Here is a 72089-nt window from a genome sequence, read left to right on the forward strand (position 1 = left end):
ATGTGTATAACTGTTAGCAGCAACCAAAGGCGAGAAAGTGAACAAGTCCCATTGTTAAATTGGTACATACGAAGCCGGATCGTCGCGGTATGGAAGAACCTTTGACAGACAGGATAAATTCACAAGACAGCACATGGAAATTTATGTATGATCGAAGGAAATACACGTTTCCGAGAAAAATAGGTATGAAACATTAATGGGCAGGAAATCGAATCGATCGAGCGAAATTACTGGGCTAGTAGGCTCCATTTACGTTCAGTGATCATGAATTTTAAAATAATCTCTTCGCTGGACTATCATCATGCAGGCTAGCGGTGAGAAGTGACACAGACGGGACAATTCACCCAGCTCGTGGTCTCTGATGACAGAAAGATTTCCAGAGGCTTGCAGATTTCGACATACCACCCAGGGGGAACAAAACACAGCGACATGCGGGTGCTTCTCTTCAGTCTAGCTACTGTTGATAAATTGATCACGGGATTCACTTGCTGTGGTGTTTGCTGTCTCACGATTTCGTAATTCCCTCTTTTTATTTTTGTGGCTTACTGCCCTTCCTGCCGCATTAGTCGTTTGTTCACATAAAGGAGGAAAGTCGTGTACACGTTCTGTACGTTAATCGTGTACACTTTGTTCTTTATACTGGTATACAGGACAAAGAGTCTGAGACGGAGATTGGAAACCAGTCCGGAATTTGACTAAGCGAGTACAAGAAGCTACCCAAAAACAACATTCAGTTTGTCCAGTGAAACAGACGAATGATCACTAAACCGTCGCACGAATTTGTTCAGGGTGTGGCTCACCCATATGTCTGGTAAAATAACACACCGCCCGTCAAGTTACACGAAAACGTCAGAGTGAGACGGGAAGTACGGACACAGTATTAAATCATAACAAAAAATTATATTACTAATACTATTAAACAACACTAAAATACTGTTTCTTTTAAATGTAAGACTCAGTATCACTCCAAACATAAACCTCAAAATAATTACAAGCTTTTCCTGCACTGGGAACTAATTCACTTGTAAAGTACAGCTAAAAAATTACAAAAATAATACTAAGGATATAAGTCTATGGGATACAGCGTATTTGGTACAAGCTGAAGGATATCTATCGTGTTATTTTATGAATGAAAGGCACAGTATTGTGTATTTTCCACAGTACTAAAATAATATCTTTACCGGTTTTCGGCTTACAAATCAATCATTAGACTGTAAATAAGGGTCGTCCTTCAAGGGGATACAAAATACGTGAACAACACTGAAAAAGATTCTGCACACTGAAGTGACAAAGTAATGGCACGGCGATATGCACATACACTATGTGATCAAAAGTATCCGGACACCCCCAAAAGCATACTTTTTCATATTAGGTGCACTGTGCTGCCACCTATTGCCAGGTACTATATATCAGCGACTTCAATAGTCATTAGATATCGTGAGAGAACAGAATGGGGCGCTCAGCGGAACTCGCAATCTTGGAACGTCGTCACTTGTGTTATACGTCTGTACGCGAGATTTCCACACTCCTAAACATCCCTAGGTCCACTGTTTCCGATGTGATAGTGAAGTGGAAGCGTCAAGGGACACGTACAGCACAAAAGCGTACAGGCCGACCTCGTCTGTTGACTGACAGAGACAGTCGACAGTTGAAGAGGGTCGTAATGGGTAATAGGCAGACATCTATCCAGACCATCACACAGGAATTCCAAACTGGATCAGGATCCGCTGCAAGTTAGGCGGGAGATGAGAAAACTTGGATTTCATAGTCGAGCGGCTGCTGATAATCCACACATCACGCTGGTAAATGCCAAATGACGCCTCGCTTGCTGTAAAAGCGTAAACATTGGACGTTTGAACAGGGAATAACGTTGTGTGGAGCGACGAGTCACGGTACACAATATGGCGATCTCATGGTAGGGTGTGGGTACGGCGAATGCCCGGTGAACGTCATCTGCCAGCGTGTGTAGTGCCAACAGTAAAATTCGGAGGCGGTGGGGTTATGGTGTGGTCGTGTATTTTATGGAGGGGGCCTGGACCCCTTGTTGATTTACGTGGCACTATCACAGCACGGGATTACATTAATGTTTTAAGCAGCTTCTTGCTGCCCACTGTTCATAATGCACGGCCTGTGGCGAAGTGATTGCACGACAATAACATCCCTATAATGAACTGGCCTGCACAGATTCCTCACCTGAATCCTATAGAACACCTTTGGGATGCTTCGGAACGCCAACTTCGTGCCAGGCCTCAACGACCGACATCGATACCTCTTCTGAGTGCAGCACTCCGTGACGAATGGGCTGCCATTCCCCAAGAAACCATCCAGAACCTGATTCAACGTATGCCTGCGAGAGTGGAAGGTGTCATCAAGACTAAGGATGGGCTAACACCATATCCAACATTACCGATGGAGGGCGACACGAATTTATAAGTCATTTTCAGCCAAGTGTCCCGATACTTTTGATAACACAGTGTACACAGATGGCGGAATCACGTACACAAGTTATCATGATCATGATGAAGTCGAAAACTTTTCCACGTCAATCAAATGAGTACAATTGACTGCTCCGTCACGACGGGAATTAACAGACTCTGAACGCATGGGACATTCCATTTCGGAAATCGTTAGGGAATTCTACGTTCCGAGACCCACAATGTCAAGAGTTTGCCGAGAATATCAAATTTCAGGCATTACCTCTCACCACGGACGATCAGAGGACAGGCGTTGCCGCAGAGTTGTCAGTACTAACAGATAATCGACACTAAGTGAAATAACCACGGAAATCAATGTATCCGTTACGACAGTGCGGTGAAATTTGGCGTTAGTGAGCTATGGCTCCTGACGGCCGACGGGAGCGCTTTTGCTAACAGCAAGACGTCGCCTGCAGAGCCTCTTCTGAGTTCGTGACCGTATCGGTTGGACCCTAGACGATTGGAAACAATGGCCTGGTCAGATGAAGCCCGATTTCAGTTCGTAAGAGCTGATAGTAATGTTCGAGTGTGGTGCACACCCCACGAAGCCATGACCCCATGTTACCAACAAGGCGCTGCGCAAGCTGGCGGTGGCTCCGTAAGGTGCGGGCTGTGTTTACAAGGAGTGGACGGGGTGCTCTGCTACAACTGAACCAATCATTTACTATAAACGGTTATGTTAGGCTATCTGAAGACCATTTTCAGCCATTCAAGGACTTCACGTTGCCAAACAACGATGAATTTCTTATAGGTGTGCGGGCTTTCACAATGATAAATGAGGTGTGGTGTGTGGCCCTCAACTATGTCCCCACTGACTCAGAGTTGAAACATTAAAAGTTTTGGCTGGTTTCGTTGTCTAGGGGCTGGGATACGTAGTTGCCGCGTTACAAGCCAAATACTGCTGAGCCTACAGTATACAATACGAATACACACACGAATCAAATGGTCGAAGGTTCTTATCACTCGGCAATTGCGAATTAATATAGAAATTTATGAATGAAACATTGCAATTAAATGATGTCTGCAGGTACTATTTTAACAACTTTAAATGATGAGTACGATAGTAGAAGTACTTTTGAGAATGCAGTATATTTTTTGCAAGACACTTATTGGTGTCGATGGTCCAGCAATTATATAAAACATAAGTTGAATAACAGGGAAAATGGTTCAAATGGCTCTGAGCACTATGGGACTCAACTTCTAACAAGGGAACCTCCCCATCGCACCCCCCTCAGATTCAGTTATAAGTTGGCACAGTCAATAGGCCTTGAAAAACTGAACACAGATCAATCGAGAAAACAGGAAAAAATTGTGTGGAACTATGAAAAAATAAGCAAAATATACAAACTAAGCAGTCCATACGAAACATAGGCAACATCACGGACGATGTGAGCACAAGAGCGCCGTGGTCCAGTGGTTAGCGTCAGCAGCTGCGGAACGAGAGGTCCTTGGTTCAAGTCTTCCCTCGGGTGAAATTTTTTTATTTTCAGACAATTATCAGAATTCAGGCACTCACACATAATCAACTTCGCTGTGCAAAATTCCAGGACATGTTCAGATTTGCTTGGACATATGCAGGAGTTGACGGTCTACACACGGAAAAATTTGAAAACCTTAAAAACATGTGTTTTGACAGCACAGAGAAAACTGTGCGACTGTGAAACTGTTGCATTCATTTTTTGAAGTTTATGTGACACACTCTTATGTTTTCATCAATTTTTTGGAAGTGATTATCACATCCACAAGAAAACCTAAATAGGGCAAGGTAGAAGAATCTTTTTACCCATTCGCCAAGTGTACGAGTTAGGTGGGTCGACAACATATTCCTGTCATGTGACGCACATGCCGCCACCAGTGTCGTGTAGAATATATCAGACGTGTTCTCCTGTGGAGGAATCGGTTGACCTATGACCTTGCGATCAAATGTTTTCGGTTCCCATTGGAGAGGCAAGTCCTTTCTTCTATTAATCGCACGGTTTTGCGGTGCGGTCGCAAAACACAGACACTAAACTTATTACAGTGAACAGAGACGTCAATGAACGAACGGATAGATCATAACTTTGCGAAAGTAAAGAAAGTAAAATTTTCAGTCGAGGGAAGACTTGAACCAAGGACATCTCGCTCCGCAGCTGTTCACGCTAACCACGGGACCACGGCGCGCTTGTGCTCATATCACCCTTGATGTTGCCTATGTTGCCCATGGACTACTCAGTTAGTATATTTTGCTTATTTTTTCATAGTTCCACACACCTTCTTCCTGTTTTCTCGATTGATCTGTGTTCACTTTTTCAAGGCCTATCCACTGTGCCAAATTATAACTAAATCTGAGAGGAGTGCGATGGGGATGTTCCCTTGTAAGGTCATCAGCCCCCTAGAACTTAGAACTACTTAAACCTAACTAACTTAAGGACATCACACACATCCATGCCAGAGGCAGGATTCGAACCTGCTACCGTAGCGGTCGCGCGGTTCCAGGATGTAGCGCCTAGAACCGCTCGGCCACCCCGGCCGGCAATAGCAGGGAAACAACAGATTACTAGTGCACGTAATTAGTTATGAACGAAACAATAGCTTGCGAGATATTCACTTCTAAACGCACACTAAATCTTCACTGTAGAAGCCACGGAAATCTCACAAGTGCACTGGTCGGCACTCCGAAGTATTTCTATCTACCGCGACCACGCGCATACCACTCCACACTCTCCAAGTCTCTGCCGTGACCGTGCGTCCGTCACGCCATCACGTCCAGAAGTCTTGTCCTGTGCGACTCTCCCCATGTCCTCTCCCGTACTGACCCTCGCGCCACCCTGTTCGGAACTGCCCCCCCATTCACTTAAGTAGTCACCTCCCTTAGTAACGAGCGCTGTGATTGGCGATAGCGCTCCCGTCATGTCTCCAAGCCAATGCACACTCACAAACATTTTGAAACAGATTCGCCGGCCGCGGTGGCCGTGCGGTTCTAGGCGCTGCAGTCCGGAGCCGCGGGACTGCTACGGTCGCAGTTTCGAATCCTGCCTCGGGCATGGATGTGTGTGATGTCCTTAGGTTAGTTAGGTTTAATTAGTTCTAAGTTCTAGGCGACTGATGATCTAAGATGTTAAGTCCCATAGTGCTCAGAGCCATTTGAAACACATTCGAAATACTGGATTTACATTTAAATAACTTGAAATTAAATAAATATTCTTATGGCTGGACCATAAACACGCTCTAAGACACATCATTAAATACATAAACAAATCAAATAAATATGTATCAGAGGAATAGAAACAAAAGGTAGGCCAGTAACCTAATGTCTCTGTGCTTTCTAACACACAGTAAATAATTGACCAATTTCTTCATGAATAGTATATATCGGATATAAACAAAGACACAGATAAACAAATACATTTACAAGCATGCTGCTACCGTTTTTTCGTGTAACTGTGGAGTACTTATGGCCTGACGCGCTCGTTAGTAATCGACCACTTTGACCTCCAATAACTCATGTACTATTCAATTTACATACCTGTAATTTATCCCAAGTTAGGTTTACACTAATAGCTTTCTGAAGACACGTGGATCGACAAAATCGGATGAAGCGTTTAGATTTTGGAAATTCGTTACTGGGTGTTATTTGTATAATTTATCGTCAGATACTAAACTTTAAACTAATAAAGATATTGAAAATCTGATTACACCATCAGAATCATCGTGCAAATAATGGTAATGTACATGTTTCTTTTTGAGGTATCATGATTCCTCTGGCTACTATTAATTTCTATATGAACTGTGAAATGTCTGCCTTTATGGTTTCACAATGTCCGCCACCTTTGGTTCTCCCGGCGTACACGTCTCTTTCATCGACACAGCGTCACCAAGGAATTCCCAGCCACGTGTTCGGCCTGGACCACGTGCTGTGGCTACCCCTCTTGTCCGGCTGACATTCTAACGTTCGTCACCACGTGTTTGCTACTGGGCCCCAGCTCAACTCCTAACTTAGAATATTCCCAGCGCGCCACAACTCGCCCGTTACCTGACAGGTGACAGTGTGTCACGTCATGGGCCTCAGTTGTTGCTTTGGTTTAGAGAACATTATGGATAATTAGAGGGCCCGACATGAATCCGATCGAATATTTATGGGAAGTAATCGAGGGGTCAGTTCGTGCTCAAAAACCTGCACCGGCAACTATTTCTCAGTTGTGGATGGCTATAGAGATAACATAGCTCGATATCTCTGCAGGGGACTCCTAAAGACCTGCTAAGTCTATGCCACGCCGAGTTGCTGCACTAAGCCGGGCATAGGGAGTTCCGACTCGACACTAGGAGGTATCCCATGACTTTTGTCACTTAAGTGTACGTCGAGAGTGAGGAATCAATGTGTCATCTTTGAGATGGCAGCGGTAATGCAATTAGATATGTTAAACAGTAAATGAATATAAAGGGTCCAAAGCAGAGAAGGTGTGCTGACATTTGCCACGCCGGAGTTTGCCACGCCGGACATTTGCCCCGATTTTACCTGCTCTGAAGGGTTGGGTCCCTTGTCTCCCCCTCCTCCTCCTCCTCATCGCTTACTGAGCCTTTCCGCTGGTGTACTTAACATACAACCAGAATCTCCTTGGATTTTCCGCCACATTTCTAGAGAGAGTTTCGTTGTGGAAACTATTGAATGCATGTCTCATTGAAATCCCCACCAAATTTTGAGCCTCAGTAAAACTTAGCCAGTCTTGGAGATTTTGCGTTCGTCTAAATTATACTTGCCTTTTTCGGTGCTCCTGCAGCAGCTATCTGTCGTGTTTTGTGTACCATGGGGTATCAGTTCCGTCTCTTATTAATATATTTGGTATGAATCTCTCGAGTGCTGTTGATACTATTTCTTCGAAATTAAGCCACATATGGTCTTCACTTACATAGTTTGGAAGGATTGGAGACTGTCTCTTAGAAAGACGTCAACAGAATTTTTTAGCTGCGTTTATAAATAGATATATTTCTCGTTTAGTTCTGGTGAATTTCTTTGTCACGGAATTGAGCCTCGCTACGACTGTGTGTTCACTAATCCCTGTATCCGTCGTGATGCTCAGTATTATTTGTCGCTAAAAGGTCAAGTGTGTTTTCGTAACCATTTACAATTTCAATGGCCTCGTGAAGTAACTGTTCAAAATAATTTTAAAAAAAGCATTTAGAACGATTACGGAAGTTGTTTTCTATCTACAACAGGGTCTGAAAATGTATTTTTGTCAACATACGGAAGGTAGATTGAAGTCACTGCCAACTATAATAGTATGAGTAGGGTACCTATTTGTGATGAGACTCAAGTTTTCTTTGAACTGGTCAGCAACTTTTTCATCTGAGACCGGGGTCGGTAAAAGGAGCCAGTTATTAATTTATTCCGTTTGTTGAATATAACCTGTCCATACTAAGTCACAGAAACTATCTGCTTCAATGTCGCTTGTGAGCTGGAACACACATTACATTATGTTTCCTTAAGTTGTGCTTCTTGTTTCTGTTGTATGAGTAGGGTATCTATTTGTGATGAGACTCAAGTTTTCTCTGAACTGTTGTAGTGCAGATCATTACAATTACGGCTTTTCCCTCATAAACCTAGGATGCTTTCTCTGTGACCCTGTAAATACCAGAGCTAAACAATGCAGGACAACAACGTACGTTAGAAGCATAGCATTCTGTATTATTTCATTTCCTTATTTCCAATATATTAAAATTATACGTCGTCTTTAGATGACATGTCAATCATAGATGTTCTTATCTCTATTTACTGAACGTATTTTCAGTCATGTTTTGAACATTGTCCCGCTACACTTTAGTAACTAATGTTTCGCCGCAAGAGGTATCGCATTTCAGAGAGTAAATTAATATGGAGTATGTTGTTTTTCTTTTTTCACATTCACATATCCATTTCTTCTTTCCTTATTCTCTTTCGGGCATGCAGTTGTAGTAATTAAAGTAGGCACAAATGCAGTGATCAAAAAGAAATGATTAGCGTACATTCACTATCTGTTTACATTGTTCCTTTCTTGTTGCTCCCATGGCGATGGACTGTTTCTATCGCAATCAGTAAGCGTGAAAGGAAGCTACTGTACAGACAGAGGGATCTATATTTATACTTGGCAGAACTAATTACATACTGACAACCGTCAGTATTGCTTTCGTTTCCCAAAAGTTATAAATATTTCGATTTCGGAAAAAAGCTCTGTATTTGACAAATATGTCGAAGAAGAAGGTCCCTTACGTACTGGTTGAATCGAGTAAGATGTGGAAACAGCGGTCTGAAAGCGGACAGAAGAAGTACGTGAAAGGGCGTCCCTTTGCTGAGGGATCGCTACTCAAGCTCCCTGTCGAAGGGGCAAGTGTGGCAAATGTCCGGCGTGCCAAATGTCCGGCATTCAACAGAGAAACATTAACAGTAAATCTTTTTATCATCTTTAGTTACACTACCATTAAACTCTCAGATATGACATTTTCTCTGTGTTCGTAATATACTGTCGGTATGTAACATGTTCTTCACTCTCGTACACGAACGTTGTACCTTCTTTAACGACAGTTAAAGTCTGATGATGACTTTGTTAGCCGGAAACCGGTTAAAAAATTAATACAGCAGAACGTACACAATATTGTGATTTTCATTCATAATTACGAACGTGTTCTACCAAGAAGCTATGGATGAATCAATTAACATGTTCGCATAATTTTCATAATTTGCATCATCATCTGTGCTTAATTCCGTAGTACCAAGTCGTCTATAGTCTCAAACTGAGATCGTAAACTAGAAGTGGGCACCCAAACAAGAAAGGAGCGATTTAGGATGTTCTATGACCATGGATCGAGCAGAAGGTCTGGGCGCCTAGGCAGGCAGAGTGAGCGAACACAAGTCAAATGTAAGGCTCTGCAGTTCGTGTCGTGTCTTCTCGCGGCGTGGAGGTTTTGTGAAGTTGCACTTCCGCTGTGGCGTTTGTGAGGGAGAGGAGACCTCATACATAATTTCATGTTTTGAGACAGTAAACTCCTATCAGTTGAATAATTTGACTAATATTTGCTAACAGTTTCATAAAATTAATAGCTGGAGTCCACACTCTTGGTGAGCTTCTTCTGAGTTCACGGAAACTTCAGCCAGGTCATCAGTTTCTCAGTCTTACGCTCGTTCAGAATATTAGCATTTTGGACTGCACAGATATTTAAAGGTAGTTTTAGAAAATATAATGCTTTGTGAATAGCTGGAGTGTCTTTCTTTGTTCCTTTGTGTAAGTTCATATGGCGCTAATGTTACCACATTAACATCATGCTTTGTGTAAATGGCTACTGAGCCTTAACTGAAATATTATGCATAACTGTGCCATTTCTGAAAGTAAACTCTTCTTCTAATTCGTAATCTTGAGCACCATGCAGGTCACAAGCATCGTGAAACCTAGCGCCGAATTTATCCAGGTAACAGAGAACGTAGGGCTTTGTACAGCAATCTTGATGACGAGGGTAAGGTAGTAATAGTAGCAAGAGCAGGATACAGCCTGAATAAAAACCTAGAATATAGCATTAAAGAGTACCGGAGCACATAGAAGCAGCAGCAGCACATACTCGAGTGGGGTTTATCGTGGTTTTGCAACGGCGTGATCAGCCCTGCGTTAAAACGTCTGTTTTCTAGATTAAAAGATTCCGGATAGATGGATTGGACTAGATGGTCCAGTTCGATAGCCGCAACAATCCCCTGACCTCACACCACAACACTTCTTTCTCTGGGGTTCTGTAAAGGGTCTGGTGTACCGAAACAAGTTTAGAGACCTACAGGACTTGAACGTGTCACTGCGCAGATCCTGAATTGTACGTGGAAAGAAATGCACTTTCGACTAAACATTATACGCTCCACTAAGGGTGCACACAATTATGTGTATGAATGAAGAAATAAAATTTTATGAGTTATCTTATCACATCTTGAAATCCATTTGCTAACTCGTTGAACGCCTTCCTGTGTTCGGTTGTTGGGTATGTGGGACCAAACACATGAATTCCTTTTTTCATTTGAACCGATAATTTTTCATCATATGTGATATCCTTTGTTATTCTGACATTGCTGTTTTATATTTTTTATGTATTTGTTTAAATGTCCACCTGTCGTCCACGGAAGTAGTCTTACATCGTGGAACCATTTGACCAAGTGACCATACGTGGGCATTTTACTTTTTAGTTTCACACACTTATTTCATTTTAGATTTTGAACTATAATGGCTAGGAGAGATCTCTCAGGTGCAGAAATTGCTGAAATGGTGACTAATCTTTCTAAAGACGATGCGGCAGGCTTTTACGCAGACTCCGTTGAAGACCCGAATGTTTCGCCTGATGAAGGTTCCAGTTCGTGTTCTGAGGATGATGATCATGAAGGACTGTAGGATCAACCGATTCGAGTCTAATGATGACGTTCCTCTTGGGAATCTTTCAAACTGAAACAAATGGGAATCTGCAGCAGGGGACATAATTAATTTTACTTTCTCGTTTTCAGACGTTGGTGTTCATTTAGATGTAGTCCAGAAGCTTCAGGGACTACCTCCTGCCTCTTATTTTGAACACTTCGTAGACCATGGTATTATGCTGCTACTAGCTGAAGAGACCAATAGGTTTTGCTGTGAAGAACATTGCTGCAATCGGAACTACAAATCGAAGGCTGTGAAAATGGTTTGGCACCAACACTGATGAAATGCGCAAGATTATAAGATCATTCTCTGGCTGGAACTTACGTAGGTTCCCAAATTGAGGCACTAATGGTCCACAAAAAGAATGTATGAAAATCGGATTCCAAAAATAATGAAGTGTAACAGATGTGGGTTGTTATTTCGATATCGAATTTATCAAGTAATGAACAAGAAAGAGATCCAGAAGATAGGCTATCCAAAATCTCACAAATTTTGAATATAATGGGGAAGAAATTAAAGGAATCCTATACTCCAGAAGAAGAAGTTCTACAGAAGAAAGCAACGTACCATTTTATGGACCTATTTACTTTTGATAATACATCCCCAATAAAATATAAATTTATGGGATTAAGCTTTTCACCCTGATATGGTCAAGGCAAAATTGAAAAAGGGTATGCTATAGCCCAACAGAATAAAGACCAAACTGTAGTCCTGATGCAGAAGATAAACGAGGCTTGCGAATGCTTAGTAAGAAAAATGATGACTCAATGGTCCATGTTACGTAAAAAGGAAAAGAGTCAAGTAAGGCCGCTGTGGTTATCGACTATGACAAAGGGAAGACCTCTATCGACCTCTCTGACCGGGTGACCTCATATGCTCCATACAAGAAGTACCGTCAAATGGTACAAGAGACTTGTCTCCCATTTCATCAGTCTACATCTACTATAAATTCTCTGCATTTGTACAATAAAATAAATAATTAGAAAATCGCTAGCACTGATTTCAAAGAAACTCTTGTTGAAGCACTCGTGTATCCTACGTTGCATCAAACCTTGGCAAGACCTCTCAGCAGCAAGTGTAAACACTTGCTGAAAGAAGATGAGGGGCTAAGAGGGTTACCAAGAAAAGGTACAACGCATATTATAAAAGCATTACCCAACGGCAGAATGTTGCTTGTCCTCGGAAAAATGAGAATTTTTTTAAAAAATCAGCCTGACATGCAACTAAACAATGTGCATCGAATGTATCCAAAAACATCACTAAATTTAGCTGCGTGGTCAGCATCCGTTTACAAAGTAAAATTAACAATAATAGCAGCCCTCGTTCGCAAAAAAGGAGTCTTTTGACACAGGTTTTGGCACTGCTATGAGTGCCTTCAATAGAAATAAACTCTCAGATTGGCATGTCACGTATTAAACTAAAAATTAAGCGATAAAGCTTTAGTCGCAAAATCTGTATGGGCTGTTGACATGCATCGAGCTAGGGAAGCATCTGTCTGACAGTACCGTGGCTCGACGCATGTGAGCTGTCCGTAGTGGCTTGCCTTTTATATATTTTGCGAGGGCTGCTATTACTATTAATTTTACTAAATTTAGTTGTAACGGAAGTCTGTTTCACATTTTCGATGGCTTTTCTTTTCATCAAGGAAACTACTAAAATGTAGCATTAGTTTCACAATTTCATTACATTTCGTTTAGATACTTACTTCTTTAATTATAACTAAGGTAAATTTCACTCATTTTCTCTTAATCATTTGAATAAATAATATGTTTCCAAAAAGGAATTCGCACCCTACAGTGGAGTGTGTGCTGATATGAAACTAACTGATAGATTAAAATTGTGTACTGGACCGAGACTCGAACCCGGGGCCTTTTTTTTCGCGGGCAAGTGCTGTACCAACATTTTTGCTTTTCTTTTTTTTTTAATTTTTTACGTAACTTCGCTGGGTGGGCTCCATTCCAAATCTCACTACGTCAGAAAAATACGAGCAGGTACAGGGAATCGAAGCCGAGATCTTCCGCACCAAAGGCAGCAACGCCAAACTTTTTTTTTAATTACTTTTCTTTCTTACACCCGTTCCACTTCAAGCGTTGGTCCCTATCACCCATACTACCCCGAAAAACCTACCTAACCTGAAAAGAAACAAAGCTAGTGCCACCGCCACTTTCACCCTAAGAGTTAACTGCGACGGTTCATTGCCACCATTTCACGCTCCGCCCACGAACAAAAGTTAAATACGCCTCTGAACGTTTCGTTAAAAAAGAAATGAATAAATGAAACGGTACAATAATTTTATTATTTTTTTACATTTTTTCGTTATGTTTCTAACTTTAATCTTTTATCTACACATATAGTTTTTTGTTTTTGGTTTTTTAAATCTTCTTCCGGGGATGTCCACAGCAGCCAGACGGCGGGATGTCTAGATCGTCTTCCCATTCAGCGAGGGTGAAACACCCTACAATTATCGTCGATATCTCTCATCTAGTCCATCACGTGCTATATCTCAATCTTTTCTCACACTCGGTATGACGCAATGGTCTGGAGGGCGCGCAAACAACGACAGCACGTAATTCGCAAAGAGGGAACCATACGACGCCTTGCGCCGTAAAACCGTGTAGTTGCTCGTTAAATCGTACCAAAAATCTAACAACCCTTCAATGTACTCACTATAAAAAGTATGACAATGCCATACCCTTAACCCACACCGTGGCGTTGAGACGAATAGCAGGGAAGCAACTGACGTCGTGATGGATCAGTTTGGTGGGCTCTACGGACTGAGGCGTCCGTCGCAGCAACAATACCAACATGCGCCGTGTGAGGAGCCAGCAGTCGGCAGCCCTATCACAAACGAAATGGTGCTTGTCGGTGTCGATATCGGCGCATCTGGAGCAGGGAGGATCCTTGGCAAGATGTGACATGTATAAACGTTGTCGGGTGAGGAATTTTTTAGTCGTTATCACATACCACAACTCGCTCACCGCTGTTGGAAGGAAAGGCGAGGGTATGTTAGTCCACACCCACCTCCAGCCAACCGCCAGATGTAGGCGTTCAATCACATTAGCAGGAAATGCCCGTTGAAAGTAGCGGTAGAAATCCTTGCTTCTAGGAGCCCGCGTGGTCGGTAGGACATCAACAGATACCCACCTCATGTCGACCGGATTGGTGCGAATGTGACACAGTGCTGACGTGATATGTCTAACTGCAATCGGCGGCCGGAGGGACTGAGGCATTATCTCCTCAATCAGCTTACCAGTGAGGGTGTCCTTGTCCGAAGTACGCAGGCGATGCACCGTCCTCGGAAAGAGAGCGCGAGCCCTATTGTGCACGTTTATCATTCCAACGCCGTCTGCATGCGTGGCCAATGTTAGTGTCTGGAAACGGTTCTAGAACACCCTACCGTCACTGACGAAATGATCTAAGGCCCGCCTGGTACTTGGCAGCTACTGTAGCGGCCATTGGGAGGACGTGTTAAGTTTCGGAGCGAGGTAGACGCTGACAAAATGTACCCGTATGATCAAGTCAAGTGTTCGAAAGGTATGGAGACGAACTTGCGTACGGATCATATTAAGTAGTCTGCGATACGAATCTGCTGCTGTACTTTGCACGTTCCCACGGAAGATCACTCCCAAACATTTCATCGCCGGGGCCTTGGTAATGGGCACTGGCGTACTTCTATTCAATCCTCTGCCTGTATCCATGCAGTACGACTTCAGCAGGTTGATTCGGCTGCCGGCCACTTCGCCGTAACACTGTAGCCACGAGATCGCCGTACATATATCTTCTGTCGACCTCACCAAGAAAACTACATCGTCTCCGTGGGTACAACATTTAAAATACACATTGCGGAGGCGAATTCCCTCCAAAAGCTGTCGTAGACCATGAAGTGCAGGCTCGAGGGTCACGGCAAAGAGGAAGGTTGACAGAGGGCACCCCTGTCGCACTGAGCGCTCAATATTGAACTATGGCGAGCGATAGCCATTGACCAGGACTGTGGAAGGGGCACCGTGGATAAGACGGAGAACCACACCTGCGACATTGGAGACAGTCCCATCTTCTATAAGACAGCCTGTAAGAAATGGTGCTCAACTCGATCAAATGCTTGATCTAGATTAGCTGCCACAAGGGTGTCTTCTAAGCGGCATGCCGACATCAGCGCCACCACATCTCTATAAGAGCTTATCGCCGTGTGTGTATTACTGCCACCTGCCAGACATGTATGGTCAGCATGAATAGCGTCTTTGACAATAGCGAGGAGACGACCACGAAGCATGCGGGCGAACAACTTGTAATCATTAATGTGAACGGCCGGAAGTTTCGCGTTCTGCACCACCCGTTTATTTTTGGCACAGAGATGATCGTGTCCTCCAAAAATTCGGGGGAGGGGGGGAAGGACGCGAAAGTCTGGATCAGAGAGTTCGCAGCACATCTGCCGCCTAACTTCCCCCATCAGGTCAGAAACGGTGCTATAAAATTCAAGCGGAAGACCATAAGGTCCAGAGGATTTGTTTCTCGATCCCTGCGACAGGATCATGCACATTTCCTCCCAGGTGACGGCCGCCAGGAATGTGGCGCCGCTCCGAAATAGCTGCCGTGATGAGTCGCCTCTTACGATGTCTCCATTTTCTGACGATGTGACAGAGAGAAGCACGTTTCTCTGGGATGGAATCTTGCAGTCTGGTTCGAACCCGCGTGCTGTGCAATCTGTCAACCGTGATCTACAGAAGCCGTGCCTGTGTCCGGTGGCCGAACGTTTGGCGCTCTGGCGAAGGTTGTTGCGACAGTGCAGTAAAACTCAGAGGTCAATCGGAGCCAAAGCGGCCTGTCTCGTCCATACGCCATGAGCGTGTGGCGAAGAGCTGGTTTGGCGCAGTGTGTCCACCATCGTGTCGTGGAATCACAAGTATGACGCCGTCGCTCACATTTGTGCCAGGTATCAGTGATGACTACACGGCAAGCCTCTTCACATAGAATGTTCACGTGAAGACTCCAAGACCCTCTACTACGTCTCGTCTGTTGTCATGGCGGAGTCACGGCGCAGATGAAGGCCTGATGGTCGGTGAATGCAGTGGGCCATAGCTCCGCAACGGCAGTACCTGCCCGAAGACCTCAGGAGACATAAATCCTGTCCAACCCGCTGGCTGAGTGGCTGGTGAAGTGTGTATATCTGCGTCGGTCACCGTGGATTAGTGTCCATGTGTCATGCAAAGCGTAATCCCTCATCATAACATAAAGAGGTGAACATGGTACATGGTGAGGGATCTGATCCTCAGAGCGTAAGACCCTTTTAAAGTGCTCTGGAGCGCCTTGACACAACGGAGCCACCTCAGTAGAATAATACAGCGTTCGCTCTCGACGCTTCGCAGTACCAGACATGGCATACAGATTCACAAGACGGACTCCGCCGATGGTGAGCGCAGTGCCTCTCGCTGATGACAGAAACTGAATACACGATGGCTCTATGCCATCGCGTAGTAGCATGGCCGTACCACCACCACCGTCGGAAGTTGGGTTGACGCAAGACGCGTATCCATAAACTTCCAGGAGCAGATCAGGCAGTACCTCTTAAAGAAACACGATATCAATGACCCCCTCCCGAATCACGTCCTTTAACAGCTGGGTTTTGATCGAGGAAGTAATGCTGTTGATATTGACTGTACCTATCCGATACAAAGGGTCATTGGATAGTACGATGACGTATACTGCAGTCGTTTAAGCCAGTAAGCGCCACGTCGCCTATCTGACCGCGCTGTCACCCGCACCGTAAATATGACTAATCGGCAGATCCACCGGCCGCGGGCATGAAGTCTGATATCATTCTTTCCGTCTCCCTCTCGGATACGCAATCACCAAGCTGTAGGTGTGGTACGTTAGGCGATGCATGACGTTTATCCAATGTCTTAGCCTCAAAATCGCCAGGGGTCTCGCCAGTGAGCTGAGGCTTTGTCCTTGGTCGGACGTTGCCAGCAGCGATCCAGGAACCGTTGTTCTGAGGTACACAGCCCGGGCCGCAGATGGATTTTCCTCATCCTCCTGCAACGTGTCACCATCTCGCGAAACATTTCCTGCTGACAGCCTCCTCTTCTTTCGTCGTTTGGGCGACTTTTGCTTTCGGCAACGTGTGTCCGTGTCGTGTGGATCACGACAAACACTAGGCACCTCCCGCATCTCCGTGTCAGAGCTCGAATCGATCTTCGGGTGCGCTCCACCCTCACACGGCTCGGAGACCGGGTCGGTGATTCGAACGGAACAACGTCAGCGCCCGTCATGGTCCCTGCTGCCTCTACGTATGTTGTTGGTAGCGTCGTCGGTTGCGATGTAGGCATCCTGTCAGCACGTGGTATCTGGACGAGGCGTGTCTGTAGGCGTTTAGAGCGTACATGCCCTTCCTGCCCGCACTCCAAATAAGTCCGCGGTTGTGAGTCATAAATGACGATCACTCAACAGCCACCATCGGTCACGTACGATGGGATGTGTCTGCGTAGTTCGATTCGCATCTGACGCACTCGTTCAGAGCAGGACACGTCTCGAACGTGTGCCACTTTTCTTCGACGTGACTTAGTAGTTTCTCGTAAGGCGCAGCGCCTTATAGACAAACGTGCTCGGAACTTCAAACGGCATTTCGAAGATTCGTATGTTCCGAACGTCAAGTCCTTCATGGTCGACAGCCACTACACCCACGTTGCCGTCCGAGTGGACAAAACGATATCCATAAATGGAACGACGAATAAGACGTTCGCACTCTTCTTCATCGAAAAACTTCAGGTAAACTGTGCTGGAGACGATCGAAAGGTGTATACCGAGAAGTTCCCGTGGATCGACGTGCATTACTTCACGCAGGAAACGCTCTACTTCGTCTGCCTAAGGTCATGTGGCCTGGGCATGGAACTTTCATTCACTTAATCGTGGCCTTTCTATAAGAAAGCGTCATCGTCGTTCGAGGTGATCTGTTTACGCTGCAATACCACTACCAGCGCCAGTAAACAACAACCTGTTGGCGGAGCGCCACACGGAGCCCCGCGCACGTCCGCTTCGCAACACGGCTGAGAGCCGACTGAAAAAGAACTGTCAAATGGTACAAGAGACTTGTCTTCCATTTCATCACTTGTACATCTATTGTAGATTTTCTGCATTTGTGCAAGAGAGTAAACAACAAAAAAATGGGTATCAGTAATTTCAAAGAAACTCTTGTCGAAGCACTCGTGTGTCCTACGTTGGATCCAAACTTGGCAAGACCTCTCACCTGCATGTGTAAAAATTTGCTGAAATAAAATGAGGGGCATAAGGGGGTTACTAGGAAAAGGTACAACGCGTACTACAAAAGCATGAACCAACGGCAGAATGCTGGTTATGCTCGCAAAAATCGGAAAAAACGTTTTAAAAAATCAGCGAGACATGCAGCTTAGCAATTTGCATTGAATGTTTCCAAACTCATCACTAAATTTAGGAGTAACAGAAGTTTCTTTCACATTTATATTGTCTTTTCTTTTCATCAGGCAAACTGGTAAAATGTAGCATTAGTTTTTGTTTCACACTTTCACTGCATTTCGTTTAGTTACTTACTACGTAACAAGGCCCCGGAAGTAGACAACATTCCACTAGAACTACTGATGGCCCCGGGAGAGCCAGTCATGACAAAACTCTACCATCTGGTGAGCACGATGTATGAGACAGGCGAAATACCCTGAGACTTCAAGAAGAATATAATAATTCCAATCCCAAAGAAAGCAGGTGTTGACAGATGTGAAAATTACCGAACTATCAGTTTAATAAGTCACAGCTGCAAAATACTAACGCGAATTCTTTACAGACGAATGGAAAAACTGGTAGAAGCCGACCTCGGGGAAGATCAGTTTGGACTCCGTAGAAATGTTGGAACACGTGAGGCAATACTGACCTTACGACTTATCTCAGAAGAAAGATTAAGAAAAGGCAAACCTACGTTTCTAGCATTTGTAGACTTAGAGAAAGCTTTTGACAATGTTAACTGGAACACTCTCTTTCAAATTCTGAAAGTGGCAGGGGTAAAATACAGGGAGCGAAAGGCTATTTACTATTTGTACAGAAACCAGATGGCAGTTATAAGAGTCGAGGGGCATGAAAGGGAAGCAGTGGTTGGGAATGGAGTGAGACAGGGTTGTAGCCTTTCCCCGATGTTATTCAATCTGTATATTGAGCAAGCAGTAAAGGAAACAAAAGAAAAATTCGGAGTAGGTTTTAAAATTCATGGAGAAGAAGTAAAAACTTTGAGGTTCGCCGATGACATTGTAATTCTGTCAGAGACAGCAAAGGACTTGGAAGAGCAGTTGAACGGAATGGACAGTGTCTTGAAAGGAGGATATAAGATGAACATCAACAAAAGCAAAACGAGGATAATGGAATGTAGTCAAATTAAGTCGGGTGATGCTGAGGGAATTAGATTAGGAAATGAGACACTTAATGTAGTAAAGGAGTTTTGCTATTTAGGGAGTAAAATAACCGATGATGGTCGAAGTAGAGAGGATATAAAATGTAGACTGGCAATGGCAAGGAAAGCGTTTCTGAAGAAGAGAAATTTGTTAACATCGAGTATAGATTTAAGTGCCAGGAAGTCGTTTCTGAAAGTATTTGTATGGAGTGTAGCCATGTATGGAAGTGAAACATGGACGATAACTAGTTTGGACAAGAAGAGAATAGAAGCTTTCGAAATGTGGTGCTACAGAAGAATGCTGAAGATAAGGTGGGTAGATCACGTAACTAATGAGGAGGTATTGAATAGGATTGGGGAGAAGAGAAGTTTGTGGCACAACTTGACTAGAAGAAGGGATCGGTTGGTAGGACATGTTTTGAGGCATCGAGGGATCACAAATTTGGCATTGGAGGGCAGCGTGGAGGGTAAAAAGAGATGAATACACTAAGCAGATTCAGAAGGATGTAGGTTGCAGTAGGTACTGGGAGATGAAGAAGCTTGCGCAGGATAGAGTAGCATGGAGAGCTGCATCAAACCAGTCTCAGGACTGAAGACCACAACAACAACTTTTATTATTACAAACGTAAATGCCACTCATTTTCTCTTACGCATTTGGATAAATAATATACTTCCAAAAAGGAATTTACAGTGTACAGTGGAGTGTGTGCTGATGTGAAACTTCCTGGCGGATTGAAACTGTGTGCCGTACCGACAATCGAACACGGGACCTTTCACTTTCGCGGGCAAGCGTTCTCCGGAATATTGTTTCTTCCAGGAATGTTAGTCTTGCAAGTTTCACAGGAGAGCTTATGTGAAGTTTGGAAGTACAGCTGTGAGGAGTAGTTCGAATCGTGCTTTGGTAGCTCAGTTGGTAGACCACGTGCCTCCGAAAGACGGAGATCTCGAGTTGGAGTCTCTGTCCGGCACACATTTTTAATCTGCCAGGAAGTTTCAAATAATATGTTATTAGTTGTAAGATCTAGATCACAAATTACATTTCTGTTGTTCAGTCGTTGCGACTCAAAAAAATTAGATTTTTTTTTCAGCAGACGCGTTTCGCTTTATTGAGGTAAAGCATCATCTGTGGTTGTCATTTCCGCTTGATTTCTCACCTACAGTGGGAAATGCCGTCTGACTGATAATGGTATATCCGAATAAAGCGAAAAAAACACGCATTTTTTGTAGCTGCAACTACAAGACGAAAATACCCTCAAGAATTGTAAAGCAATTACGGGAAATGTGACCACACAAATGAAGAATATATTTTTGTTTTATGAAAATTTTATAATTTTTTATGTAGTATAGTTTAAATGGCTCCAAGCAGTTAACATCCGAGGTCATCAGTCCCCTAGAACTTAAACTAATAAAATCTAACTAACCTAAGGACATCACACACGTCCATGCGCGAGGCAGGATTCGAACCTGCGACCGTAGTAGAAGCGCGGTTCCGGACTGAAGCGCCTAGAACCGCTCGGCCACAGCGGCTGGCTTTTATGTACTATTTATGAAAACAAAATAAAAAATATAATTATATAACATGTCAGAATACGTTTCATATTCTTCAGCCTCAAAGTCAGTGTCAGTATATACGTTCCGCCCAGTGTACGGATGATTTCGTTGTTCATTGTGACCACAAAATTCCCTGGTGTATGGTTATAACTTATAAAACATGCCCACAGGCTTGAGGTAAGACACGCCGAATGACCGCGGGTGAACACTCGGACTGGCAGAGATATTTCAAAATGCATACCAGTGGGCATATAGCATTCAAAGTGTTAGTGCCTAGTGTGGTATCGATAGCAACGATGTCACGGCGTAGGTGCAAGTTCATAAGTTGGCACTACGAGACACCGACGACAGTACCCTCTAGCCGGCGCTGTGGAGCTCTACGAGCGTCGCTCCGGATTCAGCCCATTTGATCAAGAGCAGACGACCGGGACACTTCGCTTCATATAGAGACTTTACACTACTTACGACGGGTCTAAGCAACACCGACTCAAAGGAAGGCCTCGGCGCTTGTTGGTGACGGCACATCAGCTAGGCACGGCGAACGCCAGGTCTGTTTTAAGTAGAAACGCCGGGGCGTGCTTATCACTACAAATCTCTTATTTTTGTACAAAATGTTTGATATTGTTTTGGTAAGTGGTAAGATCTTAAGGGACCAAACTGCTGAGGTGGTATTGTTTTGGATTCTGCAGTTTTATTTAGATTAAAGATTCTCTTACTATCGTAAAGCTACAAATGAAGATCATAGTTCTGTATTACTGAATCCTGTCGAAAAAAACGTAGATTAATATGAGAAGATGCTTTGACCCATTGCAAGCTTCGGAAATTAAACATTCAAGTAACTATATTTACTTGATCCATTTTGTTATCGACGCTTACCCCAACCCCCTTACAATTAACTCGTTTCTTTTATTTATTTATTTATTTTCGTTTAACATCGTCACTGGAAATGTGAACTAATTTACATGTGTAAATGTCCGACTGTTGCCAGTCATTAGATTACAGTCGTTTTCAACGAAAGGAATTCGAAACAGGAAACAAAATAGCTTCATACATCGAAAATACTGCTGAGCTTAAACATTTTTAAACATGCACATTAGAAAAGATAAAAATTCCCCTCTTGCAACTGAAAGGAGAAACTTTATAAGATAAAAAAATTTTATTTTATAAAACAAGTATCTCTCTTTTGCCTCTTCTTCTGTCCCCCACCCCCTCCCGCAACGTGTACAATCGCAAGATATTTAATTAACATTCAGTGCTCCTCACTCCATAGTCAACCAAGAATCCTAAAGAAGAGCACCAATATGTTCACAGTTTCTTGTAAAAGCAACCCAGTACAAACGTAACTTCCTCAGATTTACAAATAAGGTAAAGAAGCACGAATTCTGTTGCTGCTGGACCATGTAGTTGTTTTTGTATGCCAATCCTTAGAACAGGTGGAAATTTAATTTCAGGAGTACACTATTTGTTAAGAAGTGTAATTAATTGCACAATTAATTGACTGCAGAAATCTCCCAGAACAATGTGTGTTGGTCAACTACCGCCAATAGTTTAACATTTTCCTGTGTCAGAGAGGGAGACGCCACCATTATGCCTGCAACTGACCTGGCGTTCGCCGTGCCTAGCTGACGTGACGTCACGAACAAGCGCCGAGGCCTTCCTTTGAGTCGGTGTGGGTCTAAGGCTTGCTCATCATTGCAAAGTTATGTAACCATTTATTAACTTGTTTTTGCCTATAGTAAACATCTTTTGACCGACGTGTTTTACCTTTTCCTGTTCCTACTCACTTCGTACATTCGGCCTACCCTTCAGTTTACGGGAGCAGACCCACTCGCCGCCTTCCAGGCGGGATACAAAACCTGGTATAGTTTTAAACGTACTGAAGTCTTAAGTTCTGAAGGTAATTTACGGACACGCGGCAGACTGGAGGAAACGTGAGCGACGCTGTATCCGTTTCCCGGTCAAGGGCGCAGGTCGGCCGCGCTGTCAGCGGCAGTGCGTCAGACGGCGTCCTCAGCGGCGCGTCAACGTCCTGACCAAATATTGACGCAGGCCGCGACACGCGCTGCCCGCTGCCGCCGCCGCCGCCGCCGCGCTCTCCACACCGTGCTACCGTGACACACGGAGGCGAGCGCTCGCACGACACCGCCAGCTGTGGCGCGCGCCGCAGGTGCCTCCGCCGCCGCCGCGTGCCCCATCCGTGCAGCACATCTGCGTTACGTAAACTCGACAGTTCTCCCAGATCACTCCGAGTTGGAAATTTTCTCGTCCGCGGTCGGGAACCATTCCAGTCAATTCGTGGGGTGGTGCTACTCCGACAAATATGTGGCGTGATTCGAAAATATTCATCCATTTTCCCAAGACTGTGTCTTCTACATCAAGATACCAGGGTAATCCCAAAAGTAAGGTCTCCTATTTTTTTTTATAACTACATGTTGCTGTTGTGGTGGTCTTCAGTCCTGAGACTGGTCTGATGCAGCTCTCCATGCTACTCTATCCTGTGCAAGCTGATTCATCTCCCAGTACGTACTGCAGCCTACATCCTTCTGAATCTGCTTACTGTATTCATCTCTTGGTCTCCCTCTACGATTTTTACTCTCCACGCTGCCCTCCAGTACTAAATTGGTGATCCCTTGATGCCTCAAAACATGTCCTACCAACCGATCCCTTCTTCTGGTCAAGTTGTGCCACAAAGCCCTCTTCTCCCCAATTCTATTCAATACATCCTCATTAGTTATGTCACCTACCCATCTAATCTTCAGCATTCTTCTGTAGCACCACATTTCGAAAGCTTCTATTCTCTTCTTGTCCAAACTATTTATCGTCCATGTTTCACTTCCATACATGGCTACACTCCATACAAACACTTTCAGAAACGACTTCCTGACACTTCAATCTATACTCGATGTTAACAAATTTCTCTTCTTCACCAACTCTATCCCTACCATTGCCAGTCTACATTTTATATCCTCTCTACTTCGACCATCATCAGTTATTTTTCTCCCCAAATAGCAAAACTCCTTTACTACTTTAAGTGTCTCATTTCTTAATCTAATTCTCTCAGCATCACCCGACTTAATTCCACTACATTCCATTATCCTCGTTTTGCTTTTGTTGATGTTCATCTTATATCCTCCTTTCAAGACACTGTCCATTCCGTTCAACTGCTCTTCCAGGTCCTTTGCTGTCTCTGACAGAATTAAAATGTCATCGGCGAACCTCAAAGTTTTTATTTCTGCTCCATGGATTTTAGTACCTACTCCGAACTTTTCTTTTTTTCCTTTACTGCTTGCTCAATATACAGATTGAATAGCATTGGGGAGAGGCTACAACCCTGTCTCACTCCCTTCCCAGCCACTGCTTCCCTTTCATGTTCCTCGACTCTTATAACTGTCATCTGCTTTATCTACATAACTACATAGACCTGCTTATTTCTATAATGTTTATAGCTTGAACATTTAACTATTCTTCGACATAATCACCATTTCTGTCGATGCATTTTTGTAGACGCAGTGGCAGTTTTCGTATGCCCATGCCATACTAGCTCCCCGCCATGCTGACAGGTACTGTAAGAATCTGAAAAAACTCAAACGGGCAATTCAGAACCGGAGAACAGGAATGTTGAACAAAGGGCGTGCACATTCTCCATGACGACGCTCGCCCACACATCGATCGGCAAACCGTTGCTCTCCTACAACAGTTTCAGTGGAACATAATCATCCACCCACCCTATAGTCCTGACTTGCCGCCCAGTGACTATATAAAAAAGAAAATGGTTCAAATGGCTCTAAGCACAATGGGACTTAACATCTGAGGTCATCAGTCCCCTAGACTTACAACTACTTAACCGTAATTAACCTAAGGACATCACACACTTCCATGCCCGAGTCAGGATTCGAACCCGCGACCGTAGCAGCAGCGAGGTTCCGGACCGAAGCGCCTAGAACCGCTCTATCACAGCAGCCGTCCCAGTGACTATCACCTGTTCCCTAGTTTAAAAGAACATTTGGTTGGAAAGCGATTCTGCCCTGGCGACGAGGTGAAAGAAGAGGTTCATAACTTTCTGAACAGCATGGTGGCGAGCTGGTATGACATGGGCATACAAAAACTGCCACAGCGTCTACAAGAATGCATCGACAGAAATGGTGATTATGTCAAAAAATAGCTAAATGTTCAAGCTATAAACTGATGAAAACTATTGTAGAAATAAACAGATTTATGTACTTATAAAAAATTAGGAGACCATACTTTTGGGATTACCCTCGTACAAACTTAACCCGAATTTTAACTTAACGGGCCCTCAGACTTTGAATAATATTGTCAATTTGTCAATATACTGACCGTCTGAGAGCGCGTATTGACGTACTGTCAATTCTAGAAATATTGATGAGTAGTATTGATGGACCTCTAAATATTCCCAGTATTGTCAACATATCCCGAACGTGTGACGTCAAATATTAACTGTTTGTCGATATTCTCCGTTCAGCTGGTGACAGCTTCAGGAACCAGCCACGCGGCGTTAGTGTGCACTCTTAATTCGACGTGGTGTATATCATACCTTAGATTCAATTTTTAAGGAGTCTTTTAACACAGAAGAATTTTAATAAGCCTAAGCAATGGCAATCATTGTATATGCCACTTTAGGATGGTTAACAGAGGATTCTGACATTGCTTACTTCATTAATTTGGAAATATAGTATAGATTGTTGTGTTACATAGTTGTTTTGAAAAATGCCCCCATTTCGAAATATACGTAATATATCTTCCGTGACTAGAAAGAGGCCTGGGAAATGCGTGTCAATTTCACCAAATTATCACAAAGCGTAAAAAAGCAATGTTTGACGTTAATTTCCTGAACAGGTCCTTGCCAGGCACATACAATTTCGTCATAGGTTTCCATAGAACTTTACTAATTATGCTTGCTGCTGCTGCTACAGAACTGAACTTCGAACATTGGAATGACCTGTCTGCCCCCAGACTTCTCTGAGTTACTCCTAATGTCTTGTCAAATGGGAGTGCCTCTCACATTAACGCATTTTGCTTCTCTATTTTATCTGTTATCAACACTGATAACGCGTCGTACGATGCAGAACTAATCGGAAAATAATATATGAAATCCTTCTGGTCCGTGATTCTGATTTTAGTGAGTAAATTAACGTGTGACCAGAGACTCCTTTTTTCAACCATTCTCGGATCCATTTCCTCTTTTTCATTGTTTTCTGTTGCTCGCAAGCTGTGGCTAATATAACTGCAGACACGTTTTCTTTCAAGTCTTCAATATCTTAACCTTGTAAAACAGTGTTCTCAATCGACAATTTTTGTCAGTGTTATTGATAATGGCCGCGCGGAGTAGACGTGCTGTCTTAGGCGTCTTGTCACGGATCGGCGGCTTCCCCGGTCGGAGATTCGAGTCCTCCCTCGGGAATCGGTGTGTGTGTCGTCCTTAGCGTATTAAGTAGTGCGTAAGCCCAGGCACCGATGACCTCAGCAGTTTGGTCCCATATTCCTTCCCACAAATTTCCAATTACTGATGATGTGAGGTCACTTCAATATATTGAAGGTTTTACAAACGAGTACTGTCAATAAATATTGAACGTGTGCAGGCCCCTTTACGAATAGCATAAAGTGCTTTTCATTTTCTATAGAACAATCCGATTTTACAAAGGAATATCATGTACATGCATACACATAAAGTCGTGACGTTCTTTTTGCACTTGGATTTAGAACAAAAGTTTTCATTTACCTCTCACAGATGTTCAATGCACGTCAAACATCTAGATAATAGCCGTACACGTGCAATACTTCTGCGTGTCTCTATGACTTACAAGGATTGCACGTAAATGTGGATACACCGTGATCAATGCATGCTTGAAGATAAACGCAGGTGCTTGCCAAACCTGCAAGCTGCGCTGTTGTATTTGACAACGAACGGCAACAGTGCAATGTCCTCAATACTTTGCAAGTGTCTTGGTAGCTGTGAGTGCATTATGACCGAGCTAAGTGAATTTGAATGTGGGCTAGTTAAAAAATGGTTCAAATGGTTCTGAGCACTATGGAACTTAACTTCTGAGGTCATCAGTCCCCTAGAACTTAGAAGTACTTAAACCTAACTAACCTAAGGACATTACATACATCCATGCCCGAGGCAGTATTCGAACCTGCGACCGTAGCGGTCGCGCGGTTCCAGTCTGTAGCGCCTAGAACCGCTCAGCCACCCCGGCCCGCGTGGGCTAATTATTCGTCCACTTATGATGGGTACTTTTGTACCCGAAGTACTGGAAGTGTTTGGCGTTTCAAGAGGCACCGTATCAAAGATTTACATCTCAAACAGGGAAAGCGGAAAAACGTCATCCGCTAAGTGATGACGCGAACGACGCAGTGTGTGCAGTGACACGCGGACTCTGAAGAGGATTTGACGAAAAACAACATGCGGCAGCTGCAGAAGTCACTGCAGAACTGAATGTCGCAGTCGCGAAACCTATCAGCAACAGAATGACGCGAAGGGAGTTCCATAAGCTGGAAATTGCAGAGTGAGCTAGAATTTCAGTACCACACATCACTGGTGAAAATGCCCGTTACAGGAAGAAGTGGCGCCGAAGCCTTATAACCTGGGCTACTGAGCAATGTAAGAAAGTCATTTGGTCAGATGAGTCTTGTTTCACACTGTGTCCAACTTCTGGGTGAATTTACTCCCCAATAGGAAAACATGGCGGAGCCTGGTGATAATTTGGTCAGACATATCCTGGTATTCCATGGGCTTCACGGTTACTCTACAAGGCAGCATTACTGCCAAGTACTAAGGGATCATTTTGGCTGATTAGGCCCATTCCTTGGTACAAAATTTGTTCCCCAATGGTGATGCTGTGTCTCAAGACGTCACGACAGCAGGGTCCCTGTTGACACAGCTCCCATCGGTCAGATCTGGTTTAGTGAGCACGAGGATGATCTGTCGCATCTCCCATGACCACCACAGTCAACATAACTGAGCCTTTGTGGTCTACTTAGTGTGATCGCCATCCACCTCCACCATCGCTGCCCGAACTTGTCGCTATTTTGTAAGAAGAATGGTATACGAATTTCTTGGAAACCACACTGTACTTGCGTTTATCCATTTGGAGACGACCTGATGCTGTTTTCAAAGCCAACGAGCTTCCTAAAACGTATTAGGCATGGTAAGGTTGCATGGGGGCTTAATTAAATAAAATGCAAATATTTTTTAGTAGCTGTATGTCCGATTACACTGCGTCTCGTAAACGGTTGGCCCTGACTAGTATTATTACGCAATCTGACTGCATAGAACAACAACAAAGAATGAAATGAAAATTTTCTGTTAACACAATTAATTAATTAAGTCCCCAGCAACTATAAAACCTACGAAACCAAAGCACAAGTGTAATTGTTCTGTGTGTGGGAGTGTGACTCAACGTACACATCTGGCACGGTTCTTCTTCAACAAGACAAGAAATTTTAAATATCATTTATACTGAAGTAATTAAAAAAATATAAATACTATAATTGCGTAAGGAAAGCAGAATTACACTCTAATACAAGAACAGAAGCCAGATGCTTTGTTGACTGAACCTGTAATGACGCATTATTCAGGACACTGAAATAATGAGAGAGAAAAGAAAATTTTTTTTTTTTTTACCTTCGTTTATGTTGATGAAAGGCACTCTAAACATTACAATCTCTCCACACCGACTCGCTACTACCACATCTCAACAAGAACTTTTCAGTATCACATCTCAGCAAGCACTGACTCCCACGAGTTCTCCCCAAGCACTGACTACTACGAGCTCTCCCCAAGCACTGTGGAGGCGGCTTAATAATACTCTTTGGCGCAATCTCTGGCGCAGTGGCTCAGTGTAGCCACCTTTCAAGGTTTTGTGTTTTTAGTCTTCCAATATTTCTGTCTAAGGCGTGCAATTCTTTAATTGCTGATGCTATGTGGCGACACAGCTAATTCAAAATTATTCGAAGGGGGAGGTTACTAGACGGAGTTTTTCATAAACCTCACAAATAAAATCACGTGCCTTGAGATCAGGCGAACTTGGAGACCAATGGTCCAATACGTGATTCGTACGTCCATTACGGCTGATCCATCGTTGAGCAGGTCACTCACAAGAATTATTCTGCATGCCAGAGCCAGTGTGGAGCAGCCACGTCCAGTTGTAAAATTAAATCTTAGCCATCATACTGCAACTCTGTAAGACGCAGTCTTAACTCTTCACGCATTGGGTAATGAACGAACGAGCGAACTAACTAGACCATAGAACCCCATCGGCAGTCAACTCTAATTTACGACTGCCATCTCCGTAACCGTTTGGTTTCAGTGCAAAGCTAAAATTCACCCTAATTCTCTGTCGTCATTGATGAGGATAATGTCTTCAGAAACATCTATAATCTCCAAACCACCGTGAAGAGCATGGCACGGGGTACAGCCCATTGTACCCGTTATTAGGACATCTTCCCATTCCATTCACGTATGAAGCGCGGCAAGAATGTTTGAATGCCTCTGAGAATGCTGTAATTATTCTAGTCCTATCCTCACGATCCCTGTATGAGCGATACGGAGGGGTTCTAGAGTATTCCTAGAGACATTATTTAAAGCCGATTCTTGAAACTTTGTTAGTAAATTTTCTCGGGATAGTTTGCGTCAATCTTCAAGAGTCGGCCAGTTCAGTTCTTCAGCATCTTTGTGACACTATTCCACAGACCAAATAAACCTGTGATCATTCGTGCTTGTCTTCCCAGTATGCGTTCAATATCCTCTGTTGGTCTTATTCGCTACGGGTCCCACATTCTTGATCAATGTTCTAGAACCGGTCGCACGAGTGATTTGTAAGCAATCTTCCTTGAAGACTGATTGCACTTCCCCGGTATTCTACCAATAAACAGAAGTCCACCACCTGCTTTACCCACGACTGAACCTATGTGATCATTCCGTTTCATACCGCTACAAAGTATTACACCCAGGTATTTGTATGAGCTGGCCGGTTCCAACAGTGACTCACTGATATTGTAGTCATAAAAGAATACTATGTTTTTTTAGTTTTGTGTAGTGCATTGTATTGTATTGTAGTGTATGAAACCGGGGACCTAGAAACGATGGAGACGCTTCGTCCCCGCCATAGCTCGCGGTGGTACACAACCCCACGACAGGCTACAACAGTCTACTCACCCCACCGCCGCCCCACACCGAAACGAGGGTTATAGTGCAGTTCGGCCCCCAGTCCCCCCCCCCCCCCCCCCCCGCCCTCCCGGGGACGTCTCACATCAGACGATTGTAACCCCAATATACGCGTGGTACAGTAATTATGGTGTACGCGTACGTGCCGGGGGATCGGCACGCCTTCCCGCCCGGAAAGCAGTGTGTTGTGTGTTATACCGCACGACTAACCGGGCGGGCACTCCAGTCAAAAATTTCACTTCATACCCCATATGGTGGTACTTTTGACAATAAAGGAAATCCTATTCGGAAATCAAGAAATACTGCGTCTATCTGCATGCCTTGATCCGAAGCTTTCAGTATATCACGTGAGAAAAGTGGACGTTGGGTTTCACATGGTCGATTTGTTCGGAATCCAAGCTGGTTGGCATGGGGGAGGTCATTCTGTCTGAGATCCCTCGCTACGTTTGAGCTCAGAATACCTTCTAAGATTCTACTCCAAATCAATGTCAAAGATATTGAACGGTAGTTTTTGTGGATCACTTCTACTACTCTTCTTGTAGACGCACGTGACCTGTGCTTTTTTCCAAGAATAGGAGACGACTTTTTATTTGAGGTTCTAAGATAGATTATAGTTAGAAGAGGGGCTAACACAGCCGCAAATTCAGTACAGAATCTGATAGGGATTCTATGGGGCCCTGAAGCTTCATTCAATTTTAGTTATTTAAGGCGTTTCTCAACTCCACTGACACTAACACTTATTAAACTTATCTTTTCAGTGGTACGAGGGTTAAACTGGGGCTATTCTGTTGAGGTTTCCTGTGTAAAGGAACATTTGAAAACGGAGTTAAGCGTTTCAGCTTTTGCTGTGCCACACTCATTTTCTGTTCCTGCTTTTTCGCTAGGGATTGGACACTAACTTTCGTCCCACTAACAGCCTTTACATACGACTGGAATCTGTTTGGGTTTCGTGAAAGATCATTTGACAATTTCGGCTACGGTAGTCACTGAAGGCTTCACGCATTGCTCTCTTGACAGCCAAACGAGTTTTATTCGGCATCTCTGTATTTATAGCCCTACGCTTTGTTTTACATCTATTATGCAGTAATCTATGTTTCTTTAGAAGCTTTTTTACAGTGACTGTGTACCATGGAGGGTCCCTCCCTTTATGAACTGTTATAGTGGATGCATATCTATCCAGTGCATCGTCAATTATTCTTTAAAATTTGGGCCATAGTTCCTCTACACGCTGTTCCCGTCTGCTGAAAGTTTCAAGTACCTGATTGAGGTGTGGCACTACTGATTCTTTGTCTAGTTTACACTTTTATACCTTTCTGCTTGTTAGAGTTGTCCTTTGTACTTTGGTAATAATTATTGTCACAACCGCGTTATGGTCACTGATACCAGTTTCGATGTGGACATCCTCAAAAAAGTCAGGTCTATTTGTGAATATTAGATCCAATACATTTCCATCATGTGGGCGGGGGAGGGGGGGGGGCGCCGAACTGTCTGTTCTAGGTAATTTTCAGGGAATGCATTTAGTAACGTTTCCCAGAATGTCTTGTCACGCCCACCACTAACAAAATTGCAGTTGATTGTTGGATGATGAAAGACTCCATCGACGATTACAGTATGACTGGGGAACCTATGTACAGGTGAACTGATGTTTTCTTTAAAGTTTTCGGTTACATCAGGAGATGAATCTGGTTGCAGTCGGAAGGAGTCTATCATCATTTTATGCCCACCCTTGATACTTAGTCTTGCTCAGACAAACTCAGATGCACCTTCAGTTTCTATCTCGGTGAATTTGAGTTTCTTGTCTAATGCGACAAATAGGCCAAGTTCATTTCTAATTTGCCTACCCTTTCGATATATTTGTTTTGTACATAAAAACCGCCTTTTCTTTCTGTATTGTGTTTTATTTCTGCAAGACGGGTTTCCTCTTTTACTTCAAGGCGTCTTCTATGGGATCTAGAATGATTTAGTATTGTTTTGGCATGCGATATGTGGAGATAATAAAACAGTTCACGTCTCGTTTTTATGTAAATTCGCGATTTTGGTTGTCATCTCCGCTTCCTCTCATCTGGTTACATGAGTGATGTCACACTATAATTGCACTTAACTAAACATGGACAGTGGGAAAACCGGAACAGACGAGAATCGAAGCATAATGGATGGGGTGCTACAGACAAATGTTGTAAATTATGTGGACTGATAAGGTAAGGAATGAGGAGGTTCTGTGTAGAATCGGAGAGGAAAGGAATATGCGGAAAACCCTGACAAGAAGAAGGGACAGAATAAAAGGACATCTGTTAAGAGATCAGGGAATAACTTCCATGGTGATCTGAGAGGGTAAAAACTGCAGAGGAAGACAGGGACTGGAATACATCCAGCAAATAATTGAGGACTGAATATATTCACTACTGGCCGTTAAAATTGCTACACCAAGAAGAAATGCAGATGATAAACGGGTATTCATTGGACAAATGTATTATACTAGAACTGACATTTGATTACATCTTCACGCAATTTGGGTGCATAGATCCTGAGAAATCAGTACCCAGAACAACCACCTCTGGCCGTAATAACGGCCGTGATACGCCTGGGCATTGAGTCAAACAGAGCTTGGATGGCGTGTACAGGTACAGCTGCCCATGCAGTTTCAACACGATACCACAGTTCATCAAGAGTAGTGACTGGAGTATTCTGACGAGCCAGTGGCTCGGCCACCATTGACCAGACGTTTTCAGTTGGTGAGTGATCTGGAGAATGTGCTGGCCAGGGCAGCAGTCGAACGTTTTCTGTATCCAGAAAGGCCCGTACAGGACCTGCAACATGCGGTCGTGCATTATCCTGCTGAAACGTAGGGTTTCGCCGGGATCGAATTAAGGGTAGAGCCACGGGTCGTAACACATCTGAAATGTAACGTCCACTGTTCAAAGTGCCGTCAATGCGAACAAGAGGTGACCGAGACGTGTAACCAATGGCACCCCGTACCATCACGCCGGGTGATACGTGAGTATGGCGATGACGAATACACGCTTCCAATGTGCGTTGACCGCGATGTCGACAAACACGGATGCGAGCATCATGATGCTGTAAACAGAACCTGGATTCATCCGAAAAAATGACGTTTTTCCATTCGTGCACCCAGGTTCGTTGTTGAGTACACCATCGCAGGCGCTCCTGTCTGTGATGCAGCGTCAAGGGTAGCGTCTCCGAGCTGATAGTCCATGCTGCTGCAAACGTCGTCGAACTGTTCGTGCATATGGTTGTTGTCTTGCAAACGTCCCCATCTGTTGACTCAGGGATCGAGACGTGGCTGCACGATCCGTTACAGCCAGGCGGATAAGATGCCTGTCATCTCGACTGCTAGTGATACGAGGCCATTGGGATCCAGCACGGCTTTCCGTATTGCATTTTCTTCTGAACCCACCGATTCCATATTCTGCTAACAGTCATTGGATCTCGACCAACGCGAGCAGCAATGCCGCGATACGATAAACCACAATCGCGATAGGCTACAATCCGACCTTTATCAAAGTCGGAAACGTGATTGTACGCATTTCTCCTCCTTACACGAGGTATCACAACGTTTCAACGGGCAACGCCGGCCTGTTTGTGTATGAGAAATCGGTTGGAAACTTTCCTCATGTCAGCACGTTGTAGGTGTCGCCAGCGCCGCCAACCTTGTGTGAATGCTCTGGAAAGCTAATCATTTGCATATCACAGCATCATCTTACTGTCGGTTAAATTCCGCGTCTGTAGCACGTCATCTTCGTGGTGTAGCAATTTTAATGACCAGTAGTGTAGTTATCGTTACTCTGAAAATACCTTCGAGGCCGAAGTGTTATTGTCACGACCCTATATCCCACAGGGCTACAAAGACACAGAAGATATTGGGTGGCACTGGCATATTCTGGTTCCCGCGAGTGGGAAGAGCTGCGTTTGCCGCACTGGTGAGTCAATACCGCTGTAGGGTGCGTGCGTGGAGACAGTGCGTGACGCGTAGGTGGGCGGCGACCTTGGAAATGGCCGTTGCGGCGCGGAATCACTTATTTCCTGGCGGCCAGCTGGCGGTCCAGGAGGGAGCCTAAAAAACCAGCGGCACGCGAGCCGCGCATTAACCGCCTCTGTGCCAAATGACGCCGGTAGCGGCGTCGCGACGCCGGCGTCTGCGTGTCTCAATCACAGCAGAGGGACGCTGACGGCTTGTCGAAAGCTGTAGAGAACAGACAGCAGACGTGATGCTGAGCTCTCCAACCCGAAGACATTTTTCGATGCAGCGCTCCACTCTAGCCCATCTAGCCTATCCTGTGCAAGCTTCTTCACCACTACGTAGAGGTGTTCTACAAAACTCTGGATACTTTTGAACATGGAGGCAGATGCTAGCCTGCCGGTTGCGCTGTTCTATTTGATCACTAACGGCACTGTGTGGCTGTGAGCGCTTTATGTCGGAGCTAAGTGAAATGGAACGTTGGCGAATTGTTGGTGGCCAAATGGTGGTGTTTCAGAAGCAAAGTAGACGAACAGTTTCGAGTGTCAAGAGGCACCGTATCGAAGATTCATTCCACGTGAGGGAAAGCGCTGAAGAGGAATGTGATGAAAAAAAAAAATCCAGAAAAATGCGAATAGGACTCTTGCTCTATGGGTTCAGTAGAAACTTATTTATGTACATATAATAATAATCATGATCGTAATTTCGTACGACTCAATGGCCTGGTGCTAGTCAGTCTGGTGGTATTGGACGCCACTTCTGTGACTTGCATGTCCCTAACCTACCCCAGTTACCCACTAAAGGGAGACGAGACCTACAGTTTAACGTAGGAGTGTAATATATTGATTATTCCTTGCTACTGTATTGTTATCTTGAAGCTGTGAGAAAAGAGGACAGGCGCTCCAAGGCGCGGAAGCAGAGACGATGCTGAGGGCAGACGAAAGTAGGAGAGATATTGTTACATGAAGTAAACCGTAAGGGGAGAGCCTTGCGAAGATGCAGACGCCCCCAGACGCAGACCCAGGGCGCTAGTTACTCTTCAAGGAATTAACATGTAGCTTCATATGTCGTCTAGACGCTGTGGTAGGTTGCCACCGTAGAACTTTGTAACCAACAGGCACGTATTAGCGATAAAGCCAGCTTGATACCAGCCCTGAGAACAGGAAAAGCAACGTCAGTAGCCTCACAAGGCGTAAACGCCAAAAAACTGTTGACCTAGCAGTCCCTACTCCGGAGAGCCCGAGGGGCGGGGCTAAATGATGTATAACAATAATGTTGCAAGCCTTATTTGGCAGAGGAGTTACGGTTAGCTTTCAGCTGAACAATGTTGATACCAAATACGGACTTAGTGCAACTGCGTTATCATCCCCTCCTTAGGAGCAGTAGAGGGGACCTAATTAAACCGTGATTGGCAGGCGCCTGCAAGAGACCTGCAGGATTGGCTGGGTGGCTTTAAGTGAGAAAAACAGTGTCCCCATGCGACTCTTTAAAACCTCTAGATTCCGCATTTTGGCACAGTTCCCAGTCAGACCATCTGGGTGCCGAATCCGCATCCTTCGACTCCAGCCTCAATCCAGCTCCGCGTATGTCTGCTCTCTCACTTGGAGTGCCTCAGTGAACAGTGTCACATTCAGTATGTTTTATTTTGCAACTAAGTTGTTGCCTTAAGATGCTGCTAGTGTTTGCTACTGTGGTTAGCATCCACTCCTGGGACTTCTGCACTGGCTTCTGTTGGAACAGTCCTATTCATGCTTCTTGTAACCCTAGAACTAGCCTCCAGCGTATTAGTTAGACCTGTCTGGAATAAACAACTATTTCAAAACCCTGTTTGTCCAAGAGTCTCCACAACGAGTTCCCTACCAACTCTCGCCAACTGCATTTCTACTAAATGCCTGTACCAGTGTTGGCTCAGGTAGAAGAATTCAAATTGTTCAAATGGCTCTGAGCACTATGGAACTTAACAGTGGACATCATCAGTCCCCTAGAACTTAGAACTATTTAAACCTAACTAACCTAAGGACATCACACACATCCATGCCCGAGGCAGGATTCGAACCTGCGACCGTGGCGGTCGCAGTTAGATAGAAGAAAACAATCAAATGCATTCACTGTGAATTGTCCTTCTGCCTTCTGCTCTGTACCGCTCGGAAGCGCAGACTGACCAGTAACCCCTTTTCTCCCTCTCCCAACTATGTCAGTACACTACAGGAGTCGAACTACGTGTTGTTCCTGTCGACTCCTCACGACAGTGAGAGGTGAAGGCTAGGTTAAAACGAAGACTGAAAATTCCGTGGTCCTATCGAGAATCTATCCCATGGTCTCTCAGTTTCCAGACACGCGCATTAACGTATCACTTGTTGTTTCCTTTTTCCTTTTTTTTCGGTCGGCATTTGGTCTGGGTGACCGTCACATGAAACCCCTTCAAGTTGATCACTGAGCACTTCACTTACTTTCTTATTACAGAGGGAAGTCTTCCCTATTTTTAATATGAGACGGAAACGTAAACTTTATTTACAAACAAGGAATACACCAAATCAGCAGATAACATCAGAAAATACAAATGGGGAAAACTGGTCGTTGGTTTTAAGCAGACGGAAGGTACGGATGATAGGACAGAAGTAGGTGTGGGTCGCCACCGGTTCGATGGTAGGGGGAGAGGGTGGAGTGGGCAGGGGTCGATAACACAATGTCTGGCCACGGCGTCCCCAACACCACCAGCTAACCAGAAGGCGATAAGAAAGGACTATCGAGGAGGAAGATACTTAACAGTAACCACCAAATTTCGTTATGTGACGCAGCAGTGGTAGATGGGGAGATGGGAATGGAAATCATGGACAGTGGAGTATCATCCGCTGAGCCCGCTGGGGGCTTGAAATAATAGTGCACCTCGACAGGACTCGAGTCAACCACGCCAGGCACAGCCAACTAAGTAAGGGGTCGCGCGAAACACGTTGCAAAGCATCAAGGCAATGGAGGCAATGTTGCCGAATGGTCACGTCGTTGATTTGAAACCCGCGCTGGACGTAGACCACTGTGGTCCGAGGGGTGCTGACTGTAGAGGCGATGCCAATGTATCGGAAGCTCTGGACGCAATTTTTGTCGAGTGAGTCCGCAGCCAATTGGCATCACCGTAGATTTACCAACACTCAAAGCACTGCCTGCCACATCCCCGTACATGGAGATCAGATCAAGTGCTAGTGAGGTCTCTTCCCGTGGCTGTACAAGCAACAACAGATCATCTGTACAGGGACGACAGCAGTCCGTGTATTGCCGCGGGATGGATCCAGACAAGTGCGTCACGAGATTACAATAAGTGTCTCCAATGCGAGAGCGTAGAGGAACATTGATAGCTGGCATACCTGAAATAAGGAATGGCAGATGAGTACTGGTCCGGCGATACGACCATTAATCTGGACAATGGATTGGGAGCTGACGTAAAGATGTAATAGTGCATCAGTGACGGACGCCGGGACACCCATCTGCTCCATGACAGCCAAGAGGTAACCATCTCACACCTGACCAAAAGCACTGTCAAAATCTATAGCTACCAATGCTGCACAAACACTGCACGTAGCTGCTAGAGCAATCACATCTCAAGATTCGCCATAGGCCGTCTGGGCATTGCCATGTCCACCGGGAGTCGGCGTCGTTTATTCTGTGAATATTATACTTGGAATGATACGAAGCAAAGTGTCGCCAAATTACGTGCAAATATCTTGTAGTCGCCACTGAGTAAGGTAAGGGAGCGTTAATGAGCAACTTTATTCCCTTGCAATGGCGTGAAACGTGATGATAATGGCTTCGACAAATGGCGGTGGAGCCGTGGCGGCTGTCGTCAGCAGTTCGTGGGACATCGCAGTCAACCTTGGCCCCACCAAATCCTGGAAAGCCGAGTATAATTCCATAGGAAGGCCATCTACGCCAGGCGATTTGTTTGGAACACCATTCGCTAACGCATTCTTGGCGTCATCAAAGGTGAAGTCCTCCATCAGGGTTTCTGCCTCGATGCTGGAGATGTTGCTAGCGATGTGGGTCAATCTCGACTCCAAGTCATGAACTTCATTTCCCTCGTACTGGTAGATGTAGCGAAAGTGATCCACAAAGCCAGGCACGATATCTACCTCGTTGGTGGGCCCATGCTCCCTATGAGTGACGAGCTTCGAGAGCAACTATCGCCGGCCTTGTTTCCTGTCAGTGACGATGTGGTCTATTGAGGGGTCTTCCTGCTACACCATATCTTGACGGTGGGTCCTCAAAACCAATCCCTGCAATCAACGACGGGCCAGGGCCTTTATATCACCCTTGATCCTGTTGCAATCCATCTGAACAGCTGGACAGGGTTGTTGCATGTCAAGGTCACGAAGCGCAGCGAAGTAGATGTCTGTTGTATGACGGGTCCTTTTCGGACGCTTCCGTGCCAAGCTGCATCAAGACTAGCTGTATCGCAGGCTAGGCACACACTAGCCACCAAGCCAGCGTCGTAGTATATGCCGGACATCGGTGTTCACATGCTGTCCAAATCTACACCAAATGCCGCCGGCATTGAGGACTGGTAAGGTGTGTGGTGTCTAATTTCCACCGCGCACAACGGCGCCACACCGCCTGACGTGGGAGGAGGATGGTGTGACGTATGCACAGTGGTTCGAGACCACCGAGGGCCAGCGTTCTGAATTTTGGATAGCATCGACAAGTCCCTGGGAGACTATATATTAGCCTTGTGCATCACCATGACGAATCTCCCATGTGTCGGACAGGGAAAAGTCGCGGACGACAAAGCACAGTTCGTGGGTAGGGGTGAAGTGTGGTTGTTGGTTTTTCCGATGCAAAACAAAACTGAAGTCGCTGCCAAGTAGACAATGATCATAGCGGCCAAGAAATATGGGAGTTATATCCTCAGAGTAATCTCGAGCACTGCCCTTCTATGAACAGACACAGACAGGGCATACACATTTAAAATGTGGATGCTCATCACGGTAAGTGCCATTCCCCTTGCTGATGGCAGGTACATGATGTCAGCAGCACTCTGATGTCAGATACCAGTTGTCAGTTTCGACCCTTGACATGACTAAGTTGTCGGAGATAGCCATATCATCTTTATTCAACCAGGAAGTCACATACCCAGTTAAATCAAGCAGACAAAACAGTTCTTTAATACAAAATTTGATCAAAAGCTAACGGGACATGTTTGGGAATTATGAGATTTGCAACGGGTGAAGGACAATAAAAGTCATTCCTATTCTAACATAGGCACCCAAGCAAAAAGCTAACCAAAAGTCAATTACACCAACATTATGTACGCTTTGATTATCCTATTTAGGTAAACTTAACTCCACGATACAAAAGAACGAATAAATCTACAGAAGCTGATATCAAAAACATCAGTTGACACATACAGGGTGATTCAGTAACTCAGGAAACCTCTGAAGGCCACGAGCAAGAGTTTCGTTCTCTCTCCCTCGATACACGCAAACTATTAGGAAACTACAGGAAAAATTAACAAGGTTTCTTTTTTGTAGGAAATTTAATGTACGCAAATTTTGCACTGGGATATGTTTTTGTTAGAAGCAGTCGTTTTTGACTTATTCAAGATAAACGTACAAAACTGATCTTCAGAAGCGTTTTACGTAAATAACTGAAAAACCGTGGCATACAGCGAAAACTTATCCCAGTTTGTAATTTAAGTACATTAAATACACTAAAAAAAGTTATATTATTTTTTTCTGTAGGACTCATAGTTAGCTTGTAGCGAGTGAGAGAATATGAAAATTCGCATATTTCTGCAGGCGTTGCGAGTTGCTTGTATCCCATACGTACGAGCAGCAAAATCATCCCGTGTGTCTAGAACGAAGTACACGACACCCATCAAATATATGCAAACGCTATTAAGTACCAAACCAAAGAAAACGACCTATAACTTGATACATAGCTTCATTAATAAAAATTTTTATTTACAAATAAAACACAATACTCTACACCATATAAATACATGCGACATACTTTCTTGAAAAAGACAAACGAACAAAAACTTCAAAACATACTTACCGACCAAAATATGAAGTAGCACAAACAAAAATCTATACTAGTGCCATTCATTAACAAACAAAACACTAAAGAATGATAAATACATCGACTGCACCAATTTCTCTTAAAACCTCAAATTCCCTAAAGCACAAGCCGCCAATCAAAAACCACCCAAGCACCAAGTAACGCCTATCCCCAGCATAAAACACAAATAAAAATAAAATTAACTCACACAGTATCATACAATACTTCGAAATAAACACGGCAAAAAGAAAATGAAAAACCGGAACAAAAATACAAAGCTCTACTAATCAAATTCCTCAAAACAATGCACTCGCCCTGATCTACCTGGAATTAACAAGTTTCGAAACATCGGAATTCGACACTAGAGAGCGCCACCATTTAACTACCTATCGCCTTCTTCAAACAAGCTGTATTTTAAGTACCCCGGCAAGGCAAGGAATATAACACAACACTGTTAGGTCTCATGCCACGGTGGAGGCCAGGTATCGTATGCTTCAGTTGACCCTATTTTTATCATTGTGGGTGACAGCGGCACCAAGAGACCTAGTTCCACCACGTGATGACATTTTAGTATCGTCCGCTGAAGAGGAGCTACGGTGTAAAGATTCCCAGAAAAGAAAAACGTTATAGTTTGAAGGTGTGTTGTGAAATGACACAGGTCAATCACTGCCTGTTAATCGCACCAGGGGAGCGATGTCGTAAAGCGAGTGTTTTGTGTACTCCAGCACGCGGGCGGGCTTTTCGCCGCTCAGAGACAGGGCAGGTCGCGGTGCTGTTGAGGGGGCGGGCCCAGTCCCACGGCCCCGGCGGAGGGATCCCGGGCCACCCCCTGCCGACGGCGCGCCTCTGGTGGTCTCTCTTCCACGGCCACGCCACTGGCTGATTTGTTGCAGGGTCAGCTGGTCGTCGCTTTGAACGCACCTATTCGACACACTGTCCGCAGTCTGTTCCCACGCATTACCTCGGAGGAGGTCGTTAGCCGGCCGCTGTGACCGAGCGGTTCTAGGCGCTTCAGTCCGGAACCGCGCGCCTGCTACGGTGGTAGGTTCGAATCCTGTCTCGGGCATGGATGTGTGTGATGTCCTTAGATTATAGTCTGTCGGTAAATTGAAGAGCGAGCGAGCGAGTCCCCACTCTGCCTACACAGCTACGTCACAAGGCGCTTCTACAGGCTGTTTCACAACGTAGTGCCGGCCCTGCCTTGGCGCGAGCCTTAAATCTGTGGCGAAGCCGTGTACAGATACGTCCCAGTTGCGTTTATTTTTAGTCAAATGCATTAAGACCATAAGGAATACAAAAGACGATAGCTTCTTCCGAAACACAACATTGTAGAGTAAATAATATTAACATAAGAACGGAAGTCAGAACTGTACAACAAACATGGAACCGAATGCCTGTTCATGTGAATGTATGTTCGTCTATTGCTATTCGTAAAACGAACCCCATATAATGCAAGCAGTCTGTAGAATTTGAGGCTTTCCTTACTACTAAAAGGTAGAAGTTTTCTTTGAAGGGCTGCATTGAAACTTAACAATTCTTCCAACACGAAGAGTGTTTAAAAAGTACCAGGAATTTATAATTTTGTTTGTTGTATTAAACCGATTTGCACAACTTTTTGTCACTGTTTTCGTAAACATGTCTGAAAAATATGTGTACAATGTTATGCATATTGGGTACTTACTCTTTTGTCGGCTGTCAAAAAGGTTACATGTGTTTTGGTAGCATCAACGATTATTTGTTCTCTAAAAAAAAAAAACAGATTAGAGAATCTGTATTAAATTTTTTTATAAGAATGGAATAAAGTGTATGATAATTTTAGAAATGTTAAATATTACCTTTGGTGAGTCTGTTATGAGTAAACCAAGGGCATACAAGTGGTATAAACATTTCAAAGTAGGCCTTAAAGGACAGCGATTTTACAAGCGTGGATGAGATTAAAAATGCACAGTTAAGAGACCTATAAACTATCCCGAGGAAACAGTTCCTAACGTGTTTCGGGAATTGGAAAAAGCACTGGCATAAGTGTATAGTATATAATAGGGAATATTTTGAAGAGGACAACACTGCTGTAGATTAACAAACAAAGTTCTTACCAAAAAAAAAATTAATGTGTGAACGCACCTCGTATGTCAAACCTCTTACTTAGATGTCCAGAATCGGTCTACATGTTTCGAAGGAAATTTCAGCAGTGTTTAGAGCAGCTAATGGGCACATGTTTTAAGCCATATGTCTTAGAATCAGGTGAGTAATAACCGAGATAGAGATTTAGTGACAGAATACATTCAAATGCTGCTGTTCCACAAGCATCAAAGGTTTTGCGTGATTGTGAAACTGTGTATAACGATGGGTTTCCTCCCATTATTAGTTTTCTTTCGTGACGATTCCAGTAAATGACCCAGCTTATTATCGCGTTCCTTCCTTATGCGTCCTATTGTGGCAAGTTTGACCCTTCGATAAAATTGCAGCCTTTTGATTTGGACTGGTAATATTAGCCAATAGTTCTTTTTGTGTCGCCTCTTTAATACACGTTGTAATAACATTATAGACGAACGAACGCTCGTCACTCCGCAAGTACCTCCTCTTCTTCGTATTCTGCACATTTTCTTGCACTGCTTGGCGATTATCCATCACTTCTGGGTACCGAAGTACATCAGTGAGTATACAAAGTTAACTGACTGACACTGGCAACAGGCTGATCTACGCCGCGAGACAGGTAAGGGGAAACTGATTTTGGGTGCCCCTGTAGGCCGGTGGCAGGGTTCTTCCGGGAAAGGCCACTTCCCCCACCAAAAGCGCTGCTCGCTCTTGAGTTTACAGAGAGACTATAGTTTGGTTTAAGTAGTTCTAAGTCTAGGGGAGTGATGACCTCAGATGTTAAGTCCCAAAGTGCTTAGAGCCATTTGAACCATTTGAGGTCGCTCGTTTATTGCGACACAGTTTTTGCCTTTTAACATGGCCACATTTCTCACTTGGCTTGCTATTTGTCTGTTACCACGTCTGACACTTGCTTCTGCTTTTCTTGTGGTTCTTCGCTCTTGATGTTATAACGTGTTGTAACATGATTATTTAATAATGCGTCCATTAAATATGTTGGTGTAACGTTGCAAAGTCACATGGGATGGAATGAGGACATAAGGTCGGTTATAGGGAGGGTTCACTGTTGCTTGGAGAACAAAATACGAGTCTGTCGAATATCGGAATACATTTCTAACTCGATTCAGGACTTTCAAGAAAATAGAACTCAGTACGTTATTTTTAACTCAATAATATAGACAAATGTGAAGATATCTTAAGGAGTACCCCATGGAAGTGATCTAGCGCCATCAATCTTCATTGTACAAAAATCACAGAACCAAGGAGGGGCCGGCCGGGGTGGCCGAGCGGTTCGAGGCGCTACAGTCTGGTACAGCGCGACCGCTACGGTCGCAGGTTCGAATCCAGCCTCGGGCATGGATGTGTGTGATGTCCTTAGGTTACTTAGGTTTAAGCAGTTCTAAGTTCTAGGGGACTGATGACCTCAGAAGTTAAGTACCACCCTGAGCCATTTGAACCAAGGAAGAATTGTGCGAAATAAAAAGTTGGTAAGCCAGTGCCAGTTGCATAAGAATGACACTATGAGGATGAAAATCAAACTAAACTCCGTCCGAACATGCCTTGAAGGGGAAACGGTACCGACTGACCGCCGTGTCATCCTCAACGCACAGGCCATGTGGTCGGCACACCGCCCTGCCGGCCGTTGTCAGTTTTCGTGACCGGAGCCGCTACTTCCCAATCAAGTAACTCCTCAACTGTCCTCACAAGGATTGAGGGCACCCCACTTGCCAACAGCACTCAGCAGACCGGGCGGTCACCCATTCAAGTGCTAGCTAAGGCTGACAGCGCGTAACTTCGGTGATGTGACGGCAACCGGTGTCACCACCGCGGCAAGGCCGTGAGGATGCAAATCAGGTTTGCTTTATATACGCGCTGTGACGGTCGCGAGCGCTAGTTACCTGTGACATTGGGCGTGGTAAGCTGATGTTAGTCAAGAATGCCTTCAAGGCAACAAAAATGCCACTATCAACAGCTCACTGCGTTTGATCGAGGTCTTGTACTAGGGCTGTGAGAAGCTGGGTGTTCCTTCTGCAATAATGCGGAAAGACTTGGCTGGAATGCAGGCACTTCACATGATTGCTGGCACAGGTGGTCAAGGGAATCTACGGTCGCAAGGAGGCCAGGCTTCGAGACTGCAGTGTAGCCCTATTGAAAAGAAAGACCGTCGTGTTCGGCGTACGGCACTGACGCATGGCACTACATCTGGAGCTGCAGTTTGAGTAGCTGGCACCACACTAACATAACGAACTGTTACAAATTGTTTACTTGAAGGACAGATCGGAGTAAGATGCCCAGTAGCATGCATTACGATAATCCTAAACCTTGACTGTTGTCAAGCGACATCTCACTGGGTGGCATGATGGCGGTCAGTTGTATTTTCTGACGAAAGTTGGTTCTGGACCAGTACCAGTGATGGCCGTGCATTGGTTATCAGAAGGCCAGTTGAGGACTTGCAACCAAGCTGCCGGCGTGCTAAATACACTGGACCTGCACCTGGAGTTATGGTCTGGGGTCCGATTTCGTCTGACAGCAGGAGCACTCTTGTGGCTATCCCACGCAACCTGACTGCCAATTTGTACGTCGATCTGTTGATTCGATCTGTTGCGCTGTCATTAACGAACAGCATTCCAGGGGGTATTCCCCAAAAGGATAACGCTCGCCCACACTCTGTTGTAACCCAACATTCTCTTCAGAATGTCGACATGTTGCTTTGGCCTTCTCGATCACCTGGTCTGTCTCCAATGGAGCACGTATGGAACACCATCGGGCGACAACCTCAGCGTCGTCCACAACTAACATGTAAGTAGGCTGTTCAAGTGCTATGTAAGTAGGCTGTTTAGGTTTTTTTATTGGTAACGCCACCTCTGTATGAAAATCACTGGCTGTGCTGTGTGCAGTCTGTGGCTGCTTTGCATTGTTGTAATACTCGCCATTGTAGTGTTAGGCAGATGGATGTGAACAGCGCGTAGCGTTGCGCAGTTGGAGGTGAGCCGCCAGCAGTGGTGGATGCGGGGAGAGAGATGGTGGAGTTTTGAAATTTGTCATGAACTGATATATATATATTAAGGTAAATACATTGTTTGTTCTCTATTAATATCTTTCATTTGCTAACTATCCCTATCAGTAGTTAGTGCCTTCCATAGTTTGAATCTTTTATTTAGCTGGCAGTAGTGGCGCTTGCTGTATTGCAGTAGTTCGAGTAACCAAGATTTTTGTGAGGTAAGTGATTTGTGAAACGTATAGGTTAATGTTAGTCAGGGCCATTCTTTTGTAGGGATTTTTGAAAGTCAGATTGCGTTGCGCTAAAAATATTGTATGTCAGTTTAAGCACAGTCTTGTATAATTTTTCTAAGGGGACGTTTCAAACATTAACCAACCGTCCCTGTACTGACCGACCAAGTACAACAGGCATGGAGCTCCATCCCACAAACTTATGTCCGACATCTGTACAACAGAATGCACGCACATTTGCATGCTTGCATTCAACATTCTGGCGGTTACATCAGTTATTAATGTACTAGCATTTCATATTTTCAATTCCTTTTCTCATGCATTTTAATCACTTCATGCAATGTTAATCACTTAAATGTGTTTATCTACACATTACTTGTGTTCCCGAACTTTAATTACTCTGCGTTAATTTTTCTTTGGTGATGCGATTTTTTACGTCTTATATATGAGTTGCAACGCCAGAAGACTGTGGCGAAATTCAGAATGACCTGCGGAGGGTCGATGATAGGTGCAGGGGGTGGCAGTTGACCCTGAGCAAAGATAAATGTGCGTGAACAGGCGAAGAAATGCATTACTGTTCGGTTATGCTATTGGTGAAAAATCCCTGGAAACAGTATCAACCGTAAAAGTAAATATCTGGATCACGTTAACAACTTCAGTTCCTCTTCTTCCTTTGTTGTTGTTTCCTGTTTTTCCAGTATTGCCTCATTTCCTCCCCATGAAGTCTCTTCCTTTCTTCTGTCCATGTTGCTCCCGATTTTTTATTTCTTCTGATTTGAAAGCCTTCCAAATTTAGTATTTTGTTTTTAAACCGGTTTCTTTCTGCTATTTCTGATTCTTTGATGTTGTTTCTTTCAAGATCTTTTCTTACTTCTGTAATCCATGCTTTTGTCGATTTCTTCTTCCAGAAATATAGGAGTATTTGTTTTGTTAGTCTATTTCCATCCATTCGGTAGAGATGTCCAAAAAAGGTTAATCTTCGTTTGGCCATTACTTCAGATATTTTCTCTATATTTTTGTAGACCTCCTCATTACTTCTTATTTTCCAACCATCTGCAGTTTTCATTGCACCCATTATTTCTCTAATAATCCTTCTTTCCAGTACCTGTAGTTTGTCCATCTTATAGTTCATCGTTATGCATTCAGATCCATATAAACATTCTGGTCGTACCACTGTGGTGTAGTGTTTTAGTTTTGTTTTTCTAGATATACATTTCTTGTAGTAAATATTTTTGGTCAAACCATATGCTCTTTCCATTTTGTTAATTCTTACATCTATTACAGATTTTTCTAGTCCATTCTGTTGTACAGTTTCTCCAAGATATTTAAATTTATTTACTCGCTCTATTTTACCTATTTGTGTTTCTATGTATTTTGGTGCATTTTTTATATTTGTCATGAATTTTGTTTTTTCAGCTGAAATTTTGAGACCAGTTCTATTTGCTAACTTTTCCAGAATGTTTATTTGAGTAACTGCTTCTGTCAGGTTTTCTGAAAGTATTGCGAAATCATCCGCAAAAGCCAAGCAGTTTACCTTAATTCCATTTGTTTTTCTTCCCAGATTTATTGGTTCAATTTTGTGATTTTTTAGCTCCGAATTCCAGATCCTTACAATTTTTTCTAGGACACAGTTAAACAGTAAAGGTGGTAAACCGTCACCTTATCTAACACCAGTTTTTATTTCATGTCCCACGAATTATGTTTGCTAGTTTTGATTTAACACCAAATTCTCTAATGACCTTATCTATCGTTTCTCTGTCTATACAGTCAAATGCTTTCTTGAAATCTATAAATGACACTAGTATAGGTTTGCTGGTTAACATTCTATGGCGAATTATTGACTGAGTTAAAAATTTGTTCTGCACAGGATCTTCCCTTTCGAAAACCACCCTGATATTCTCCTACTTGTTTGTATAAAGTATCTATCACTCTGTTGAGGAGAATTTTTGATAATATTTTGTATGCCACTGGCAGAAGTGACACTCCTCTGTAATTACCGACATTTTTTTCTCCCTTTTTATGTAGCGGGTGGATTAATGCTGTTTTCCATTCAACTGGAATCTTTTCAGTTTTCCAAATGTTCTCAAAAAGCAGCTGTAGATCCTTTATGATTTTTGGTTCTGACCACTTCAATAATTCTGCTGTAATGGAGTCTTCACCAATTGCTTTAATGTTTTGGAGTGTTTCGATGGCTTCGTGAATTTCTAGCTCTGTTGGCGGGAATCTTCCTCTAGATTTTGAGGTGTCACTTTAAATTCTAATTTATCTGTTGGAACGGGACAGTTTAACAACTTTTCAAAAAAAATTGCTAAAATTTCACAATTTTCTTCATTATTTAATCCTATTTTGCCATTTTCATCTTTGAAACAAATACTTGGTGCCTAATATCCTTTATGCATGTGCTTAAAGGTTTGGTAAAAATTTCTAGAATTATTTTTGTTGAAATTTTCTTCTATTTCAATAAGCTGACAATTTTCAAAGTTCCCTTTGATTTTCCGGACTATTTTTGATGTTTCTTTCCTTTGTTGTCTGAATTGAATAATAGCTGTTGTGGTGTTGTATCTGATCACTTTCTTGGTCGCCTTTATTGGTTTAGATGGGAGAAATTTTATTTTAATCTTAGAGAGATAATGATCTGAATCTTTTTTCGAACATCTCCATTTTCTCCATTTTTGAGCTCTTTGTATTAGTGCTTCTTCACACTTCTCATTCCACCATGTCTTCTTTTTATTCTTGGCTAATCCTACAGTTTTCTCTGCTGCTTGAGTTATTTGCATCTGGAGTTCATGCCAATCACCTTCTTTACTTGTCTCAATTTCTTCTCTAAATTTTTCTATATTTTCTTTTGTAATATTAGCTGTAGTGGTGTTGTATCTGATCACTTTCTTGGTCGCCTTTTTTGGTTTAGATGGGAGAAATTTTATTTTCTTGAAATCTATAAATGACACTAGTATAGGTTTGCTGGTTAACATTCTATGGCGAATTATTGACTGAGTTAAAAATTTGTTCTGCACAGGATCTTCCCTTTCGAAAACCACCCTGATATTCTCCTACTTGTTTGTATAAAGTATCTATCACTCTGTTGAGGAGAATTTTTGATAATATTTTGTATGCCACTGGCAGAAGTGACACTCCTCTGTAATTACCGACATTTTTTTCTCCCTTTTTATGTAGCGGGTGGATTAATGCTGTTTTCCATTCAACTGGAATCTTTTCAGTTTTTCAAATGTTCTCAAAAAGCAGCTGTAGATCCTTTATGATTTTTGGTTCTGACCACTTCAATAATTCTGCTGTAATGGAGTCTTCACCAATTGCTTTAATGTTTTGGAGTGTTTCGATGGCTTCGTGAATTTCTAGCTCTGTTGGCGGGAATCTTCCTCTAGATTTTGAGGTGTCACTTTAAATTCTAATTTATCTGTTGGAACGGGACAGTTTAACAACTTTTCAAAAAAAATTGCTAAAATTTCACAATTTTCTTCATTATTTAATCCTATTTTGCCATTTTCATCTTTGAAACAAATACTTGGTGCCTAATATCCTTTATGCATGTGCTTAAAGGTTTGGTAAAAATTTCTAGAATTATTTTTGTTGAAATTTTCTTCTATTTCAATAAGCTGACAATTTTCAAAGTTCCCTTTGATTTTCCGGACTATTTTTGATGTTTCTTTCCTTTGTTGTCTGAATTGAATAATAGCTGTTGTGGTGTTGTATCTGATCACTTTCTTGGTCGCCTTTATTGGTTTAGATGGGAGAAATTTTATTTTAATCTTAGAGAGATAATGATCTGAATCTTTTTTCGAACATCTCCATTTTCTCCATTTTTGAGCTCTTTGTATTAGTGCTTCTTCACACTCCTCATTCCACCATGTCTTCTTTTTATTCTTGGCTAATCCTACAGTTTTCTCTGCTGCTTGAGTTATTTGCATCTGGAGTTCATGCCAATCACCTTCTTTACTTGTCTCAATTTCTTCTCTAAATTTTTCTATATTTTCTTTTGTAATATTAGCTGTAGTGGTGTTGTATCTGATCACTTTCTTGGTCGCCTTTTTTGGTTTAGATGGGAGAAATTTTATTTTAATCTTAGAGAGATAATGATCTGAATCGAATTCCCCATTTCTGACTATTTTAACATTCATAATTTCCGTGATGTACCTTTTCGATATGACTACGTGATGCAGTTGAAATTCGCCTAGGTTTGGATTTGGATGTCTCCAGGTTTTGGGTTTTCTTGGCAGTTTGCGGAAATGTGTGGACATGAGTTTTAACTGGAACATTTTACACATGTTGATCAGTCTTTCACCATTTCTGTTTGTTCTTGAGTGTGCTGGATATTCACCTACAATAGTTCTAAATTTCTTGTCCATCCCAGTTTGCGCATTGAAGTCACCAAGAAGTATTTTAACTTTCTTTTTAGGTATGATAGAAATTTCAGATTCTAAAAGATCCCAGAATTTATTTACTTTCTCCAGATTTCTTCTTTTGTCAGCATTTATAGGTGCATGACAGCTTATGTGGGTGTAGCTTTTACTCTTGCGCTTCATTGTTAACATGGATATCCTTTCTGAATTCGATCTAAATTCTGTTACACTATCTATGATTTTTTTGTTTACGTAAAATGCTGTTCCAAACATCGGCATGTTTTCCGTTATTCTCACTGCTGGTTTCCCTTTGCGTTGGTTACAACGCATGAACGTCCTATTGAGGTCCGTTGTAACCATAGCTAAGCAAGTGCTTAACAATTACGTCTTAAAAAATTTCTGGACCTCGTCGTAATAATGACGATGTTCGCTTTATAGTATCCTTCCCTCTCCTAAGTTCTTTTTAGGTGATTAAACTTCATGCTTAAGCACAAAAGTTTTCCTTGATAGGCCATACCTTGTAAGCACATGATGTCTCCTGATATCATGACCAATGAATACTTCATAAATGTTAAGACAGTCGATCTAAGTACGTTCTGCACAGGTTAACACATACGCCCTTTTCCCCAGCTATATCTTTTATTTCACTTTACTAGTAAATTCAAGGTCAGGAGTTAAGTTCACGTCTTGTCCTAACGAGTAACTATCATACAGTTTATGCGCAGGCGCAAGGTATTGTGTCCGCGTAGGCGGGCTTCATGACGCTACGGTCAGTTCCAGTACAGCACTTATGGCTGCCGCATAACGGTCGCGAAGTGGGGCCGAGGCAGTGCCAGGTACGTTTTACAGTTTGACGATAATTTATGGATTTGTAGTTTTAGCTTGACGATGTCCACTATGGACAAACGGTAGATTCTGTTATTCTGAAGAAGGTTGGGTTATCCCGACTGAAACCTAGGTAAATTCTAGGTAAACGGTGCAACTGAGGCTGTTCATTATAAAAATTAAAAAAATCGTAAAAGTACCTATAAGTAACCAAAATGGTTCAAATGGCTCTGAGCACTATGGGACTTGATATCTCAGGTCATCAGTCCCCTAGAACTTAGAAGTACTTAAACCTAACTAACCTAAGGACATCACACACATCCATGCCCGAGGCAGGATTCGAACCTGCGACCGTAGCAGTCGCACGGTTCCGGACTGAAGCGCCTAGAACCGCTCGGTCACCACGGTCGGCTCTAAGTAACCGTCTTGAGCGACCTAGCTACGACCGATAAGTAATGCCTCCGAACTTTTTAAGTGAGAACTCTTACAGCTTTTTAAATAAAACAAACGTCATTAATATTCTACATCTTTATTCCTCCTGTCTGCATATCTTTTTCTCACCGTAGTCACCCTGGCGACGAACACATTTCTCTCAACGAGAGGGCAATCTGTTGATACCGTCAGTGTAAGATGTTTGACTTTATCGACGTAGCCACAAACGTACCTCTCTTTGCACCACGTCATCAGAATGAAATTGAGGTCCTGGGAGATGCTCTTTAAGTTGTGGAAATAGATGATAATCGGATGGGGACAAGTCGGAACTGTATGAAAGATGCACGATGACAGTGAAACCGGCATCGGACAGTTGCATATGTTGCAGCGCTCGCGCGTCTGCATACTGTTTCTTATATACTGAATAGTTACTACGTTACATGCCGCCATGTTCAGTGATACGATTCGGAACCGTCTTGCGGCATAGGGCTGCAAACATACAGACTTGAGGAATGATGGTGTAGAATGTTAATAACGTTCGTTTTATTTTAAAACCTTCACGAGTTTTCACATAGAAATTAGGAAGCATTACTTTTCAGCACGACTTCGTAAGATGACCAAATAAAACAAATTGTAGGTAAACCAGATACCATATTGAGTTTCAGTGGAAGAAAATTAAGGAAATGTAACTCATCCATGATAGTAGTGGCTTACAAAATACAAGTTTGATCAATTCCTGATTATAGTTGGCCAGTAGTATTAACAGAAGAGGCAGGCAAGGTCTAACGAAGAATGACACGTTTTGTCAAGTGACAGTTTACTAAGTGTGAGAGCGTCACGGAGATGTTCAAAAAATTCCAGTGGCAGTGCCCACAAGAGAGGTATTGTATATCAGGAAGAAGGATACTGCTGAAATTGCGAGAGATTACGTTCAAAAAAGACTTGGGCAACACGCTGCTCCTTTGCACATGTGGCCCGTGATAACAGGTCATTCGCGAATGGATCAGAGAGGGGGACAATGAGAATGGTGCCAGATGTACCATCCACCAGACACTTGAAGGCGACCTGCGGAGTGTAGTTGCAAATGTAGAGGCGAAGGGTCGACCTCGGTTTTATTAGGTACATTTTAGGAAAGTGTAGCCTATCTATAAAGGAGTCTGCATACAGAACAGTTGTACAACACTTTGTCGGGCACTGCTCGAGTGACTGGGATCCCCAGCAGGTCAGGTCGGATGAAAGGGAGACATCGAAGCATTTCAGAGTCGTGCTGCAACATATGTTACGCGAATGTTACGGAAATACTCCACGAACTCCAGCGACAATCTCTGGAAGGTACAAGACGCTCTTTTCGCCAAACACTATTGACGTAGTTTAGATAACAGGCATTTATAAAAGTGCACAACGAATCTATTGCTAGCACCGCACGCGACATGTAATGACTGCGAAGACAAGACCAGAGAAATGAGCGCTCGTATGGAGGCGTATTATGGTCGTTGCCACTCGCTCCGTTTGCAAGTGGAAAGGGAAAGGGAATTTGTAGCAGTGGTGCAGTGTACCCTTCACCGTATGATACCTTCCAGAGTACGGTCATCGATGTGGATGTACCAATAACACACTGCTTTGCAAAATTTAACGACGAAAGTAACTTTCGGATGATGTACCACTGCCAAATAGTACAGCTCTCTGAAACTTAGACCATACATAGAAATAACTTCTACACTACTGTACTGAAGGCAACTGGAAGAAATTGGCAATGCGACGAACAGAAATGTTATTTTTATCCAGGGAGGACATGGCTGTTATTCAGTAACAGTGTGTACTAGTTTCAGCATAGGATTAAACAGTCAACCGGTTGCACGTAAATGGCAGATAAACTGACCTAGGTTTCGACACCTACTAGGGGTGTCATCATCTGAAATGTTACTAAATCGTAAAATTACATTGCTAAAAAGCAGTAGTCAGAATTTGAAACATTTATGCTCAAGTCAAGAGCAAAATAATACGTTGTAGCCTTTGTCACGTGTCCCCAGTTGGCAACAACATCAGACTTTTGACTTGAACATAGCTGCTCCAGATTCTGACTACTGCTTTTTAGCAATGTAATTTTATGCTTTATCAACATTTCATTCTGATGAAGAGACTCTACTTGGTGTCGAAAACTCGTTCAACGTACCTACCGTTTATGTGCAACCGGTTGACTGTTTAATCCTATGTTGAAATCAAAATGGTTCAAATGGCTCTGAGCACAATGCGACTTAACTTCTGAGGTCATCTGTCGCCTAGAACTTAGAACTAATTAAACCTAACTCACCTAAGGACATCACACACATCCGTGCCCGAGGCAGGATTCGAACCCGCGACCGTAGCGGTCACGCGGTTCCAGATTGAAGCGCCTAGAACCGCACGGCCACACCGGCCGACTGTTGAAATCAAAGATAATAATTATACCGAAGGCATTGATGGTCCCTTGGACATTAGACAAGGTGAGATGTGGTGTAACTGGGTTTTCTCTTTTGATACTAGTCAGTTGTCAGGATGAGCATTACTGCAAAGGGCATTTGATTCTAAAGCATTATGACAGGGTGAAAAACACTAAATGTAGGCGAGGGCATTTGATCACATGTGACAATTGAGAAACACGTGAGCCGGCCGGGCGATGCCCTAACGGCTGAATCGACAGCTTCCGCTTATGTGGGGAACCGAGCAAGGTGGCGCAGTGGAGTGGATAGCACACTGGACTCGCATTCGGGAGGACGACGGTTCAATCCCGTCTCCGGCCATCCTGATTTAGGTTTTCCGTGATTTCCCTAAATCGCTTCAGGCAAATGCCGGGATGGTTCCTTTGAAAGGGCACGGCCGATTTCCTTCCCCATCCTTCCCTCACCCGAACTTGCGCTCCGTCTCTAATGACCTCGTTGTCGACGGGACGTTAAACTCTGATCTCCTCCTCCTCCTTATGTGGGGAGGGCGATGGTTTCTCTTGAACATGCTGACTTGCAAGCGCCGGACGTTGCCACTGCTGCTCTGTCCGCTGTTTGCCAGTGTGTAATTCTTCTAAACTATGTTTTTCATTTATTTCCTAATTTCTACTTCACTTCACATTGATTTCACTAATTTATTTACCTATCTTAAGTACCACTCAACAGTGGTTCTACATGGATCTGTCATCAGTATGAACGGCAATGCACGCTTGCAACGTACTCTCATCCTGCCGACAAGGTTGGTAAGAAGAGCTCGTGGGAAGACCTTCCATTCCTCCTTCATCAAGGACGACAACTGCTGGATGGTCGTTGCTGCATGTGGAAGTGCAGCAATACGTTTCCCCAATGCGTCCCACAAGTGATCGATGGAATTTAAGTCGCAGAATATCCTCTCGTTCCAGAGGTCCTCCTCCTGAGCTGTTCGAGGCGGTCGCCCAATGTCGTCCATAATAATGAAGTCAGCGTCGAAAGGACCCCTGGAACGACGCACATGGGGAAGGAGTACAGTGCCACCACAACGCTGAGCAGCGAGTATACCGTATTCAAAGATTTGGAGGCCAGTACGGCCATGCAAAATTGTGCCTTCCCTTATCATAACTCCTGAATCATCAAAATTACCAAATAATCTACTACAGGACGGTCACAAATTTTCCTAGTACAGTGAATTACAATTGGCAGCATTTAATGCACCTTCACAATAGGTCTCGATTTGAAGCCAAGTCGTCAGGATACTGACATTAACTCCAAAGGACCCGAATGTTCTCCATGTAATTGCTGACGCCGTTCCTCGCTTTACTGCAGTGTTGTGCGCTCAACCGGAGAAGTAAACACCGCTCCGTCATGTGGCTGTTCACACAGCCACCGTCCATGCTGACCGTCGTCCGTCTGGTATCGTTCCACTAACGCCGTGACTCCCTGCAGTCTTGGCACCTCACAGACCAGGCTTTTTGATGTCTCTCCAGTTCCATATGAGGCAACGTGATCGATGACACCGGCAAAGGAGCCATGCCGTTTGATACAGCACAACTCATACGAATATCAAGGTGTAACAGTTTGTTTGAGTATGAAATGAAGTGACAACATTTGCTCAATAGTAGGAAAAACAGGCGGAGACATCGGTTCATTGGGGATCTACTGCGAAACTGCAATCAGTCGACAAAGGAGACTTATTACTGGACACTTGTACAGCACATCACAGAATACTGCTCAAGTGTGTGGAAGCCTTATAAAATAGTACTAATATGGAGTATCTACATCTACATCTACATCTATACTCCGCAAGCCACCCAACGGGTTGTGGCGGAGGGCACTTTACGTGCCACTGTAATTACCTCCCTTTCCTGTTCCAGTCGCGTATGGTTCGCGGGAAGAACGACTGCTGGAAAGCCTCCGTGAGCGCTCGAATCTCTCTAATTTTACATTCGTGATCTCCACGGGAGGTATAAGTAGGGGGAACCAATATATTCGATACCTCATCCAGAAACGCACCCTCTCGAAACCTGGCCAGCAAGCTACACCGCGATGCAGAGCGCCTCTCTTGCAGAGTCTGCCACTTGAGTTTGCTAAACATCTCCGTAACGCTATCACACTTACCAAATAACCCTGTGACGAAACGCGCCGCTCTTCTTTGGATCTTCTCTATTTCCTCCGTTAACCCGACCTGGTATGGATCCCACACTGATGAGCAATACTCAAGTATAGGTCGAACGAGTGTTTTGAAAGCCACCTCCTTTGTTGATGGACTACATTTTCTAAGGACTCTCCCAATGAATCTCAACCTGGCACCCACCTAACCAACAATTAATTTTATATGATCATTCCACTTCAAATCGTTCCGTACGCATACTGCCAGATATTTTACAGAAGTAACTGCTACCAGTGTTTGTTCCGCTATCACATAGTCATACAATAAATGATCCTTCTTTCTATGTATTAGCAATACATTACATTTGTCTTTGTTAAGGGTCAGTTGCCACTCCCTGCACCAAGTGCCTATCCATTGCAGGTCTTCCTTCATTTCGCTACAATTTTCTAATACAGCAACTTTCTGTATACTACAGCATCATCCACGAAAAGCCGCATGGAACTTCCGACACTATCTACTAGGTCATTTATATATACTGTGAAAAGCAATGGTCCCATAACTCTCCCCTGTAGCCAGAGGTTACTTTATCGTCTGTAGACGTCTCTCCATTGAGAACAACATGCTGTGTTCTGTTTGCTAAAAACTCTTCAATCCAGCCACACAGCTGGTCTGATATTCGGTAGGCTCTTACTTTGTTTATCAGGCGACAGTGCGGATCTGTATCGAACGCCTTCCGGAAGTCAAGGAAAATGGCATCTACCTGGGAGCTTGTATCTAATATTGTATTGAACATATACAAAGAAAGGCAGAACAATCGCGCACGGGTTTGTTTGACACACGGAAAACCGTCACGGAAATGTTGAAATACGTGGATCCGCAGACGCTTGAAGAGACACGCCGACTATCCAACCAAAGCCTACCGACAAAGTTTCAGGAACTATTATTAAATGAAGAATCTAGAAATATATGTCAGTACCCTACGTATGGGTCCCGTAGGGATCTCGAAGACAAGACCAGACAAAAGAGAGTGCAATTTTGACGTGTAAAAATACGAGGGACGTTGAATAAGTAATGCAACACTTTGGGTTGAAAAAAAATGCAGAGTTTGTTGTGGGACATAAGGGAATATTACCGCTGCACTCCCTGGAGTTTCATGAAGTTGCGATTGGTGGTGACACTATACGTAGCCTTCAAAACGGCTTCTGTGACGGACGTGCGAACCAAGCAGAGAGCTGTCATTGATTTTATTTTGCCGGAAAACCAGAACATCGCAGATATTCATAGGCGCTTGCAGATCATCTACGGAGACCTGGCAGTGAACAAAAATACGGTGAGTCGTAGGACGGGGCATCTGGCATTATCACAACAAGGTTTCGCAAACCTGTCCAATCTCCCGCGTGCCGCTCGGCTGCACACAGCTGTGAGTCCTACAGCTTTGGAACGCTCGGACACTCTCATTCGAGGTGATCGACGGATCACAATCAAACATCTCGTTGCACAACTGGAAGTCTCTGTTGGTAGTGCAGACACATTCATCCACCAGTTGGGGTACCCAAAGATGTGTAGTCTCTGGCCTCCCCGCTACCTAATAGAACACCGTCAGGAGCAACGATTCTGCACGGTGAAGGATGCATTCCACAGGAAGCGGTTCGTGGTTGATGAGGAGGTTGTTGATGCAGCAAGACGTCGGCTCCGACTTCGACCATTACAGTGGTACCACGCAGGCATACTGGCCCTCCGTGTAAGGTGACGTAACGCTGTCGCATTGACAGGAGATTATGTCGTAAAACAGGGTTTTATAACTTGAAGAGTGGGGAATAATATGGTGTATTGGAATCCTGGATAAAACCAACCTGCTGTCAGGAAAAAACTTGTTCTTCACTTATGGAACTTCCCTTGTATTTCTCGAGTACTTACAATTTGTTAATGAGTTGTTCTGCCGTAATTATAGAAGTACGAGAACACTGCACATATTACTTTTACTAACACTACTCACAAGTCTGCTAGACATTAAGTCCTCCTAAGTACTCACGAAATACAACGTAGTTGTGCACTACAAAACTGCACTGAAAAAGAATGAATTGCGACCTGAGCCTCTCCTTGTGTATGTTCAAGTAACTTACGGGATACAGCCGGATGACGATGAAAATATTTCGGCATGTGAACAAACAGAGGTGACCGACGCCAGAAGTTATCGACAGTGAAAATTACTGAACAGTAGGTGTGGTAATATTAATTCTGTCTTAACAACAAGAAACAGCTGGAAGTGCCTGCTAGTATCCAAAACAATGTTGTGTAGTGATGCTAGTGTTTACAGTGTGTGTGTGTGTGTGTGTGTGTGTGTGTGTGTGTGTGTGTATCTTCCCGAAATTGCTCTGCAAACTGAGGTTTCAAATTCCCATCCACAGAACTTTCCATTGCAATTTTGCCTTGAAAATGACAGCATGGTCTCCTGTCGATATATCTGCGGTTGTCGACGACGTCATCCTGATCCATTCCCGTAAGTTATTTGAATAAAAAGAGTTATTTTCGTTAGCTTTCCAGCTGTCTTCGCAAAGAAAAATATAAATTGGTTCTCAGTACTGTGCAGCAATGATTCGATTGTTATGTCAGCTACGTACTGGAAATGATGCGTAATGTGTAGGGCAACCATTCGCATCTGCACATATCTGTATTTATTTAAATAATATTTGCAACCATATCACAATGACTCGAATGAAAAATAATTTACAAAATAGGAGTGTTAGAACTGTTATCACCATTCATACTTTGATATTAAAATTGGTTTCGAAAATACTACTTTCCAGTATTTGTCACTCAAATGACGGGCATGACGTCTACGCATTATACTGGAACGAACTACGCATTTCCACAAGTAAACTAAACAGGATGTTTGATTCATTACAGAGACGACGTAGGCAAATGTACCAACTGAAATTCACGTAGGTTTTGGCCAAATGTTGCCTTTCAATTTGTCACAAGGCTATACTCTGACAATAACATACAAATGTACTAATAGTATCTCATGCTATCGCTACACAGGCCTAGCCGAATTACTGTAGTTGTCATACATTTTTAAGAAAATTTCTGAGCGTTACTTTAAAGACGTTTCTTTCAGTTCTCAGCGATATGTGAAACCGCAGAGCTGTTCAGAGGTAGCTTCTGTAGTCTTAAAAGTATGACAGGGTTCACCCTGTTTATTTCATGGCACATTTCTATATCTTGCAGGTATATTTTAGTGCAACTTAATTAACTGAAAGGTTCGTATAGTAAACAACACCATTCATACCTAAGTATTTTAGTCTAGTGATATTAAAACGAAATTAATGAAGCTGTTAACGTAAATGGGACAAAGCCTCGTTCACTTGCTTGAGGTATCATGACTGAGATTTTCCATGGTTTATCGTAAAGAATTTAGGACCTATTAACAGACTGTGGTCCACTTTCCTAGGACACTGTTCACGTCTCGTTTCTTATGTAAATAAGTGATTGCTTACAGTTCTTCTCGTTTTTGGTTGGTATCTGCGTTTCGTCTCATGTGGTCACACCTGGAGCTCAAACTATAGCTTCATTTACGAAACAACGTAAGTATGTTTCCATTTTCCGAACTTTTTCCTTTCAGATTTTCACATTGTATGCCCATATTGTTGAGGGGCTCTGTTAGTGTTCTGTCATTCGTTCTAGATAGATGATCGAAAAAACGAGGCGTGAACTGTTTTATAATTTACAAAGAACACTCACAAAAATAAAACTATGTCATTCTATGTCCCACTGAAAATGTCATAAAGTAAAAAAGGCGAACGCCCCTGCGAGGATTAAAATAAAGTGCGGTAAGAAAAGGCGGTTTTTATTTACAAAACAAATATGTAGTAGTGCTACTGCTACAAGACATGCATTCTGAAAGAACAAATTCGACAAGTAATTTACGAAGAAAAGAATTTCATGTTTAACGGAAATGCACATTAGGGATTTTGCTTATGAAGTCTGCTCATCAAGGAAAAATGGCACTGAGCAGGCAGATAATTCTTTGACCTTCAGTTCTGTTATAGCGCTCTTCTCCAGCGCTTTCTGTTAAGCTAACGGCATGTTTCTGGCGTTGAAACTTAACTGTTATCGAATCGAACAATTCTAAGCGCATTGTTTTTGTACTGACAAGTAACTCTTGACTTTTCCCTCTATTTCCGTGGGCGGGAACTCGCTCAGCGCACACACATACCCTCAATAATCAAACCGACCGTATTTCATTACCTCCTTCGGGAAGTTCACTGTGAAGGATCATTATGGTGGCACAAGCACAAGTAGTTGGAGATGTTCTGATACGAACTAGAATAACATGCCTCTATGAAAACTAAAATTGTGGAAACATCGTTTGAGTTTCCAAAAGCTTAACTTTCACTGGCTAAATAATTCGATTAAACCGCATATTGACAATAGCTTTCAATATTTACACATTTTAAACAAACGTATATTCCTCTTCTTCTATACAGCATAAATTAAAATAGAAGTAATTATCTGAGATTATATAGGCCCAATAAAAAAACATAATTTCTCAGTACAAAACTTACTTTAAGAATAAGACTCAGTTTCCGCGTGATCGTGTTCTGCGTCCCTGTAACAAAGAAAACGATGTCCACCACATAATGTTTGAGGTACGGTAATCTTAAGCAAAGCGAACGAGTAATAATAATCGCTATAAGAAAAATACTTACAGGCTTACAGCTTAAATCGCAAAGCTAAGATTACAGTTATTCTCTATATGGAACTGATTGTGAGTGAAAGTCTTCTCAGAGTGAAAACTAGCACAAAATTACTTAACTACTGGTGCAGATGAGCTACGTGTGCATAACATGATGGCTAGATACCCGCCAGCAGATATGATCAGCGAGTAGCAAACTAAGAGTTGGAGGTCCTTGAGGAACATATTGACATATTCCCAAATGACACCATTTGGATGCTCTTAAAAAGCTTAAGATTTTTACTGATTAAGTATATAATCGCAGCCTGTGTTAACAACTACATCTTTTAAAGCAAAAATGGTTATAAAAATTACGTACAACAAACTAACACGGTCCGAAAAGGCCGTGAAGTCCCAAAGGTACCGACCGGCTGTCGTATCTTCCTCAGTCCTTAGGCGTCACCGGATGCGGATACGGACGGGCATGTGGTCAGCACACTGCCCTCCTTGTCAGTTTTCGTGACCAATAAAAATTACATGCGTTTCATAAATTATGATAAACATAACTAGCAACGTCTTTGTAGGTAAATAACCGACTGCATTGCGGCCTATGAAATACATATAGATAAAGAAGAACGGCTTGTATAAATTTTTTCATTAGCTGGCAGTAATGGTGATTCTCGAACGAGTGCAAAGAAACAGGACTGAATATGAGACGGCATATTATTGATTTTAAGAATGATGAGGGCTGTCGGCGTAGATTTGGTGATCTGGGATATATGATGTGCGCTTTAAACGGGATAGTGTTTTGGGAGATGACAGGAGTAGAGTATTTGCAAAGAGCATCCTAAATCAAGGTGTGGGAAGAAGATGATGAGGTTATCCTGACTTCAAAAGTAAGTAGGAGTCCTGCTCAATCTGGAGGGGTGACAAGATATCTGGATATAGTTCAAGCTAAAGTAATGGAAGGTGATTAAAATTTCTGTGGGATATGTGGAGGAGAAAGCTTGGGAATGTGCTGCTACAGACTCGACAGAGTTCAGGGATTGGAAATTATAACGAAATATCAGTATTTTTCTATTCTTAGGGTTTCTTGCCTCAATCTGTAAAAACCATTTTTCTCATGAACGAGTAGACGTATCAAGTTCAAATTTATCTCAAATAATAATATATATGGTCCCTTGGATATGTAAAAATTTTAAGCTTTTAAGTCATTTCAGTCAAAAGATACGGCCAATTATTTAACATAATCTGCTACTCGAAAACTCATTCATCAGAACCTGTAGGGTACTTCACGTTTATCTAGAATCATGAAATTCGGCAAGAATCAAGGTTTCACAGTAAAAGTAATGTAAAAACACTGAAACTTGTTAAACTGTAGTACATCACATAAAATATATCTTTCGCCATTTGAACATTCATTCCTTTCGTCATCCGCCAAAACCATAATAGACGAAAATTACTGCATGAAAACTTAAAATCTGAGCTGTATCAAGTTTTAGTAAGTAAATAAAAAATCTTTTATAAAACCTTCTCCCTCTGCAGATATAAACCGAAGTCCTCTGCTCGCTTCTTTTTGTTTTTCCCGTCTAGTATGAGGAATTACTGTAGAGGTTTTATGGAGATCTTGGAATACCCACGACCAGTATCTTACTAGTATCGATATCTGTAACAGTCAAAAATCGTTGAGAGTCTCGATTCCCATGTTGGATGAACTACACACATAGTTAACTTTGTACGGATGCCTCAGTGCGCGAGTCCTACTCGGACTCGGTCAGCTTTTTTTTCTGTTTTAGTAACTTTTTTTAAGAGCAAACTGATGCTACCTGTAGCTCGACATGTGTGAGCAGCACATGGTGGCTTGCCTTCCATGTATTCTTTTTCAAAATTTTGTGGCTAAAACTTTATCACTTGATATTTATTTTATGCATGACATGCCAGTTTTGAGTGTTTTACTTCTGATGAAGGCAGTCATAGTAGTGCCGAAACATAGATCAAAAGACTTCTTTTTCGCGACCGAGAGCTGTTATTGCTTTAATTTTAGACTCATGTGTATCAAACATATACTCATAATGCTTGAAGTTGGGAGCAATAGGTACAGTAACTATGTTATCTTTGTAAATGAATATCCGTATTTTGCCACTTCCTTCTTTACCTTTTCCTTCACCTAGCCACGATCTGTTAAGACGCAAATATTAACGTAAGTTTCTTTAAGTGAGAAAAGCACTCATTTTTATTCAAACATTGTATCTTGTTCTTTACATGGCACCAATAATACCCTTGGTATGTCATTGACAGGTTTTGTAGTGGTATTGCAGGTGAGTCTAATTGTGTGACCGGAAATATCCAGCGTGGGCGATAGCTGCTTAGCCACCATTGCGGCCATCTCATCTAGGCAACTACGAATAGTTGTAGTTACTTAGAACCTGGGTGTCACTTAATTAACTAAGCCCGATCACCCACTGCGAATAAAATAGGCGCACTTACGATATTCCAAGCTCTCGCCGTCGCGAAACTGAGAAGCCAGGCCATGTATTTCTAAAGAGTTAGAGTTACCAGATTTGGGAATGCCAAAAAGAGGACGTTATTTTAGGATGAAAAAAGAGGACACTTTCTATTTCTTAAATTTATTACATAAGGAACAAAAAATAAAAACGGTACAGACATCTCTCACACCTTATTTTTCAGCTCACTTATTTTTCATTTAACAGAATGTTTTGTAAAAAGTCCTTTTCTTGGCACAAATATTTAAAAAGCTATTGCAGTCCAAACTTTTAAAATTAAATTTCACCAATGCTATCCTTTTTACAGTGCCAATAATGAGAATATGTCACCCTTTTGTCCACTCTGTATTACGGAGAACAACCACTCAATACAATTATTTGCTGGTAATGTGGACAAGAACTGTGCAATTTTAATTAACTCACTAAAATATTCCTCACTATTACATGACTCAACGTACAAGTACTTGCTCCGTTTCTTATGGGCCGGTTCTGATTTTCCATCATATGTGGCTATGAATTTTTTTAAACTTGAAAAGTGATCAAAGTATTTTTCATCGTCAGTTATAGTATTTTTATTCAACAAAAATTTAATTGATTCTTGCACGTAAGTCCAATATATATCTGGAAAATCAAGCCACTTAAAACAAGAAAATTCAAAAACTGGTTCCACCCACATATTTAGGTACTTCTAACATCTTTCATAGAGGATACCAACAGGGCATTTAAAATACTTCACCCTCAAAGCCTAACCATCATTTTCCATTTGAAACGATCTTTCTTTCACATTCAATGATATAAAATTTTCATCTTTTCCGTGTTGAAGAACAGCACAAAAGGAATACAGTACAATCATGACATATGCAAGGGAGTTTTCTTCTGTTTCTAAGTTACCAATACAATTATGAGAAATACCAACTAAAGATTGCATACACCATAGATATATCTCATTGATAGGGTCCATAAAAAGCTTAAAGACTGTTGGAGGTTTTTTTGTGACAGAAAGAAGGATTTTAGAGTGGAAATATCTCTGGAAGTCTCAGAATAGCTGGAAATACTGACACCCATCGAGTCTTGCTATGGATGAGAAGCTGCTGGTACTCTATTTTGATGAAACCACAAAATATTGTTAGAGACTCAACACGGATGGTGTGTATTGATAAGTGGTTATATATTTTCATTATTATTCCTTATAAGTCAATTTCAAGGAGGTCTGTTCTGTGCTGAATGCAGTTATTAAGGACATGAGCTGGACATCCCACTCCAACCAATTCCTTGTTAAGTGCCCTCTTCAGGTTAGCAAATACATTATTTCCATCAGCTCCTTTAACACCATTGAACATTGCATTGCAATTATCAGCACCAGACGCCATACATTTGTCCTTAATTTTAAACTTGTCAAGCGTACTAGTGATATATGTTGAAATAGTTTCAGCAGTTTCGTTTGGTCTTCTTTCTAAATTAAGAAGTTTGATTTGCAGTCATCCATTCTTGTGATCAAAGTAATGAACTATAATGGGATTCATTTTAATATTCCCTTGGTTGCTAACATCTGTCGAGACACCAAGAAAAAGAACGCACTACAGATCTTCCATGACGCAGTGTACTGAATGAGATGCTAGAACTGAATTCACTATTGCTTTAGTTTTTGTACGTCCTCACGAGATATTTAATGATGTGGATGAGTCATGGAAAATTTCTCTCAACAATCCACCGGTACTGTCCATAGATTTCTAACTGTTGTGGTGAAACACAGTATGGCAAACAACAGTTTCTTCAGCAGTACTTCTGTCCAGTTCAGCATAGGATTCTGTAAAAAAAAAATTACTTACTTTACTTGAAGAACTTGCATCTCTAATACATTTCATATGTTTTTTCTGTTTTCATGTGCACTTCTAGGTCTCTGGCGCTATGATTTGCTATAGATACATAGGTCCCTGGACAACAAATCATACAATCTGCCTCCCACTGAACTCATCCTGGACGAAAGCTCGGATACTTTTCTCGGAGTTTATCCGTAAATGCACACTTCCTCTTCGGCATGATGAGAAAATATCTTAAACAAAAGTGAAATAATGAATGATCAAAACGTATTATTCAGCTACCGCATGAAAAAGTCCTCACTTACAAAACTGAACTATATTTCTTGGTCATAAGCTATATTTTGAAAATCACGAAACTTGCCCAATAAGATGAATACGTAAAGCTAGATTATCAATAATCTCGCTAAAAACATGTATATCACACAAAAACGAAGAGCACGTACATATCACGGCTATCTTTTGACCATAGATACTATCTAACAAGATATAAACAAGGTTTGTACGCAATATAAATCGATATTTTCTGAGTGTAACAGATCGATTTTAAGCTAATAACAAATTATGTAATTCGATGACCGTAGTAAAAACTACATAAATTGTTGACGATGCGAGATGAAAACAAAAATCAAAAGATCTTTATTCCAAAAACTCAAAAATGCGGACATTAACAGAAATCGCAAAAATGTGTGCGGACCCTATATTAAACATCGAAAATGAGGATATGTCCGACGTCTGATAACCCTATAAAGAGTGAAATGTCGTGTCTCATATGGATTCAATCTGTAAACCTTTTGTGAAATCAACTGGCCCTCTGTGAGTCGAGATCTTAAAAAGTCAGCGATAAAAATCAGGAGTCAAGTTTGCGAGAACTGTAGGACATCTGTGTGTGTTCTGTGTAGGAAAGGATTGAATGGACTTTCACATGTATACGTTGCCCTATGTTTCTGTACAGCTACTGTACAATCTACTTGAAAGCCATCTTTTGAAATTTTCTTGGTTTATTTCTATGAAATATTAATTCAGATATTTCAAAATTTTTCAGACTGCCTTGTTGAAACAAGCGTGTGACGGTTAGTCTTACACTTCTTCGCGACCATTGCGTACGCTTGATGTTGCTGTTAGTCGAACCGGGTACGATGCCACAGAGAGCTATTTTAGTGTAGACCATGGACCCATACAACCGATTCATTTGTTCACGCTTGAATCTAGAATCTAGACAAATGAAAGATGATCTCATGTGGTTTATTACTTGGCATTGTTTAAATGATTTCAGTGTCTCCAACTGTGCCTCATTAATCATGGAGACAAAGACGACAGATTCCTTACGGTCTGTGAAATGTGCTTTTAATCAGTAGCCTCGAGAATACCTGAGACATCACTTTCCACGTACTGTTGGCCGTCATTTTGTAAACACTGCTACATGGGTTGGATAAAAAATAATGGCAACACTGATATAAATCATACCAGACTCTACTGTATTACATGCCCTCAATATAACCTCGCCACATCTCGGTCTCCTTCCCTCACACACATGGAAAGTGTCGTGCACCATCAGCAGGTCCATCTCTGTCGATACCGCGCAAGGACCGCCCTAAGGCATGGATGATGTCTTCACTTGTGTCGTAGTGCGTGCCAAGAAGAGTTTACTTCATTTTGACGAACAGGTGGTTATGTCACCGACTCATATCTGGTAAAAACGGATGTTCTGCTGTGCCCCACGTTCGCTTTACGGCATCGTGCATTGTCGTGATGGAATGCAGTATCAGAAGATGCCGTCACTTTCTTCTCACGTGTCAATAGAGGACGAAAGTGATGTCGGAAGTAACTGCAGTAGTAGGCTATAGTGACCGTCTGTTAAGGAGCCTGAACTGGCATTCCGCATTTTCAGACAAACTGCTGAAAGGGCACAGTACCGCCCGACATCGAAAACAGGTACAACATACTTCATTATTCTTGTCTGAACAACATATTTTTTCTAATAATAACTCAGTTTCAATTAATACAGCGAATCCGGATACCAGTGTGGGAAAGAATGACAATTTATTTATTTAATTGATCATATGTGCACTCCCACAAAATAAATCCCTACATCCAGTTTGGTGAGATCTGTGAAATGAATGAATGTATGGTCGTCTGCTAACCGCAGATAGTGAATGTGAGTATATGATTATCTTTGAGACGATCCTTTGGCCACCTTTGGTGGAACCAAAGAGATGAAACTTACCGGAGCTTTGAGCGCCTGAAATGTGGCTGACCAATACGGTAGCATGGTCTTCCCCCACCTCGACAGAGGTGCGAGATGACCTGAAGAACGGCCATGTTTCAGCACTCTGCCGCCGGATCTTGTGCTGTTAAGACCTGTCTTAGTTGTGCTCCGTAAAGACAAAAGAGTGGAGACATGGTATACATGTGGAATATTTAAGAGTAATTTGAAATAATAATTTCTCTATTTCAGGAACTTTTGTGGGGAGAATTAAATGTCAGGCAGGTAATATTAATGGGATCATAGTAATCTTCGGAAGTGACCAACGGTCACAATGAAACCACGTGTAGCAATAAGTTGAAATACTTCCGTGTGCTTAAGTTAAGCTGAATTACTAGCGTGTGTACAATAAGTTGAAATATTTAAGAAATAGCGTGTGTACCATAAGTTGAAATATTTAAGAAATGGCGTGTGCAGGACTTGAAATTAGAGACGAGTACTTCCACGTGGTGAGTACTGTGTGAGTCTCAAACTGTGTATGAGACAAAAGATAATGAGAAGTACTCGTCCATGGTATCAGTTGAGGACTCGCGTGTGTGATGAATACGTTCTTAATATTACTTTGCGTGATATGATTCCGTGTGACGCTAGATTCAACCTCTGAGAGAGAAGCAAGGTTAGTCGGCCGTCTATCCAGCAACGCTACTTGGCTTGAATTGCACAGGAAGACGTGCATATATCTCCAGAGTTCATAGTAGGAAAGTAGAATTACGAAGTGGGGCAGTGTCGTGTGAAACTGGGATAAATATTAATTGAAGTGGGAAAGCTGAAAGTGATAATGTTGTGACTATTCCCTGTGTAGTATTTCATATTGTAGTGTGGTGTATGTCATATAATTTGGGTATGTCTGGTTTGCATGGGAGAGTAGCGAGGTAGTTTCAAAAGATTAGTGGGTTATGCGTGTTCCTTTTGTACTGCTCGGTCTGGAGGAAAGTTTCGTGATGATGATTGTGAGAGTCGAAGTGTGAGAAATAATAAAAGATCCACCATCCTATCCAGAAAGTGCACTGTAGCGTTAAATAATTACGAGACCATAAGGTAGAGAATCACCAATGTTAAGCCATGCCCACTGGGCGGAATTTCTCATGTGTTATTGTTGTAGGTTATAGAATTTGTGTGTTTAGGTTATAGAATTTATCGGAATAAATAAGATAGTGAAAAGAAAAAGATTGGTGGCCTTTTCCTTCGAATTGTATGTTGTCATGATATCCAGAATTTATAATGTGTGCGCCACTCATATTCAGTGCGATGGCCACGTGTTGATAAAAGCCGTTAAATTAAAAAAAGAAAGAAAATGTGGTATTGCCAGTGCGTAGTGAACAGTCAGGGTTCTGTAAATTACTGATAGTCAGGTATGCGTTTCCGTTGCGTATTATTCATACAGGAGGATAATTTGTAACTTAATTGTGAGTACGAGAGTTCATGTTACTCGATAAATAAGAATGAATCCACTCGCTTGGCAGACCACTCATCTTGCAGGCCTGACTGCTTGATGCCACAGTATGAGCAAGGCACGTGGGTGCCTCTCACTGCAACTGACTCAAAGTTGTCGCTGCTCACTGCACTATGTCAGCTGACATTCTACTATCAGCTACAGACAATGCGCATGCTATCTGACGCACGTCCTTCATGTTACGGCAGAGATGCCATTAATTTTTGTCCAATTCTAGTGTAAGTGCCATCTGACAGTGTCTGAGGCAACTACAATCGATGTACAACAAAACATCGAAAGTCTTTATAGTCTTTGTTGCGACGATAATAGTCATATGTTTTCCATTGACCCTTAAAAAAATCACGAGACCTTAATAACCACGTAGAATAATATTTACATCAGGATCTTTCTGCGACGCCCGAAGTTAAAACTTCACTGTAGCTAAAGTGGTTATCACATATGGGCTTCGTTCAATATTATAAAAATGGTTCAAATGGCTCTGAGCACTATGGGACTCAACTGCTGAGGTCATTAGTCCCCTAGAACTTAGAACTAGTTAAACCTAACTAACCTAAGGACATCACAAACATCCATGCCCGAGGCAGGATTCGAACCTGCGACCGTAGCGGTCTTGCGGTTCCAGACTGCAGCGCCTTTAACCGCACGGCCACTTCGGCCGGCGTTCAATATTATAAAAACACAAATATTACACTCATAAATAATTTCCTTCACAAATTTATCGTTAATATAATTTGGTTTGGATAAAATCGTTGTTCACCCCGTAACTTCCCAAAGGTCGGAATAAAACCGGATTCAGCTACTCTCATTTACGTTCCGCGTTAATTGTCTCACAATCAAAACGGCAAGAAACTTACCTTACAGCTTCGTCAATGGATGTTTATTCGTCCTTTCTACATCCATTGCTGTTGGATAAAGTGTGTAATACTGCATTATTTTGTCGGCGCACAGAATGGGAGCTACTGCTTTACATGATAGTGTGGTTATTGCAATCTAGTAGCTGTATTCTTGATAGCACAGCGGAAGAAAACGTCTGCTTTCTTGACCTGGAGTCCCATCGATTACAACATGTGGTGTTGATACCTGTACAGCCACGCGATACTCTCCTTCCCGCTGGGTATGAATTTCAGCTTGATTTTATTTTGAAATTTGGACCAAAATGTGAAGGCACAGTTCAATGTGTACGTGTTGTTCACGTGTTGTACGTGTGTATCAAGTCGATGACTTTCTCAACATCTGTCCACAGCTCGTGGTCTAGTGGCTGGCGTTGCTGCCTGGAGATCATGGTGTCCCGGGTTCGATTCCCGACCGGGCTGGTGATTTCCTGTGCCCAGTGACTGGGTGTTTGTGTTTCCTCATCCTTTCATCATCATTCGTGAACGTGACGAGATTGCACTGTGTAAAGATAACCGCGCAGTTGAGCGCCCCAAAAACGAAACATCATCATCATCGTCGATATTTGTTTAGTTTACCTAACCGTCCAGACTCTCAGTTAAACCCCCACATAATCACAACATGAAATCTCTGCGAGTATTCAAACATATCCTGATTACGCTGGATCGGTAACGTTGGCGCCATGCTCTCTAGTACTAGTCTCTCGCTAGCTCCTATAAGCAATGTCGTGCGCAACGACAGTCCCTTCTATGAGGTGATTGCAAGATCAAATACTTTCGTTCGATATTTCTAAACTTATTTAATAATCAGAATAATTCATTATCACCCTAGAATTCTGTAACTCCTTTAATTTAAGACGTATCACAAATTACACTCACTTCAAACTTTCTGTAGGATAAACCTACCAAACTCTGTGACATACTTCATTTCCTGACAGCAGATTCTTTCTTTGTTCTTAAGTAAGGTAGGTTTTCTGCAAATAGTGCCAGTTGTTCTCATTGGATGGCAGGTTGGTTGGTTGGTTGTTTGGGGAAGGAGACCAGACAGCGTGGTCATCGGTCTCATCGGATTAGGGTAGGATGGGGAAGGAAGCCGGCCGTGCCCTTTCAGAGGAACCATCCCGGCATTTGCCTGGAATGATTTAGGGAAATCACGGAAAACCTAAATCAGGATGGCCGGACGCGGGATTGAACCGTCGTCCTCCCGAATGCGAGTCCAGTGTCTGGATGGCAGGAATGTCTTTACACGGGAAAGACATTCTTGGCATGAATGAACTCGGTGTGCTGAACAAGCAACTCTTCAGGCTTTCCCGGCGATCTAATGAAATCTTCGGTTGTCGGGTGTTCTGCCGGATATCAGCGTCGTACTTGCACGATATTTCGGTCACGTAGCTCGTGATCTTCATCAGGTGCGACCTGAGACTGTTCATTGTTTGTTGTGTGGAGGGAAATACGTCGTTTCCTGCGCTGATCCAGTAACATAAGTTCGGTAAGACAAGTTGTTCAAGTAATTAGTTAGACATTTACATGCAACTATGTTGCCAATGGGACACACTTATAATCTTGGTCATCATCATTGGAGGGAAAAGCTTTGTTACAGAATCATTCACTTAGGAAAACGTCCACAACTCGTACGTTTTCTGTCCATTTCAGAAACACTGGTTTCACCTGTAAGTAAACTGCAAAGAAGTCTATCCTACTGAACTGACCACCTTCGTGTAACACTTCAGAAGGGGTTGGAAGAAAAGTGACCAATATACACAGTTGCTAAACATTTCTCCAGTCTATGGAGTAGTTTAAAAACTATTTAGACTGCATTAGTAGTGACAAATACAATGTAACCATTGGCAAAAAGTGGATAGATAGTTGGCCAATACGAGTCAACTGGAAGTTAATTTAGTTAATTTCAAAAAAAGAAATGTAGGAAATAGGGTTCGGCTGAACGTTAAACGAATAATCCACTAACCATTACAGCACAGTGAAGTCAGTGTCTAAGGGAAAATAGAAGTCAAAGACGAAGAGAAATGAACACATTTGCGCCATTTGTAAAGAGACCTACAACAATGGAAAGAATAAACGTGTATGGACTCAGTGTTGTTGTCTGCGGTGCTCCCATGAAAGTTGTCAGTCAATCGAGTCACCTGATACTACGGTATATAGGCGCTCAGTCCAGAACCGCGCGACTGCTACGGTCGCAGGTTCGAATCCTGCCTCTGGCATGGATGTGTGTGATGTCCTTAAGTTAGTTAGGTTTAAGTAGTTCTAAGTTCTATGGGACTGATGACCTCAAATGTTGAGTCCCATAGTGCTCAGAGCCATTTGAACTACGGTATTTATGTGTAATATTTGTGCAAATATTATGACAGTGACACTCACGCTGAAAATAAATTAAAAGTGAGTTCAGTGACTTTAACAATGCAAAAGAAAATTACCACGAAATTAAGCACATTATTATGAAGTTAAGTATATAGTGTCACGGAATTAGGTAAACTACAACGACATTAGGTAACATGTCCACTTGTTTACAACATATTTTATAACTTCAGCAGTTTTTCACTTCTTAGATGTTTTTTCGTGGGTTAGTGGAGCAGTGTACTGGTCTCTTGCATGTAAAATATAAAACTGCTAGATTGAATATCTGTTTTGCTTTTTCATTTGTGATCCTTAATATCACCAAGTTAGGTAGGTTCACATTATAGATCAGATTAGAAGAACGTGTCTGATGTATTAGCCTCCCAAACGATGCCCAATAGGAATATCGGTTGCTTCCTAGTGATAAAAGTGAACTGTTATACAGGGTGAGTCACCTAACGTTACCGCTGGATATATTTCGTAAACCACATCAAATACTGACGAACCGATTCCACAGACCGAACGTGAGGAGAGGGGCTAGTGTAATTGGTTAATACAAACCACACAAAAATGCACGGAAGTATGTTTTTTAACAC

Source organism: Schistocerca piceifrons, chromosome 2 (assembly GCF_021461385.2).
Source record: "Schistocerca piceifrons isolate TAMUIC-IGC-003096 chromosome 2, iqSchPice1.1, whole genome shotgun sequence".
Classification (NCBI taxonomy): domain Eukaryota; kingdom Metazoa; phylum Arthropoda; class Insecta; order Orthoptera; family Acrididae; genus Schistocerca; species Schistocerca piceifrons.